Source organism: Ovis canadensis, chromosome 23 (genome assembly GCF_042477335.2).
Source record: "Ovis canadensis isolate MfBH-ARS-UI-01 breed Bighorn chromosome 23, ARS-UI_OviCan_v2, whole genome shotgun sequence".
Classification (NCBI taxonomy): Eukaryota; Metazoa; Chordata; class Mammalia; order Artiodactyla; family Bovidae; genus Ovis; species Ovis canadensis.
In genome coordinates, this window is record NC_091267.1 from 19806161 (window position 1) to 19878249 (window position 72089).

The following is a 72089-nucleotide window of genomic DNA, read 5'->3' on the forward strand; positions in this document are numbered from 1 at the left end:
TTTACCAGTTTCTTATAGAGAGCAATTACTATAATTATGATCCAGACAGTGGGTTTTTTCTACCTCCTACTAAAGGGATTCATGTAGTCGTATTCTGCATTCTGTAAACCCTAAGTTAAAATAATTAACTTCTGGTAGATGACAGTGAACTGCAAAATCAATACTCTGTGAGATTCAGGTATCATAACAATATGTGACACTATTTACATGGCACTCATTTAATTTCACTATGTAAATGACATTTCCTTTCCAGAATCACTTAGTGAATAGATGTCTAGCTACTGTAGCATTTGACATTTGACCAACATTGAATATTAAGAGATTTTCCTCAAGTGCTAGTAATTTAGCATAAATAAATCATCCAGAGGACTGGGAGCACCAAAGAGCTCAAGACTGGGAGATCAGGTATTAGCAAGGGTGTTGATTTTTAATAGTAAGTATTCACAGAGGACTGTGGTAAAGTCAAATTAAGTTCCACTTTCCCAGGCTATTTTAGACCCCCACTGGCTTAAAAAAAGGTCTATGTTTTCAGTGACACTTCTCAGTACTTCCCTTGTCAGAACCAGGAGTGGGCTGTTAATAAAAACAACCTACTTATAATGGTGATTTGTAAACTGTGATGATCAGTCTACTACTGAATGTGCCTTGAGGCACCCACTCTGGAAGCTGATGGCTAAAGCCTGAGCTGGGCTCAGAGGTCAAGAGAGAGAATGTAACAGTGCTGTCTTGAGATCCTGGATCTTCTAAGTCACACCAATAACCCAGGAATCAGAGGAGGACTTGAAGATACTTCAGCAAAATTAAGGAGGTACTTTCCACTGGTATACCCTTCATCTGACCACACACAGAAATCAAAATGGTGATGCTTAATCAGAATGGCAGATCCAATTGCGGAGAAGGAAATTTAACATCTGAGAAATGATTAACAGCTTTAGTGGCTAGATATTAAGAAAATATAATTTTATATAAGCCCATGTTGTTATTATTATATTATTTGAATTAAGCATTAAATTGAAGGCAAATTGTTCTCACTTTGGAAAGCATTGGAATAACAGTCTACACTATGATGGTATAAAAAGCAATATTATAGTAGACTTACCAGGTTATACAAATTCTAACAGAAGAGCATTTTTTTTTTTACTTATACTTGAAGTGATACTTGATAAACAGGAAATTAATGATAAATTAACACACAGGCACCATAGAAAGAATTATTTTGGAGAAAAATAACTTCAAAATAAAAATTCATGTTACAGATTTATATATATTTAAGTAAAACCATATTTTCTAAGAAATTGTAGTATATTCAAAACTTTTATGACCTTTTAAAAATATGAAAAAATGTTGAATATTTCCATGTATTTTATATATACATGTACATTTTTTCTTAAAAGTTATAGAGTGCTAGATTATGGGATGTCAATTAATTTGTCAATGTCAATTATTCAATATTCTATGGTTACATTTAAATTGTTTTCCATTTAAACTATTAAATAAATATTATACATAGATGATGTATGAATCTAGACAACAATTCCCAAAAGTCAAAGTGAAATCGCTCAGTCGTATCTGACTCTTTGTGACCCCGTGGACTGTAGCCCACCAGGCTCCTCTGTCCATGGGATTCTCCAGGCAAGAATACTGGAGTGGGTTGCCATTTCCTTCTCCAGAGGGTCTTCTAGACCCAGGATTGAACCCAGGTCTCCCACATTGCAGGCAGAGGCTTTAACCTCTGAGCCACCAGGGCAGACCCCAAAGAAATGCTAAATCATGAGGTGACATAGTGTTGAGAAGCTGACGGTCCATGACATCTTACAGCATTAACCAGTGTTAGCATCATTAAAGGTGATACAGTCAGATATTTTGTACTTCATGCAACAGAGGAACAATAGAAATTTCACAGAACCACCTAGAAGGTATTCTAAAAGTTTAGTCTCAAATCTAATCAAGCCTCGGATCTTTTTGAATTCACAGGAAATAAAAGAGCTTCCCAGGTGGCGCTAGTCATTAAGAACCCGCCTGCCAATGCAGGAGACACAAGAGACATGGTTTTGATTCCTGGGTTGGGAAGATCCCTCAGAGGAGGGCACAGCAACCCACTCCAATATTCTTGCCTGGAGAATCCCACTGACAGAGGAACCTGGTGGGCTACAGTTCAAAGTGTCACAAATAGTTGGACAGAACTTAAGCAACTTAGCATGCACAAATAAGAAAGAAATAACTAGACACAGAAGCTCTCGGCCAATGCTAGGATGAAGGATAGTCTACAGGAATAAATAACCAGGTTTTACTAACAAAACATTGACATTTAAAAAAAAAAAAGGAATGTTGTTATAGGAAGAAAGAGACAAGAGGTAACAAACACAATAGTGAGGACTTTAGAGTTTGTTGCTTGATGAAGATGTGGGCACTTTGAAAAATAGGATACATTCCATATGATACATTCCATATCCAAAAATAGGATATATTCCATATGATTCCATATGATTCCATAGGTTATTAAATATTTATAAAGACAATATGCATACTTTTAGAATGTTAGGCTGTTATAATAATATGGTGTTTATTTTTTAAAAGACCTTATAGCACACTGAAATGTCTATCGTCTCAGTGATGTCTATTGCCTCTGGGATTTGTTGCAAAATATCACAGAACAATAAAGATGCATATGTATAGACAAAACTTAGCAAAATACTGATACTTGATACAGCTGTGTAATGGTTTAGTGAGAGTTTATTATACCTACCTTATTTAGCACATTTGAGATTTTTCATAAAGAGGCTAAAATGTTATGACAACTATTTTCCTACTCATGGTTTTGAGTATTTATGGGTTATTTTGGGGGGGTAAATTCCTTATAAATGGACTCTTGGATGAAAATGAAAGTACTTCTTATGGTCGTCACATTTTATATCACAATTAATCAGTCACACATATAAATGCCTTTAATCTTTATCAGTGGATTATCATAAGTCTTCATGGAAACTATCTTTTTTTCCCTAAACAATGTAGTTACCATTTTGACTTGTAAAGCTACTGAATGTATTAAGAATATCAAACTTCTGTCTGCCCTATACATTACAAACATGAACTTGCTTTAGCATGAGCATTTAAACTTGTCTGTACATTCTTCCACACTGAGATGAGCTTTTCATGTTTGGTGATATCTATTTTTCTGCTCCGTTTTACTATCTGCTATTAGAATCACAACCTGAAAGTCAGAAAGAGGAAAGATTTCCCTGATATTCAGAATCTTGTCTGGTATTATGGACTGGGACTTGCTTTTCTGCATTAAAAATGAGTCATTTCACAAAACTCTAGTATCAGGACACCACTGAGGGACCAAAATGGATCAAATAAAGCCAAGACCAACTCACAGTATATGAACACTGACGAAACTTTGTCCAAATCACATAAATGATCAAATAGCACCTATCCCAACTCATACCCATGATTGCTACTTCTTTGTCAATTACATTTTTATTCAAGTTTTAGTTTTTCTCCTTGCAGATAAGGTTTATGAAGACACATGTTCATAGGATTACGCTTATTCCAAATGAGAGCAAAGCCCACTTCTTTAAACTCTCTCCAAAGCAGCCAGCAAGACTGGATCTTCTCCTAGGTCCTTCCCATGCTCTTCTGATTAAGACAACCCAGGTGCCCCAATATATGTGTTCTCCCAGGTTGCAAAACATAATAAATGAAATTATTCAACTATAGGTGCTGGTGGTTTACAGCTGCAGGACTTTCACAAGAGTCATAATCTGCTGCAGTTTCTTCATAATTTCCTCTAATATGTGCTTCATTTTTATAATAATTAGCATGTTACTATAAATAGAATCCACTTTACTTTTAGTTTTTAAAGGATGATTTTTTCCCACAATGATTTAACCAATTTAAATGTATTAAATCATATTCACTACCATTAATTTGTTTTCCAGGCTTATTATGTCATCTCAAAAATTGAATTCCTCCCACTAAAGTATCAGGAAAAGAAAAAGAGATATACATAATTTTGCGTGCAATTTCAAAACTTTGAAATTTAGCTTACTTTTATGCTAAACAATTAGATATAAATGAAGAAAAATATATGTCTATATAAATAGATATACTGAAGCATTTTTTTAAAATCAAGAGTATGCCCACTTAAGAATAGAGATGCACTAATACCTAAAATATTTAAAAGTCAAGATTTTGTTTGCTTCCTCCTGACAATTTCATGTTCTCTCATGCCTTGGATGTCTTTACCTGTGTTTTCATTTTCTACCCAGAATAAGCTTCTTCTGCTTATCAAGTTAACTCTTGGACACCATTCAGCCTCAATTTAAGCAACACTGTCAGCGAAAGCTGGCCTGGGCATTCCTTCTCTGTGAATTCACAGCATAAATCACACCCTGAAGGACTTTCCTTACCCGTCTGTCTCCAACTAATCAATAAGCTTACCAGAATGCCTCATTCATGTTGAGTTACCCAACATCAGGCCAGAGGAGGGATATGCAATGAGTGACCATTGATACTATGCAGTGTTTCCATGACTCTGAGCAAGTCTGGGTTAGGGATTTGGGAACGACACCAGGTAAAGAAGACACTATTCCTGCGATCTCTATGCACTGTCGACACTTTGTCAGTTTATTACATCCACTGCAGGAAAAGATCCACTCCCATTCGAAGGTCTAATAAGATAAAATAGAGGACATAGAAAAAAAAAAGATCTAATAAAGGGATGGCTTGGAAAGAAGTGAAAGTGTTACTTGCTCAGTCGTGTCTGACTCTTTGCAACCCCATGGACTATAACCCGGCAGGCTCCTCTGTCCATGGGATTCTCCAGGCAAGAATACTGGGGTGGGTAGCCATTCCCTTCTCCAGAGGATCTTCCCAACCAGGGACTGAACCCGGGTCTCCCACATTGCAGGCAAATTCTTTATCATCTGAGCTACCAGAGAATCCCAAGGGATGGCTTTATTATCATCAAATGATAGCTGAGAGAGTCAAGTTTCATGATTCTGTACAGGTCATCCAGAGACCCCTCTGCACATGTGGGTGTCAGGCTTGTTCCTATGGTGTGGAAAATTCAGGCATTTTCCAGAATTGGGAAGAGTTCAATCAGGAAGGAGATGAACAGAGGGTAGACGGGGAGGGAGGAGAAGAGCTTGCCCTTCTCCACGCAGGTATCACATGAGCAGGGCTTCACTCTGAGGCTGGAACCTTACGTTTTTTCTGCTTGTATCTCACTGACCTGCATAAATATTTGCTGAATTTGTCAAGGAAGTGACCTTTCAGCTCTGACCAGGGTGTCTGCCCTCTAACCTTCCTCTTAGGAAGATTTTTTTCTCAGCAAAGGATTTTCTTTCATCTCCTGAATTGCCTCAGGACACCTGCCAGCTGGTCTTTGTCTGTTCCTTTAGCCAAGCACTTATCTGGCCTTTAGTGAGACGGATTATTGTTCCACTGGTTTAACTATTTTATAGTGCTATTGGATTGCAATCCTATTATTTCTTTTTAATTATATCTTGTTATATAAAGAAGTATTTCACTGGTGGTCCAAAATACAAAATAGCATTGTTTCTTTTGTGTGTGTCATTAACTGTGAAAATACCAATTTATCTTCCCCAAATTGATTTCACACTTCACCTCAGGTGCTTTCCTTGATATAAATATCTATACACTAAAAAAGATTCATAAACACACATTTATTAAGGTTACTTTCTAGAAAAATGTCCACATACTGGTGAAGGACACTCTCATCCCTCCTATTGCTTTAAGCTAAAAAATCTAGGATTTCTCTCAGTATTTGTTCCCTCATGCATCTCGTCCTAATCTAATTTCATCATCAAAACCCAAAGGACACAGAGCTTCAGAGAAATGTCACAGAAATCTTCTGGCCCCTGCATCTGCAATCATTACATCATTTCAAGCCATTTGGACAATAGATACAACCTCCTAATTCATCAACTTGTCGCCTCTCATGTATATGCACCTGGCATTTTCCAAACAAATCACAGCATCATCTTCTACAAGGTGAGTCAGTCCAAATCTCATCTTATCCTTTAGAACCTTTCAGTGCCATCTCAGTAAACTTTAACAAAGTCTAAACTTGTCACATGGCCAATATAACACCCTAACCCAAAGATCTGCACCAAACCTAACCCTCCAACTTCACTACTCACTACTGGCATTCTTCTTACGCTACAAACTGGGCAAGATGCACTGGCTTTCTTTTTCTTATTATATTCACTTGCAAAGTTGATCCTGCCTTATGATTTTAGGCTTCATCACTTTTTTAGCTCCAAGCACTCCTGATTTAGCAATGTCTCAACTCCAGGGTCAGCTCCTGAAGAAAACCTCCCTGAAAACCCAGTTTTCCCATGTCAGTTGGTCTCTTTTTTCATATATCTTATTCCTTTCTCCATCCTTTTCACCATCTTGATGAAAGTGAAAGAGGAGACTGAAAAAGTTTGCTTAAAGCTCAACACTCAGAAAACGAAGATCATGGCATCTGGTCCCATCACTTCATGGGAAATAGATGGGGAAACAGTGGAAACAGTGTCAGACTTTATTTTTTGGGGCTCCAAAATCACTGAAGATGGTGACTGCAGCCATGAAATTAAAAGACGCTTACTCCTTGGAAGAAAAGTTATGACCAACCTAGATAGCATATTGAAAAGCAGAGATATTACTTTGCCAAAGGGCCGTCTAATCAAGGCTATGGTTTTTCCAGTGATCATGTATGGATGTGAGAGTTGGACTGTGAAGAAGGCTGAGTGCCGAAGAATTGATGCTTTTGAACTGTGGTGTTGGAGAAGACTCTTGAGAGTCCCTTGGACTGCAAGGAGATCCAACCAGTCCATTCTGAAGGAGATCAGCCCTGGGAATTCTTTGGAAGGAATGATGCTAAAGCTGAAACTCCAGTACTTTGGCCACCTCATGCGAAGAGTTGACTCATTGGAAAAGACTCTGATGCTGGGAGGGATTGGGGGCAGGAGGAGAAGGGGACAACAGAGGAGGAGATGGCTGGATGGCATCAGATGGACGTGAGTTTGAGTGAACTCCGGGAGTTGGTGATGGACAGGGAGGCCTGGCGTGCTGTGATTTATGGGGTCACAAAGAGTCGGACACAACTTAGTGACTGAAATGAACTGATTCCTTTTCTCATTATTCCTATTCCTCCTTTCTTCAAAATGAGATTCTTTAAAACATCTTTACATTAGAAGTTGAAAACAATGACAAAATGCTTATTTAAAGAGCAAGCCAGTTGTAGACTCTTGGATTCTGCTTCATTGCCTAATTTAACTTTCTTAACACCTTTCAAAAACCAGTAAAAAGCGAAGACCTCCTGCAATGTAATCGACAATGCTGTGAACACAAGATAAAACTGCAGTGGGAAAGAAAAGTGTGGGTATTTATGCTGACACAGAGATGCACATTTATAAATTAAACATATAAAACAAATTTAACCTTTTTATGCTTTACAGACTTGAGTAGGTGTGTTTAGTTGAGCTGATCAGGGACATAAATTCAGAAAGAGCAGGAAACTTAACAAAAACAAACTCCATCTCATAAATGTAAATATAGCAAGTGAGGCAAATACTTAAAAGAACTAAAGCTATACAAACACCTCTTAACACATGCATCCATGCATGTTTAGTCGCTTCAGTCATGTCTGACGTTTTGAGACCCCATGGATATACTTTTATTTAAATAGGATCATATTTTATGTGTTTTCTGTCATCACAAACACATTTACTTTACTCTTCTGCAACCTTTATTGTCTCTTTCCTCCACTGGACCTGATCACTCCCAAAGGTAACCCATGTCTGTGATGTCCTTCCATAACTTTCTGCCAGCTTATATGACTGCAGGTTTACTCAAAGACACACACACTATACCATGTCCTATAAAATTAGAATTATGTTCACAGCTGGGAATCATGCTTTACCCAATTAACAAAACAAGATGACAGTTCCAATTCTTTCACTTTATTTTCTTCATAATGCTCCACTGTATATTAAACAGGTACCCCCTGCTCTTCAAAAGTTTGCTTTATGCCACTTGGCTTACACGCAAGACCGACATTAGTACATGTTTTGCTAAGCCAAAGCAATTCACAGAGAGTTTTCACTTTTATGAAAAAAATAACCACAAAAAGCTGAAACTGCATTCAGCCTCTGTCTGTCTTGCAGTGAACCCTGTAGAGGCTGCAGGTACCTAAGCAGGGGGTGGGCACCCCCCAGCACCTTCCCTGGGACCCACATCAGTTTCTCAACATCAAGCCGCCAGAGATTTGCACTCTGTGATCATCCACGCTTTACCTCCCTTGTGTCTGTAAGCAGGATGCCCGAAGGGGATTGCTCTTTGCTCCTTTGTCATTTTGACTTACGAAAGGCTTCATGAGAACACTCTACGTTCAGATAGCAGGGAAACCTGTATTCCACAATTTCTGCACCTATTCACTTTTGGGGGGATCCTTAACTTGAGGTTTTAGCTTCTCATTCCACTGTTTCTTTGTATAATGGCCTTCAAGTGGTCTCCATGTGGGACAAACTGGCGGAAGTAGAATTACTGATTATTACATTTAATTTAAGTAAATACTCCAATATTGCATTTAAATAAAGCTGCAATAATCTTTAACACATCAATTAAAAATATTTTTGTATATATTCCAATCAATAATGTTACCTATCAGTATTTTGATAGCCAATTTTATATAAATTTACACTTAGAGCTACCAGTAAGGTTTTTATATTTTATATATGTATTTTTACAGTAGTACTTAAAACCTCACTGAATTTCCTGCTCACCCATTTTCTTGTTTACCCATTTGTATCTATCTCAATTTGTAAGAGCACTTTGCAGCATTATCATTATTATTATTATTAATCATTGAGCTTAGTCATGCATTTACAAATATATTTCCCAATCTCTTGACTTTTCAATTGATCATAATTTTTCTCATCATGGTCGCTTTTGGTTTCTGTCAGTTTTAGTGTTGAGAATGTACCATAAGATCTCACTGGAAAACCCAAACTTTTTGGCTAAACCAACACTATTGAGTCCCATGGGTATGGCTTATAATACTGAAAGGCTATCTATCCTGAGGTTATTTCTCTCTGGGGATCACAGATATGTGGGCAGACTGTAGGCTCCCTTGTAGAACATGGACCTGACATGGCCAGTCATCCTGGCAGAGAGGAGGATAGTAAGGAAACTGCCAGGGTCCTCTGTCCATGGGATTCTCCAGGCAAGAATACTGGAAGGGGTTGCCATTTCCTTCTCCAGGGGATCACTATGGGTGCCAGAAAATCTGTGAGAGTTTCAATTTCTAAAGTTTTGCCCTATTACTTTTGAAAGCACATTTGGACTTGTCAGAAAATCAGTTCTGGCATTTGGTTCGGAAAGTATGAGCCATGATTGTCAATTTAGTACAGTTCAGTCACTCAGTTATGTCCAAATCTTTATGACCCCATGGGCTGCAGCATGCCAGGCTTCCCTGCCCATCACCAACTCTGGGAGCTTAATCAAACTCGTATCCATCAAGTTGGTGATGCCATCCAACCATCTCATCCTCTGTCATCCACTTCTCATCCTGCTTTCAATCTTTTTTTTTTTTTTACGCTTTAAGAATCAAGGTTTTATTTATTTCCACAAATACTAAAATAGTAATATTTACAGAAACATAAGACTACAGATATCATAAGTTATACACATATAATGTTTTGCTATTTTTATTATAAGTAAAATTTTAATTTTGTTCATTAAAGTTTACTGTGATTTTACCATGAAAGAAATCTTTTTCAGACTAAGACATTCAAAATGAATCAACATATTAAATCTCAGAGTCAACATATTGGATTGGCCAAAAATTTAGTTCGGTTTTAAGTAAAAATAAAAGACACATTTACTGAACAACGTATTCACTAACCAAACAAACTTTTTTGGCCACCTCAATATATAACAGCTCCAACAGTATATCTAATTTTGCAGGACCAAAAAAAAAAAAAAAAAAAGGAGGATGGGAGTAACTGACACAATCCCCCTGATTTCACAATCCACCAATTTTTAAAGACAATTTTAATGAAATAAATGTTTCTAATTTTTTTTTTTACCATGGAGGATACTTTAGCGGATTTTTTTCTTCTATGGAACCACAGGGGGTAAAAATTAGAGAGAAAAAAAAAACTGAGTGCTGGTCCTTGCTATGCTATAAAGAGTTTTGGTAAACCAAGTAAATCACTGAGTTTTCCCTTGCCCTCAGTTTTATTACCCTTAAATTGAGGTGGGAAAAGTGTTCTCCAAATACCTTCCATTTTAGTCCCTAAAATTCTAGTCCCTAATATTTTAGTCCCTAAAATTCTAGAATTTATTCCTTCAAAGAATGAAAGCATAAAAATCAGTGTCATATAGACAAGCTTCTATTAAGCTAGTATTGCTTCTAAATTAACCTAACATTAATAAACAGCTTGAACTACATACAGCTTTCAAAGTGTCAATTAAAAATGTTGAAGATTCAGAACTTTGAAAGAATATTTATGTATATACATATGCATTTATATATGTTAATAATCAAAATAAAACATCTTTTGTAAGGCCCAGGAAGACAAAAAATTTATAAGCATGCCATCAGTTTTACTATATCTCAAAGGAAAATTAAATAATCAGAAAATCATGTCAAAAAAGCCTTTTTCATAACAGAGATTAACAATATGTTTTAAGAATATGTACTCTGCTTCAGGATATTCCCAAATGAAACTAATCAGGCCAAAACTAAAATAATCAAATTGCAAGATTGAAAAAAAATCTTAGAGACTATTATATTCAGGTAGATCATGCCGTAGTCGAATTGCTTTCAGCTTCTCAACTTCAATTTTTGCTCTTAGCAGCTCTTCCTCTAGCTGCTGCCTTCTTTTCAATCCATCCCTCTTCTCCTGAACATATAATCCAAAACTTTTTTGATTTTCTAAAATTATCTGATGCTCCTCTTTCAGCATTTGTAGAATCTGAGGATCATACCCTAATTGTGACCTAAAATTTTCTCCACTCTCATGCTGATAAAAATCATCTCTCCTTGGGATAGAAGATGGAGACGATGTCATTCTCATATCAACAGAGGAAAGTGATGGTGACAAAGATCTTTCCATTACAGGCACTAATTCCTGTTCTTCTCTTTGCTCTAAAGTATCACTCTGTTGAGAATTTAAAACCAGTGGAGGAGGGGGCTTAATGTCTTCTTCTTGCTTCACCTCCACTGTAATAGCAACTGGATGGCGGTCCAACATTACCTGTAGTGAACTGGTACCAGCCTGTGCTTCCTCATCCAAGTTTGCACTGTATGATGGAGGTCTAATGCTCTTTTCTAATGAGTCAATTCTTCACACCAAGTGGCCAAAGTACTGGAGCATCAATCCTTCCAATGAATATTCAGGACTAATTTCCTTTACTATTAACTACTTTAATCTCCTTGCAGTCCAAGGAAATCTCAAGAGTTTTCTCCAGTGTCACAGTTCAAAAGCATCAGTTCTTCGGTGCTCAGCTTTCTTTATGTTCCAACTCTCACATCCATACATGACTACTGAAGAAACCATAGCTTTGACTAGATGGACCTTTGTTGGCAAAATAATGTCTCTGCTTTTTAACATGCTGTCTAGGGTGCTCATAGCTTTTCTTCCAAGGAGCAAGCATCTTTTAGTTTCATGGCTGCAGTCATCATCTGCAGTGATTTTGGAGCCCAAGAAAATTAAGTTGCCACTGTTTCCACTGTTTCCCCATCTATTTGCCATGAAGTGATGGGACTGGATGCCATGATCTTAGTTTTCTGAATGCTGAGATTAAGCCAACTTTTTCACTCTCCTCTTTCACTTTCATCAAGAGGCTCTTTAGTTCTTCTTTACTTTCTGCCATAAGGGTGGTGTCATCTGCATATCTGAGGTTCTTGATATTTCTCCTAGCTATCTTGATTCCAGCTTGTGCTTTATCCACCTTGGCATTTTTCATGAAGTACTCTGCATATAAGTTAAATATGTAGGGTGACAATATACAGCCTTGATGTACTCCTTTCCCAATTTGGAACCAGTCCATTGTTCCATGTCTGGTCCTTATAGTTGCTTCTTGACCTGCATATAGATTTCTCAGGAGGCTTGTCAGGTTATCTGGTATTCCCATCTCTTTATGAATTTTTCACAGTTTGCTGTGATTCTCACAAAGACTTGAGTGCAGTCAATGAAGTAGATGTTTTTCTGGAACTCTTTTACTCTTTCCATGAGCCAATGGATTGTGGCAATTTGATCTCTGGTTCTAAATCCAGCTTGAATATCTGGAAGTTCACATACTATTGAAGCCCAGCTTTGAGAATTTTGAGCATTACTTTGTTATCATTCGAGATGAGTGCATTTGTGCAGTAGTTTGAACATCCTTTGGCATTGCCTTTCTTTGGGATTGGAATGAAAGCTGACCTCCAGTTTTCTAGCCACTGCTAAGTTTTCCAAATTTGCTGGCACATTGAGTACAGCACTTTCACAGCATCATCTTTTAGGACATCTCAGCTGGAATTTGAAATAGCCCAGCTTGAATTCCATTACCACTACTAGCTTTATTCATAGTGATGCTTTCTAAGGTCCACTTGACTTCACATTCCAGGATGTCTGGCTGTAGGTGAGTGATCACACCATCATGGTTATCTGGGTCATTAAGATCTTTTTTGTATAGTTCTGTGTATTCTTGCCACTCTTCTTCTTATCTTCAGTTTCACAAGAATGGGGACAAATAAGTAAAGAAAATAAAAATTCCCTACTCTTATGCAACTTAGCTTATATGAGTGAGGCCATAAATGGAATAAACAATAAGCAAAACAAGAATATTATATAATATTTTAAATATGATGTTTACTGTAAAAATAAAGAATAAGGGTATTAAGGATGTTAAAGTAGGAGACATAATGAAGAGAGAAACATTTTCCCAACACTGGAAGGAGGAGAGGAGGTGAAACTTATGTCAGCCTGGCCGGAAAAGCATTCCAGGCAAAGGATACGAACAGTGAAAAGCCAGGGGTATATCCAGGGGTACCTCCAGGAGGGAGATTTTTCTTTTTGAGGAAATTAAGGAAGATGAGTAAGAAGAATAGAGCCAGTGAGACTGGAGTAGAAGTAAATTAGAAAGATGCCACAATTATAATCATAAGAGCTGACAGAAAGCCAGATCACGTAGGGTCACTGGATTAATTTCAAATGTCATGTGAGAGAATAAAAAGCCATTGCAAGATTTCAAGCTGGCTAGTGGCATGACTGACTTATTTTTAAAAGGATTACTCTGGTTGCCTTGCTGAAATAGCTTGGAAGGTGGTGGGAGTGACAAGATTTCGAGAAGGAATAGAAGCTACTGCAATCATCAAGGAAAGCAGTAACGCTGGTTCTGACTAGAGTGACAACAGAGGATGTTAAGCAGAAGCGGTCAGAGTCCTGATATTTTGAAAACCCAGTAGGATGTCCAGACATATTGGAATTTGGGGGGTGTGTGTGTGGATCAACAGAGGAAATCAGGAGTTATTTACTCCTGTTGGGGATTTCTTTCCTTCTAATTGATCTTCCCTGTAACTCAGATGTTAAAAAATCTGCCTACAATGCAGGAGACCCGGGTTCGATCCTTGAGACGGGAAGATCCTCTGGAGAAGGGAATGGCAAACCACTCCAGTATTCTTGCCTGGAGAATCCCATGGAAAGAAGAGCCTGGTGGGCTACAGTTCATGCGGTTGCAAAGAGTCAGACAAGACTGAATGACTAACTACCACTGCTTTCTAGGGCCATTGTCTACTAGGCTGTTGCTACCTTACTAGTCCTACCAAGTCTTCATCGGTTATTTTCTTTCTTGTATTAATAGCTGTTTACAGGGATGTTGGTCTGAAAAAAGTGCCCAACCATTAATGAAAAGAGATGAGAGTCTCTGTCTCTGCAAGTCCTCCAGAGATAGTCTAACTTTTCAACTTAGATTTATAAGGACTTGGAATCTGCTGCTGCTGCGGCTGCTAAGTTGCTTCAGTTGTGACCAACTCTGTGCAACCCCACAGATGGCAGGCCACCAGGCTCCCTGTCCCTGGGATTCTCCAGGCAAGAACACTGGAGTGGGTTGCCATTCTTGGAATCTGAGTCTCAGCTTAATAAGAAACAGAAGTGTTAGTCCTTCAGTTGTGTCTGACACTTTGCAACTCCATGGACTGTAGTCCACGAGGCTCTTCTGTCTCTGGAATTCTCTAGGCAAGAATACTGGAGTGGGTAGCCATTCCCTTCTCCAGGGGATCTTGCCAACCCAGTGATCGAACCCAAGTCCCTACAGGAGGATTCTTTTCTGCTGAGCCACCAGGGAAGCCCATAACAAAACATGGAACTAAGGAAATGGGTAATGTGAAATTAACAATAAGAAACAGGGAAAATGCTAATTTCATATTATCCATTCACTTAGTTCTAGGTGTCTTTGCTAATATATGTTTGTATATATTATGTGTTTGTAGACACATGCACATAAATGTGTATAAACATAGACACACAAACATACACACGGGTATACATATACATTTTTAAATGGCTACCTAAATGCAAGTTCCTTAGAAATTCCACTATTTTTGTTTTAAAGAAGAACAAAAAATTAATACAAATTCTGGATGATGTACCTGGTCTCTTTCTAAGAATACTGGAAATACTGATGATATCCATAAAATAATCCATCAATGATTTCATGGAAATTCAGAATTTTAACTATTCCTGGAATTGGATCAAGAATAAACAAGTAACTTTAGCCTTAGAAGTTACAACAATTAAACTTATCCGCTTTGTCAAAATAATCTTCTCAAAGAGATTATAGTGTAAGTTTTACATCTTCAATTCTTAATAGAAAGGAATAAGACTTCTATAAAATGGACCATTCCATTGTCTCTTAGACAGGAGGCTCAGTGATCTATTTTGGCAATGAGACATATAATGAGGTAGAGAATGATTCACAAAACCCAGAGCTTTCAAGCATGTGCAGCTGCATATTAATGGCCGCATCTGTTATGTTCTGCTAGAGTTCTCTATCTGCAGAAAGTTGCATAACCACTATCAGGAGATTTAAAAGGCTTCCCATTAATTTGCAATGGTAGCAATTAGCAGAGATGATGCTAAGCCTTGCTAGATTTCAAGCTGTCGGGGTCTGGTCATTTAAATGTGTGTGTGTGTGTTTTAATAATGTGTCTTTTTTAAAAAATGAATTTGCACTATCATTGGCTAAACAACTTATATATATGAAAAACACTTTCATGGGTAAAGATTTCATAGACACCTAAGCATATTTATAAATGATATCTGAAGTCTCAGAATTGAACCCATGAGGTATATAATGATCTTGTAAAGAAAGGAAATTAGAGATATATAAGAAATATAAAAATATACTAAGACCAAAATCACTGAGGTCACCAAAATAGTAATCCACTGGGTTAGAAAAATCCTCTAATGAAAGTATGACATGAAGAAAAAAGCACAGAATCAGTTGTCAGGATTCGCCCTACTAAAAATAAAAAAGTATTTTGCAACAAGCAAATCCTGTTTCCTACAATCATCAGGTTTTTATCAGATAGATTTTGAAGCTGAATTAGAAAATATTTTCACATGCTAAAGCTGAAACTCCAATACTTTGGCCATTGGCTGCGAAGAAGTGACTCACTGGAAAAGACCCTGATGATGGGAAAGATTGAAGGCAGGAGTAGAAGGGGAAGACAAAGGATGAGATGATTGGATGACATCACCGATATGATGGACATGAGTTTGAGCAAGCTCCAGGAGTTGGTGATGGACATGGAGGCCTGGTGTGCTGCAGTCCATGGGGTCACAAAGAGTTGGACACAACTGAGCAACTGAACTGACACTGACCGTGATACTGGGATCTCAAAACAGTTACTGAAAGCCAACTATCCAAACTAGGTGAAAGGCTTCACATAATCAAACTGTATTTCACTAGAGTAGAGGAGTGAGTTGTTTTTCTGATTGCTTTATAATTTCAAAGTTGCTAATAATTAGAGCTATTTAACTCAGTACAATATTCATCTAGATGACATCACTATGTCAGTGCACTATTCTGGCTAAAATCCCACTGTTTTAATTGCAGAAACATTCTTTGAATAAAATGCTAAGTTAAAAAAAAAAAAAGAATGACATCAGCAGGATGGCAGAATAGGAGGTCCTGGGCCATTCTTACCCCTTAACCACACAAATTCAGCAAAACTTCACACATTCCCTCCGTGGGAATCTGTGCAACCAGGGCTCCAACTTCACCAGAGAAGGAGCATGTGTCTCATCCATCCTGGATACCTGCTGAGTCTGCACCATCTCGCCACTCAGGGAAGAACAGACAACAGCTGGTAGAGACCATGTGCCCTCCCCCAAGCATAACACAGAGGACCTGAATGAAGAATTCCAGCTCCCAGCTTCTCTCTGTGGAAGACAAGATTGATCGTTTTATCCAATGCTACAGATACCTGACTAGCCAGTCTTGGAGCTCTGGTGAGTCCAACGCAGTCTAACCACCTGGTGGAGAGCAGAGAAGGCAGCTTAGAAAGCAGACAACCTGTCTCTCCCCCAGCTCAGTGCACAGTAAGTGGATAAAGACCGCAGCTTCCTAAAGACTTCTCTGGGACAGAAAGATCTGGGGGAGGCCTTCAGAATCTTTGGCCAGAGAGACAGATGAAGGTCTTTTCCTGAACAAAGCCCATCTATAAAGATGGAGAAGTGTCTGCTAATTGCAGACAAGCTATGAGGCAGGGGACATAAAGGCTAACAAAGAATCTACAAACAGATACATCTTCAAAACTAATTCTAATGAAATGCATGTATTTGATGTACCTCACAGAGAATTAAAGTAACTGTTAAGTAGATGCTTACTAAAGTGAAAGAGATAACAATGCATGAATAATGTGATGATTTCAGAGAGAAAGTACAAAAAAGTATCAAAAAATAATCACAGACCTAAAGTGCATAATAGTGAACTGATACATTCACTATAGGGGTTCAATATCAGACTAGATCAAGCCTGGAAGGAGGTTCTTCCTGACGATGGTACAGACTCTAAAGAATAATGCATCTAAGTCAGGATCAATCCAGCTCTTTGTAACTCTCCCACTGCAGCACTGATCAAGAAGTAAATAGAAAACACCTGAATCTGGAAAGTAAAGGCTTCCTTCATTTGTGTCACACACTTATTCATAGTTACAGTGAAGATATACTCTCTAAATTACCCACGTAATAGGATCTGGCAAATGAGAAGAGTTTAAAACTGGTTACAGCTGATGGTGGTTACAGAACCTGCCAAAGTGGAGGATATAGGTATGACTGGTAGAGGAGAAAATTAATCCGTTCCATAGTCACATGTTTCAATTCTGAAAGTACTGAAAGTCTCCCTGAAAAGTTCTAAAAGGCTACACTGAAAAGTTCTGAAAGTCTGCCTGACCCGTGGCGGATTCATGTTGATGTATGGCAAAACCAATACAGTATTGTAAAGTAAAATAAAGTTAAAAAAAAAATCTTTTACATGCATTGGGAAACCAAAAAAAGAAAAAAAAGAAAGTCTGCCTGAGGTCAACCATATGTCTAGTATTATTGTATCCAATACTCCTATCTGTATCTTTATAATAAACTCACATTATCCAAGAAAAGTCCATAAAGAGTATTCCATGAGACCATAAAATCTTCTTTATCAATAAGGAGGATGAAGGGCTATTTTATTCAAGATGAAATCACAGACAGAAGAGAATTTTAATCTAGATTTCCTTGACTCCATTGAGAAGATTTTTCAAGGTCAAAGTCAGTGTAATTCTCCCACTGCAGCATCAACCAAGAAGAAAAAAGAGGAAGCTTGAATCAGGAAAGCCAAGTATGCATTTATTGTCTGTCACCTCACAATGGAATGAACTCTATGAGGATTGAGATATCATCTGCCCTGGTTGCCCCCAGATTCATAGAACCTAAAAACAGTATTTGGTGCCAATAAATAAATCACTGTTGAAGGGATGACTAGCAAGTTTCAATGAACATTAGCTCATATATCAACATTATCACTTAATCAGAGTGTGGACGGGGACTGAAGCTATGAAATGAAGTTCCTTAGAAGGAAAGCTATGACAAACCTAGACAGTGTATTAAAAAGCAGAGACATCACTTTTCTGACAAAGGTCCATATAGTCAAAGCTATGGTTTTCCCAGTAGTCATGTACAGATGTGAGATTTGGACCATAAAGAAGGCTGAGAGCCAAAGAATTGATACTTTCAAATTGTGGTGCTGGAGAAGACTCTTAAGAGTCCCTTGGATTGCAAGATCAAACCAGTCAATCCTAAAGCAAGTCAACTGAATCTTGTTGGAAGACTGATGCTAAAGCTCTAATACTTTGGCCACTTGATGTGAATGCTGGGAGGGTGAATATACAGGAGTAGGAGGCAGCAGAGGATGAGATGGTTAGATAGCATCACTGACTCAATGGACATGAATCTGAACAAACTCCAGGAGAGAGTGGAGGAAAGGTGAGTCCATGGGATTGCAAAGAGTTGGACGTGACTTTGCGACTGAAAAACAACAAGAGAGTAAGTAAAATACTAGTATTTTCCCTGGATATCCCCCTTTTGTATCCAGAGATCAGAGATCATCTCTCTTGTCATCTCAGATCAATACAACACTGCCCGGCCAACTCACAACTGTGAAGCAACTATCTCTTGGCTGTGAAATCCCTTCATAAAATATATGAACTTTCTTCCATAAGAGAGGACAAATCACCATCAGGGTTCCTCTGAGATAAGCAAGTCTGAAGCAATCTTGCACCTCAAAAGCATTCAAGCAGTTTGCAGAAAGAACTGACAGACACAAGCAGAGGGAAAAGACTGAAAACCCACCATTCTGGAGTCTCTTACTGGGAAGAATTCCTGGGAACAGTCTCCTTGGCTTCACAATCCATATGCACTTCTCTGTGGTACAAGGGTTAATGCTTGAGTCAAGCCTAATATTAAAATTCTATTCAGTAAGTCCCTTTGAGAGATTGTAAGAAATGGTTATTCAATTTAAAATAAAGTTTACATCAGGCATCCCTGGAGAAGGGAAAGGCTACCTGCTCCACTATTCTTGCCTGGAGAATTCCAGTCCATGGAGTCCCAAAGTGGACATGACTGAGTGACCTTCACTTACATCCAGCATAAATGGAGAGGAAGACTGTTTGAAATGAGGGCTCTGTTAGTGGGAACATTCACCTGTGTATATTAACATATTGCTATTTTGTTGTTGTTGTTTACTTGCTAAGTTGTGTCTGACTCTTTTGTAACCCCATGGACTGCAGTCTACTAGACTCCTCTGTTCATGGGATTTTTCAAGCAAATACTAGAGTGGATTGCTATTCCCTCCTCCAGGAGATCTTCCCAACCCAGGAATCAAACCCGCATCTCCTGTATTGGCAGGTGGATTCTTTACCATGGTGCCACCAGGGAAGCTCTCTTGCTGTTTTACATTGACCAATTCATGGCACATCTAAAAAGTCTCATTTAGAATGCTGCACTATTATACAAAGCTCAAGCTTGCCTTTACTATTACTGGATATTAAGCTAATTGTTATAATATAAATTTTGTTGACATCTTAGCAGAAAATTGATTATGGCATAAAAGTATTTGTTCAGTTGGTCTCACATATGGAAAATCTTAATTGTAGAGCTCTTGGACACAGAAATATATCTTCACAGCAGAAGTAATAAAGGATTGATTTTATCGACTAAGATTGCATATAGCATCTGTTACTCAGTATTCAAAGGGTGCTTCCAGCATGCACAGATGGAAACACAAAGCCTTTTCAAAAGTTTCATCATTGTAATGAAGTGTATTTAATAGAGTATGGCACTTTTCAAAAATTATTAAAATATTCATACTAGCGAAATGCTTGGTTAACCTTTTTTAAATGTTCCTTTTGATTACTCTGTATTTTGTAAAGAATATGAAAAATTATTAACTTTAGTATATTACAGTTTACTCTTAAAATTAGCAAAAAACCTCCCCACATTTCCAGGATACCACATTCCCCTAACTGTTTTCATTCCCTTCTCTCCATGCAAATAGCCATGTTTTGAAGGAGACCTGTACCTACACACAGGGAATTGATGTGAGTTTTATGAAGCTTTATGAAGCACATGGACTAATGCAATGGAGTCTTGCCATTTCTTCATGAGATTATCACCGTAAACAAAACAATACTATTCTGGATTAATATTTTTATTCTTTACCAACAATCATTCCTTCCATCTTTTCTAATAATGCATTTTAAAATAAGTATTAATTAGCCAGAGAGCATACTAACACCTGTTATGTTAATAGTCCACTTTTATTTTAGGTTCACAGTTTAAATTTCCAATTTTTTCCCATTGAATTGCCACCCACCATGATAAAGACTCTTTCATGAATGGATGTTTTTCAAGGCAATTTTTCCTTAGGAATAAACATCTGCAGTGAAAAAGAAAAATTAAATCTATATTACTCATGGATCAAAGTAGGTATTGCAATACCAACAATATTTATGAGAACTGCAGCTTAGACACTGGTGATGTCACCAATCTCAGTAGCCCTTAGACAGCTCTGATCATTACACAAGAATTTCAACTGTAAGAGCAAGTAAAAAATCTACACTTTTCCTAAGGATATGAATTTTTCTAACTTGAGAATATCACCTGTACTTCACTTATACTTTAGAAAATATTAAATTGCATGCTTTGGGATGAGCCATACTCTTGATATTGAGAATATTTGTTTTGTATATATGGATAGTTGATAGAAAGCAGTTTAAAGAATAATAAAGTCCCAAGAATTAATTTCAAATATGCTGTTGCTGCTGCTAAGTCGCTTCAGTCGTGTCTGACTCTGTGCAACCCCACAGTCAGTAGCCCACTAGGCTCCTCTGTCCCTGGGATTCTCAAGGCAAGAACACTGGAGTGGGTTGCCATTTCCTTCTCTAATGCATGAAAAGTGAAAAGGGAAAGGGAAGTCGCTCAGTCGTGCCCGACTCTTAGCGACCCCATGGACTGCAGCCTACCAGGCTCCTCTGTCCATGGGATTTTCCAGGCAAGAGTACTGGAGTGGGGTGCCACTGCCTTCTCCACAAATATGCTGTAGATTTTTTAAAATGCAAAGAAAATTAACTTGTACTCATTCAAGTTAAAATGAGGTTGATTTTTCCTTTGTTAGACCTAGGTCTCTGTGTATTTTTTTTATTGAGTCAAGTACATATTTTGCACATTCCCTTAATCTAAGACTGAATACAGAAATCTTCAATATTTAATTATAATCTAGTATATTTTCCAATGTAACTGTCATTCTTTGATTCCTGTTATTGTTTGTCTTATTTTGTGTTTGTCAGTGGGCAAAATAAAAAGAAAATGTTGATATGAGATGACAAAGTCTTTTTAATATTTAAAATATTTTCTCTTTTTTCCAAATTACGTAAAACAAAAGCAAATGATTTTATCATTTAATTCCATAAATACTTAGAACCTTGCTGTGATTTGCCTGCCTTTCAGGATCCCCTTTCATGCATTGGAGAAGGAAATGGCAACCCACTCCAGTGTTCTTGCCTGGAGAATCCCAGGGACGAGGGAGCCTGGTGGGCTGCCATCTATGGGGTCACACAGAGTCGGACATGACTGAAGCGACTTAGCAGCAGCAGAAGGATCCAGCAAGGAACAAACATGAGCCCTTCCCTGAAGAAGCTTGCAATACAGAGAGGGAGAAAGGCCCAGGACTCTAATTCCTGCATCACATAAATGCACACAAGCATTAGAGTTCTTTCTGTTGCTCTGAAACATTACCGAGGAAAGCTCCAAATAAACTTGCCATTTCCTACATTATACTAAGTCGTTGAATCTATTGCATGCCTGCTGCTGCTGCTGCTGCTGCTGCTAAGTCGCTTCAATTGTGTCCAACGCTGTGCAACCCCATAGACGGCAGCCCACCAGGCTCCCCCATCCCTGGGATTCTCTAGGCAAGAATACTGGAGTGGGTTGCCATTTCCTTCTCCAATGCATGAAAGTGAAAAGTCAAAGTGAAGTCGCTCAGTCATGTCCGACTCTTAGCGACCCCATGGACTGCAGCCTACCAGGCTCCTCCATGCATGGGATTTTCCAGGCAAGAGTACTGGAGTGGTGTGCCATTGCCTTCCATGCCTAGGTAATATAAAAATACAAAAAAAAAAAAAAAAAAAGGATGCTGACTTAACAGTGATCTCATGAAGTTTATAATCTTACAAAAAAATATTTCCCCTTCATTACAAAGAAGATTCTGCTTGATGATGTATTGATTTCTCAGGTTAATATCAAAATAGTTCCCATGTAAAAAATTTAAAAATCATCAAGGTTATATATCTTTCAAAAGTATATGCAATAATATTAGGCAACAATTGTGCTTATTCTTTTTCTTTTAATTTAAATTTATTTATTTTAATTGGAGGCTAATAAACTATTTAACATAGAAATAATGCTCCTTTGTGGCAGAACTCTTCTCCCCTTTCTCTTTTGTTGCTGCTTCTGTTCAGTCACTAAGTTGTGTCTGACTCATGGCAACACCAAGGACTGCAGCACATCAGACTTCCCTGTCCTTCATCATCTCCTGGAATTTGCTCAAACTCTAGTCCATTGAGTCGGTGATGCCATCCAATCATCTCATTCTCTGCCACCCACTTCTCCTTCTGCCTTCAATCAGAGGGCATCAGAGTCTTTTCCAACGAGTCAGCTCTTCATATCAGGTAGCCAAAGGACTAACACTGTGTCCTTTGAAAGTGAAAGTCACTCAGTCACGTCCAACTCTTTGTGACCCATGGTCTCTCCAAGCCAGAATACTGGAGTGGGTAGCCTTTCCCTTCTCCAGGGGATCTTTCCAACCCAGGGATCCAACCCAGGTCTCCCACACTGCAGGCAGATTCTTTACCAGCTGAGCCACAAGGGAAGCCTAAGAATACTGGAGTGGGTAGCCTAACCCTTCTCCAGCAGATCTTCCCAACCCAGGAATTGAACCGGGGTCTCCTGCATTGCAGGCAGATTCTTCACCAACTGAGCCATCAGGGATCCTTTGACCCCTGTATAAATCTTGATTTTTAAGAGCTCAGTCAGTTCTATTGGCTGGTGACCAGGTCTAACTGCCACTAGAGCACTTTCTTCAGAATTGCCCCTGTTTTTCTTTAACCTTTCCCTGTTTCTTTCTCTAATAAGCAACACATGCTTGTCTATAGAGTTCCAGTCTCATAGAAGGTGAGGTGACGCTATGATTAATCCAAGTAAACATGGGCTATACATCATGGCAAGAACACAAACTCTTGAACCACAAGAAACTAAATCATTTGGAGCTAATTCTCTCTCATTTATTAACAATCAAAAATTATTTAATTTTCCTGAACCTAAATATACATAAACTATAGATATGACACCCCTAATAGCCGAGTGGTACATGAAATTCAATTAACATTATAGAAAAAAGTAGTGCAATGCCTTACACACGGTCAATTAGTGAGCTAATGTCTTTCCATATCAGATTGTTTTTTAACTGATGATTTCACTTCCTGAAGCTTAAGAAAATGATGGATACCCTTGGTGCCCTGCTAACTAGAAAATAATTTTCATGTGCACTGAACAGTGTATTATTACAACAATTCCTTATATATTATGTATTCTGTTCTTTATTTCTAAGCTTTTAAAGTCAAAGGTAGATTTTTAGATGATGTTACATGAGTAAAACTCCATGACTGACTTGTCACCTAGTAAAAAGCCAGTAATATAATCTGTCATTATAAATAAGGTAGGAGAAGATGAAGGTTCAAATGGGTTTACCATTTCTATTTCATTATGTTCCATTTTAATTGAAAAAAAATGCAACTAATCCTACATGTATTTTTCCACAAAGCCTGCAAGATTGAAAAGTAAATGTGGCATCAATGTGATTTATGCTGCAATGGACTATTTTTCCTAAAAATCTCAATTAAGCTTCCTCTGGGGCTAGCAGTTTTGAAGGAAAACACTGTGCTTTTCCCTTGTGGCCTCCAGTAGAAATATTCTAAAGTTAACTAACACTTTTTCTTTGTAGCATCATATAGGAATACAGAAGGGCTAAAACCTTGAGATGTGTCAAATTACTTTTGGAAATAATGACTTGTTGCCATGGTAACCTAGAACCTAACGAATCTATCACAAGATCTCAGTCCAGGTAGGAAATGAACTGCACTGGAGATTTTAAAACAGTGACTCAGTTGCCTGAATCAGAAATGAGTTTCTTTTTTTCTTCAAGAATTAGATAACAGAGCATCATCTAGCAAATGAACCCTTGAGTCAGGTTTAGTTATTTTTCTCCCCCAAAAATGGAGAATTACTATGTATAGAACTGATTTTAAAAAAGGATGTTGGCAACACCTTCAAGGTCATCTTTAAACATTGGTCCTTTTTTTATTGTACTTACACTGTCACCTGACAGACATCAGAAGTTTCTTATGTCCAGGAAGGGCACTCATGTTAGAGTGATGGTACCACCTTTAATATATCTTAGACTGAGCTTGACTGTTAATTAAAGGAACAACACAGGGACAAGTAGGTAGAGGAATACACTCTTACTCGTAGAGACCAGCAATGACGTCTATCCTACCAGCGGGGAGAAAGGATTGACAAAAGTGTGCCTGGTGTACGACTCAGTAGATTCTCAAGACAAATCATGGTTTCAGCACTGAATGCTCCAGAAAGATGTGCAGGATGGAAAATGCTATGTCACAACTGAAGCACACGGATTGAAGAGCTTTCACGGCTGCTGCCTACCCAGGGCCTGATGCCCCTGCCGCCTACCCAAGGCCTGACACCCCGGGGATATTTCTTCTTCTCCTTAAAGCAACTTTGACTGACCCCAGGTGGGAGGCATCATGTCTCATCAGAAACCCATATAACAATCCCAAATTGCTTCTGATATTGGAGTCTATACAGTTTGTTCAAGTTTCCATAATGACGAATAGTGAAACTAAGGGTAAAACTAAATGTGAAATAGTTCAAGAATATTTCAAGAATAAATAATACAATAATACAATGATCCCTCTGCTCTTGGGATCTCTTTGCCTACTAAACGTGCTGCATAACTTCCCAGGGGATATTCTCTGATTCCACGGCTCCCAGGAGATAGTTGTCAGTATACATCAACCACCACCCGAGTCCACATCATTAGTCTGGCGAGCTGAAGCAAAGCTTCGTAGGTTAGAAGGGAGCCATGGAGGGAAGTGTGGAGAGCCTCCAACTTTCACTTGCCTTGGGTAGCTGGAACCTTAGCAACCCAAGATACTTTAGAAAAATGAAAGCCAGGAAAAATTGAACCTCCTTTGCCCACGTAGACCATTCTATGTTGGAATATACAAGCATTTAAAAAAAAAAAAAAGTTAAAGCTAAAACAAAGCCCCAAACCAAAACCAAACTAAATTCAGTGATTGAACTTATATGAACTCTAGGAAGAAATCCCTCTGTATTCTTTGGAACAATAAAGTATCAACTCAACAGTTACAATTGTATCTCTTTCTATTCAAGTTAAAAGAAAAAAAAAATTGACTCAAATGCTGAAGAAACAAAGACAAACATAAAAAACCTATTTGACCTGAAAGAAGGTACTGTAGAGAAAAAAACCTAAATATAGATATTTTGGGAGCCGTGCAACCTCCTAACCTCCTTGTGACAGAGCCACAGTTCTCTGATAGCTCCAGAGAAGTACTTATTCTAGCCAAAGAGTTCTGCAAAGAGTCGCTGGAGGAACATTTATTAGAAGAAAGGTGTAGAAATAATTTGGATAAAGTTAGGGACTTATTAGAAGTAAACTCCTGCTTTCAAAAGTGTTAGGGTGTTTTAAGAAAGTAACATAAGTAAAAGCTCAGAGATGTCAGGCAGGTGGTATAAGACTTACGTTTAGGAAGAAATACATTTTTAACATTGTTAGGAGATGGAAGTGTTTAAAATGTACCCAAATGAGAGGGGGAAAAAAAGTCCTTCACAAGAGCAATAAGAACATGGGCCAAATAATAAGTAGTTAGGGGTGTGAATGACTGAATGATTAGACATAGAGTAATGAATACAGTAAATAGTCTAGGGATATTTTGAGCATCTGGACTGACCATAAATTTAAAAATTTTAAGAAATAAGGAAGGTAATATGTGTTCTATTTTGAAGCACAGTGGACCTAAGGTATCTTTAAGACATCCAAAAGGGGACAAAGATCAGCCAGTCTGAATTTAAGAGAGGACAAAAAGATAAAAGATTTGAGAGACACAAGGATCCATGGTTATAAAACCCACGTGGAAAATGACATGAACTTAGCTTGGGCCTATAAAATAAGATCTAAATTTCAATTTCAGCTTGAAGATATAGAACGCTGCAGTTAGGTCCCTTCCACCCACACAAGGAAAACAGAAGGAAAAACATATGATGCTCTTGATTGCATGATAGAACGGAGAATGCAGAGAAGCACTTACGCCATACGATAGACAAGCACCTCACACAATCATAACCTAAGCTGAAATAAATGGTAACATGGCAGAAGAAATACAAGGGAGTGACTGGAGTACGTTTCTGTAAAGTTATATTGCTGCATGTAAAGTAGTTTGCAGTTGTATGAAGGGTTCTCAGATTAATTATTTTTTGCTTCTTGTGCTTTTTGCTTTCCTATTATGCACATGTTAACTTTTAAGAAATAAATGTCATTTTAAAAATCTTAAAAATATATACATTGCAACCCTAAAACAATCATTTTAAAAGTTTCCTCCAAAACACAAATCTGATAAATCAATAGAAGAGACTAAATGGAGTCATAAAAACTCACTTAAAATGAGAGGACAGAAAAAGAGGAAAAATGATACAGTGAATAGATCATAGCTAGCAAGATGGTAGGTTTTAAGCCAACTTTATCACTAATTATTTTATATGTAATGCTCAAAATTATCTAAGCCAGGCTTCAGCAATACATGAACCGTGAACTTCCAGATGTTCAAGCTGGTTTTAGAAAAGGCAGAGGAACCAGAGATCAAATTACCAACATCTGCTGGATCATGGAAAAAGCAAGAGAGTTCCAGAAAAAACATCTATTTCTGCTTTCTTGACTATGCCAAAGCCTTTGACTGTGTGGATCACAATAAACTGTGGGAAATTCTGAAAGAGATGGGAATACCAGACCACCTGACCTGCCTCTTGAGAAATCTGTATGCAGGTCAGGAAGCAACAGTTAGAACTGGACATGGAAAAACAGACTGGTTCCAAATAGCAAAAGGAGTACGTCAAGGCTGTATATTGTCACCCTGCTTATTTAACTTCTATGCAGTTAACTTTCTAACATCATGAGAAACGCTGGGCTGGAAGAAGCACAAGCTGGAATCAAGACTGCAGGGAGAATTATCAAGAATCTCAGATATGCAGATGACACCACCCTTATGGCAGAAAGTGAAGAGGAACTAAAAAGCCTCTTGATCAAAGTGAAAGAGGAGAGTTAAAAACTTGGCTTAAAGCTCAACATTCAGAAAACTAATATCATGGCATCCGGTCCCATTACTTTATGGGAAATAGATGGGGAAACAGTGGAAATGGTGTCAGACTTTATTTTGGGGGGCTCCAAAATCACTGCAGATGGTGACTGCAGCCATGAAATTAAAAGACACTTACTCCTTGGAAGAAAAGTTATGACCAACCTAGATAGCATATTCAAAAGCAGAGACATTACTTCTCCGACTAAGGTCCGTCTAGTCAAGGCTATGGTTTTTCCTGTGGTAATGTATGGATGTGAGAGTTGGACTGTGAAGAAAGCTGAGCGCCGAAGAATTGATGCTTTTGAACTGTGGTATTGGAGAAGACTCTTGAGAGTCTCTTGGACTGCAAGGAGATCCAACCAGTTCATTCTGAAGGAGCTCAGTCCTGGGTATTCTTTGGAAGGAATGATGCTAAAGCTGAAACTCCAGTACTTTGGCCACCTCATGCGAAGAACTGACTCACTGGAAAAGACTCTGATGCTGGGAGGGATTGGGAGCAGGAGGACAAGGGGACGACAGAGGATGAGATGGCTGGATGGCATCACTGACTCAATGGACGTTAGTTTGAGTGAAGTCTAGGAGATGGTTATGGACATGGAGGCCTGGCATGCTGCGATTCATGGGGTCGCAAAGAGTCAGACATGACTGAGCGATTGAACTGAACTGATTTTATATGTGAATATTTTAAACAAACCAGTTAAAAAATAGCCAGTCAGTTCAGTTTGTCGCTAAGTCATGTCCGACTCTTTGCAACCCCAGACTTGCCTGTCCATCACCAACTCTTGGAGCTTGGTCAAACTCATGTCCATCAAGTCGGTGATGCCATCCAACCATCTCATCATCTGTCATCCCCTTCTTCTCCCACTTTCAATCTTTCCAAGCATCAGGGTCTTTTCCAATGAGTCATTTCTTCACGTCAGGAGTCCAAAGTATTGGAGTTTCAACTTCAGCATCAGTATTTCCAATGAATATTCAGGACTGATTTCTTTTAGGATGGACTGGTTAGATCTTCTTGCAATCCAAGGGACTCTCAGGAGACTTCTCCAACACCACAGTTCAAAAGCATCGATTATTTGGTGCTCAGCTTTCTTTATAGTCCAACTCTCACATCCATACATGACCACTGGAAAAATCATAGCTTTGGCTACACAGACCTTTGTTGGCAAAGGAATGTCTCTGCTTTTGAATATGCTGTCTAGGTTGGTCATAGCTTTTCTTCCAAGGAGCAGGTGTCTATTAATTTCATGGCTGCAGTCACCATCTGGAAAAGGCAATGGCACCCCACTCCAGTACTCTTGCCTGGAGAATCCCAGGGACAGGGGAGCTGGTGGGCTACTGTCTATGGGGTCGCACAGAGTCGGACACAACTGAAGCGACTTAGCAGCATCAGCAACAGCAGCAACAGTCACCATCTACAGTGATTCTGGAGCCCAAGATAATAAAGTCTGTCACTGTTTTCATTGTTTTCCCATCTATTCACCATGAAGTGATGGAACCGGATGCCATGATCCAGTTAAAAAAAAAAAAATAGCCAAATTGGAAATAAGAGTAATACCCTGATATATACTGTGTACAAGAAACCTACATTAAGCATCTAAGGATTTTGGAGGTTAGAAGTTAATGCATGTAGAATAATAAATGATTCAAAACTAAACTAAAGAAAACTGGAATAGCTCTACTAATTTCCCAGAGAAGGAAATGGTGACCCACTCCAGTACTCTTGCCTGGAGAATCCCATGGAGGGAGAGGCCTGGTAGGCTGCAGTCCATGGGGTCGCAAAGAGTCAGACATGACTGAGCGACTTTACTCACTTACTCACTCTACTAATTTCAGACCAGGTAGATTTCAGATCAATGGAAATTGTTAGGAATAATGAGGGGCATGACATGATAAAAATGAGTCAGTTCTCCAAGAAACATAATCCTGCATAAGTACACACTCAAAAACAGAGGTTCAAAATTTATAAGGCAATGAATTGATGTATTAGAGAGGAGAAATGAGACACATCTATTAATTTATTTGAAGATTTTAGCACTTTTCTCTGATAACTGATACAACATGTAAGGAGTAAATTAGTGAGGGTTATAAATGACCTGAACAGCATTCTCAACTACCTTAACTGACATATTTGAAAAGGGAAAGAAACGGTAGTCGCTCAGTCATGTCTGACTCTCTTGCAACCCCGTGGACTGTAGCCCACCAGGCTCCTCTGACCATGGGATTCTTTCTCTAGGCAAGAATACCATAGTGGGCTACCATACCCTGCTCCAGGGGATCTTACCCACGCCAGGATTCAAACCCAGGTCTCCTGCATTAGAGGCAGATTCTTTACCCTCGTAGAGGGAAGCTAATAGAACACCCCATTTAATAACACAGGAAACATTCTTCTCAAGTTCACAGAAAATATTATCCAAATAGATAATTTTCTGGTCCATGACACATATCCTAAATGAATTTTTAAATAGAAATCATATAACATATGATCTTACACAGGGTACTTGAATTAAGATGTGTATCAACAAAGGAAAGGGCTTCCCAGGAGGCACTAGTGATAAAGAACCTGTCTGTCAATCCAGGAGACAAAAGAGACATGGGTTTGGTCCCTAGGTTGGGAAGATCCCCTGGAGGAGGGCATGGTGATCCACTCCAGTGTTCTTGCCTGAAGAATCCCCATGGACAGAGGAGCCTGGCAGGCTGCAGTCCATGGGCTCACACAACTGAAGCGACTTAGCCCAGGCACACAGTACATCACCAATAGAAATAAATCTAACAGTCTCCCAAAATTCAGAAAGTAAACAACACACTTCTAAATAATGCATGAGTCAAAAAAGAAGTCTCAGAGAAACTACAGAAAAATTCTTTGAAGTAAATGAAAATAAAAATATAACGTCTCAAACCTTGTGGAATGCAGCTAAGTCAGTTCTTACAGGGAATTTTTATACTAAATGCATGAATTAGAAAAGAAGAACTACAATTAATCACCCTTAGCTTTTATCTTAGGAAATAAGAGAAAGAACCCATTCAATCTCGTACATGTGATTGAAACACACATGATGGCGTTTCATTCAAGCACATCAGTATGCGCCCCTGTTGGTGATATGTTTGAGAGGACAAGATGGGGTAGTAAGCAATGCTTGATTCATCCTATGAATTTTTTTAACTGAGGGGATTAACGGTTGTGTTTTCAAGAAAACATTTTGAAAGAAAAAATAATGTGACATTACTGAAGCAACTGCAATGTGAAACTCTGGCCCTCTCACTCCAGAACAGGCCTTTTGATATCCTACCTTCAAATGAAATTCAGCCTCAGAAAGTTCTCTCTATAGATTCTCACTGTGGCAGAAAACACTGTTAAAAGCAAGTTTGACTCTTATGTGTGTATTAAGTGCTGCCTAACTTAAAGGATTTATCTCTTTAGGGAATAAAAAGCAAAAAAATAAAAGACATTTTGGTTTTCAGGTCCACACAGATCCCTTGAGGACAGGACACTGTTTTTCTCTCTCCAGCATCAGCAATGAGCCTGAAAAGTATCTGTCAGGCAATAAGTACCTGGGGAATACATACATCAATTTCTATTTATCCTGATTTCTCACTTAGAGCATTAAGAGCAGGTCTATGACATTAGTGACATTCTGAAAACACTCTCCCTAGGGTAGTAGCAGTCTTGTCAGCTGCACAGGAAGGTGCCTAACTTTATGAGAAAATCATGGGAAGTACAAAATATATCTAATCAAATTGTATCAAATGTGCCTTCTTAGGTATTAGTTTCAACACTACCATCTACTGATGTCACTTGCAAGATTTCTGATCATTCCCTCAATATACACAGCTGATATGATTCATTTCTTGTATTAATCAATGATACTCCTCACATTGGGTAAATAGTATTGTACAATATTATACAAATTGTACCACTAAGCAACCCAATATAGTAATATCCTCATTAATGGCAAAGAAATATGAAATAAAGCAAAATTATTCTTCAGAGCAAAGTCAAATAGGTTTGATAAATACAACTTAATTTTAGTCTTTCGATTGATATTTTGCTGATATGTGGCACACTGCATCTGGGTGCAGGAGAAAGGCTTTGTAACTGGGGATAACGTTTTTTTGAATTGTATAAAACTCATTAGAATTGGAACTATAAACATATTGCTTCCCTGGTGGCTCAGCAGTAAAGAATCTGCCTGCCAATGCAGGACACATGCATTCAATTCCCGGGTCAGGAAGATCCCCTGGAGGTGGAAATGGCAACCTCCTCCAGTCTTCTTGCCTGGGAAATCCCATGGAATGAGTAACCTGGCAGGCTACAGTCCACAGGGTCCCAAAGAGTTGGATACAACTTAGCATCTAAACCACAACAATATAAATATATTCATTTTAGTCACTCAGTCGTGTCCAACTCTTTGCGACCCCATGAATCGCAGCACGCCAGGCCTCCCTGTCCATCACCATCTCCCGGAGTTCACTCAGACTCACGTCCATCGAGTCAGTGATGCCATCCAGCCATCTCATCCTCTGTCATCCCCTTCTCCTCCTGCCCCCAATCCCTCCCAGCAGATGTCTTTTCCAATGAGTCAACTCTTCGCATGAGGTGGCCAAAGTACTCGAGTTTCAGCTTTAGCATCATTCCTTCCAAAGAAATCCCAGGACTGATCTCCTTCAGAATGGACTGATTGGGTCTCCTTGCAGTCCAAGGGACTCTCAAGAGTCTTCTCCAACACCACAGTTCAAAAGCATCCATTCTTCTGCGCTCAGCTTTCTTCACAGTCCAACTCTCACATCCATACATGACCACTGGAAAAACCAGAGCCTCAACTAGATGGACCATTGTTGGCAAAGTAATGTCTCTGCTTTTCAATATGCTCTCTACGTTGGTCATAACTTTTCTTCCAAGGAGTAAGCGTCTTTTAATTTCATGGCTGCAATCACCATCTGCAGTGATTTTGGAGCCCCCCAAAAATAAAGTCTGACACTGTTTCCACTGTTTCCCCATCTATTTCCCATGAAGTGATGGGGTGCAGTATAAGGTATATACACTGTATATACTAATGCTGTGATCTTTACATTTGTCCTTCCGATAAATGCTGTCCTTAGAGCTTTTCATGAACTAGTCATATTTGAGGAAGCTGATTGAAATGGTGACTTTTGCAGTCAGCACACATCGTCTTAATATTCCTATTAACACATGAGCCATCTGGCATACTGCAATTTCCCTGAAAACTAAGGCTCTTTCTTCCTGTTTTCTGTTTATTTTAGCTGGAGCACTTTTTTTTTCTTTGACAGTGAAACAGTTACATTTAAAAATAAAAACATTAAGTCAGGTTTTTATGAAAACAGAAAAACAATACGAAATGAGGTGAAAAATATTTCCACTAATTTAAAGCTTTCTCTGAAAACAGAAAGCCATGAATTTTAAATTCTGTTTATAAATCTCATTTTCAAAATAATGTTATTTGACTGAAAGAAAATTCTTGGCCATAGCCTCTAAATTTTTTAATATTCATGTTTTGCTATTTATTTTCCTTAATCTTATTTCTTCTCTCTGCTTAATATTAAACATAACTTCCTTATCCATGTCTTTGCTGTTATTATTTAGTGGCTAAGTCGTGTCCAACTCTTTGTGACCCCACAGACAGTAGCCTACCAGGCCCCTCTGTCCATGGGATTTCCCAGGCAAGAATACTGGACTGGGTTGCCATTTTCTTCTCCAGGGGATCTTCCCAACCCAGAAGTTAAACTCACATCTCCCACATAGCAGGCAGATTCTTTACTGACTGAGCCACCAGGAAAGCCATCTCCACATCTTATACTTTTCTATTTTTTTGCTAATAGACCTTCACATTAAGTTCTATAATTTGGGTTCATTATTAAAAACTGGAAGCATTTAGTATTTTTATAATTAATTAAGTCTGCTCTTTGCCTAGAAATGCAACACATAGTATTCATGGGTTTACTGAATAGATGATTTCAAGATCCCTGATTAGACACCTCCAACCTACCTTCATGCAAATTTTAAAAGTACATCTATTTCTCAAGAAAACTTTATTTTTCCTCTCAGAAAGTTATCACAGTATGAGGGCTTTGCTGACACAAGATATTTTGTTGTCATGTGTTAGAATGTATGATAAATCAACAAATCACTAGGGTGTGAACAGTCTCCCCAGGGGTTGTGAATTTTAGCTGGGTTCTTCAATTCTACCTTCCATTTTGATACTTTACAGTTCTATTTTCTGAATGACTTTTACTAAATCACTGAGTTTTTCAATTATACCAGTTTCTATTTTTTCCCACTTCTATAAATTTAGTTCTAACACTTATTTTGTACTTCTGAATCTTGACACTATTTGTTTATTTCAACACCTTTAACATCTTGCTCTATTTTTTCTCCTATTATTTTTATTTCACAGATATTTGTCTCTTAAGAATCATCTACTAGGCAATATGTGGAATATTTTATGAATATTAGTTCATTATTCAATAATAAATCTTGCCTGGTGACTTAGCTGATGACCTAACTAAAAGACTGTGATGAAAGGAACTGAAGATGACACAAACAGAAAGTTGGAAAGATACACTACGCTCAGACACTGGCACTGCGTTATTAAAATGAGCACACTACCCAAGGCAATATACAGATTTACTACAATCTCTACGAAATACCAACGGCATTTTTCACTGAACTAGAACAAAATAATTTTCACATTTTTATGGAAACACAAAAGACCCTAAATAGTCAAAACAGTCCTGAGAAAGAATATAGCTGAAGGTATCAATAACCTCAGATGACACCACCCTTATGGCAGAAAGTGAAGAGGAACTAAAAAGCCTCTTGATGAAAGTGAAAGAGGACAGTGAAAAAGTTGGCTTAGAGCTCAACATTCAGAAAACTAAAATCATGGCATCTGGTCTCATCACTTCATGGGAAATAGATGGGGAAACAGTGGAAATAGTGTCAGACTTTCTTTCTTGGGGCTCCAAAATCACTGCAGATGGTGACTGCAGCCATTAATTAAAAGATGCTTATTCCTTGGAAGGAAAGTTATGACCAACCTAGACAGCATATTGAAAAGCAAAGACATTACTTTGCCAACAAAGGTCTGTCTTGTCAAGGCTATGGTTTTTCCAGTGGTCATGTATGGATGTGAGAGCTGGACTATCAAGAAAGCTGAGCACTGAAGAATTGATGCTTTTGAACTATAGTGTCAGAGGAGACTCTTGAGAGTCCCTTGGACTGCAAGGAGATCCAACCAGTCCATCCTAAAGGAGATCAGTCTCAGGTATTCATTGGAAGGACTGGCGCTGAAGCTGAAACTCCAGTACTTCAGACACCTGATGCGAAGAGCTGACTCATTGGAAAAGACCCTGATGCTGAGGAAGATTGAGGGCAGGAAGAGAAGGGGACGACAGAGGATCAGATGGCTGGATGGCATCACCGACTCAATGGACATGAGTTTGGGTAGACTCCAGGAGTTGGTGATAGACAGGGAGGCCTGGCATGCTGCAGTTCATGGAGTCGCAAAGAGTCAGACACAACTGAGTGACTGAACTGAAACTGAAAACTGAAATCATACCTTCTAAGTTCACACTATGCTACAAAGCTACAGTAATCAAATTGTATGATATTCACACAAAAACAGATCGGGATCAATGGGGGAAAAAAAGGAGAACCCAGAAATAAATCCATGCACTGATAGTCAATCAATGCCTGACAAAGGAGGCAGGAATATACAATGGAGAAAAGACAGTCTCTAATCACCAGGGAAATGCAAATCAAAACCGCAATGAGATATCACCCCTCACCTGTCAGAATGGCCATGATCAAAAAGAAAACAAACAACAAATGTTAGTGAGGATGTAGAAGAAAGGTAATCCTCTTACAGTGTTGCTGAGAATGTGAATTGATTCAAACACCATGGAAAAAAAGCATATGCATTCCTCAAATAACAACAACAACAAGGAGAAATCTGTATGATCCAGTAATTCCACTCGTGGGTATACCGCCAAGGAAAATTAGAACACTAATTATGAAGGATACACAAGCCCCAATGTTCACAGCAGCATTATACACAATAGTCAAGATATGGAGGCAATGTAAGTGTCCATCAACAGATGAATGGATAAAGAAGATGTGATGCACACACACAAAAAATGGAATACATAAAAAAGAAATGAAATTACAGTCTTTGCAACAGCATGGATGGACTTGGATGGTGTTACTCTTAATGAAATGTCAAACAGTGAAAGATACTGATATATGTAGAACTGAGTCACTTTGCCATACAACAGAAATTAGCACATCATAAATCAACTATACTTCAATAAAAATTTTTTAAAGACAATTACAGTATGTTACCACTTACACATGGAATCTAAAAGAAACTAATGAATATAACAAAAACAAAGACTCACGGATATAGAGAATTAGTGATAGCCATTGAAAGAGAGAAGGGGAGGACAGGAAAGGGGGAGGAGATTAAAGATGCCCACTGACTATGCATAAACCAAACAGAGTCCAGAGATACACTGTGCAGCCCAGGGAACATAGCCAATGTTATATAATAACTATATAATGGATCATCATTTATAAAAATTTTGAATCTCTATGTTGTGCACTTTCTAGTCAAGGCGAAAGTCTAGTCAAGTGTTTCCTGCAGTCATGTATGGATGTGAGAGTTGGATGGTGAAGAAGGCTGAGCGCCGAAGAATGGATGCTTTTGAACTGTGGTGTTGGAGAAGACTCTTGAGAGTCCCATGAACTGCAAGGAGATCCAACCAGTCCACTCTGAAGGAGATCAACCCTGGGATTTCTTTGGAAGAAATGATGCTAAAGCTGAAAATCCAGTATTTTGGCCACCTCATGACAAGAGCTGACTCACTGGAAAAGACTCTGATGCTGGGAGGGCATTTTAAATGTTTAGTCTCTGTCCTCTTATTAAAGAAGTGTTTCAATTTTTTAAATGATATCCTTTAATTACCACCTACTAACTAAATAAGGATGATCTGTGTTCCTATTCTCTTACCTTTCCCACATGAATTATAGCTATTTTGTCACAAGCACCATATTTGCACATCAAAGTCTCCCAGCATTGATCCCACTTGTTTTAGTTTAGATGTTTATTAAGCATGTATCCTTTTTGCAGGGATGTTCCCAGTCATTACTTGGTTGCAGGAAGCTCCTCCTGGGTCAAGTTTCTTCTGAAAGTGCTTATGGATGAAAGTTTCCCTAAATTCTTACATTCTGAACTTTTATTCCCTTACTCTGGCAGTACAATAAAGTAAATTTGGTTTCATTTTTTGTTTTACAGCCTTAAATTCCCCTTTTTGCTTCTCTTCCCCTTCACCACCCAATTGTCAAAGGATGCCTCTCTTTTTCCTTTGTGCCTCTTTTTCTCCCCCAGAAGGTCTGCATTTCAATGACTGCTGCTTCAAATGGCAGGTCTTTCAACTCCCTTCCCTGTAGACCCTGCGCTCATCTAGAGCTCACTTATTTTAGAATTTTCAGACTCAGGGTACACTTGCTCTTTGACAGTGATTTTAGACAAGTCTGAGACCCACTGCCAGCTCCTTCTCCCTTCTCCCAGTTTCGCTCAGGGTAGAAGGGGGAAAGACTAGAAGAGATGGCTGGCTGGAATGTGATGAGTTCATTTTGATGTATATATAAAATAGAGTTACCTTGAAGTTTAGGCATTTTCTGATTCTAACTATGCTGGGGTTTGTAGTTTTATTTTTCCATATTGTTCTTCTATTTTATTTCTGGACTTCTATTGATTTCAACATAGTAATCATAGTAATTTTCAAATTCCTGCCTGTAATTCTCATACACCTCAATAAAGATGGGGGAAAGGGAAGAATTTTGGTTCTCCACATTGTTCTCAGATCCTCCCTATAGTATGTCTTTAACTCCTAAACACCTTATTACTGCAGGAAATTTTACTTCATTTTGTAGAAGTCAGCTGAATTTTTTTAGCCTTCTACAGGAAGCTTCTGAATCTAGCAAGTATGTGGAGCACACAAGTAGCCTTGTGTCTGAGAACTCTCACATCTCTGATTTTAGTCAAAAGCTCTAATGATTCCTGTCTTAAAATAGAAGCTTTCTGCTTTGTTCAAACCCAGATTCAGAGGTCCTAGCCTATGTCAGATCAGCAAATGATCCTAATTCAGGTAACATCTCTCTGAACTGTTTATATACATGGTTGTTTTTTTTTTTTCCTTCCTCCAGATTTTCTCAAAATTTTCTGTTGCAAACTAGTTCACTCTGCTAGAAATAAACTATTTTTTATTTTTAAGTCACCCATTTAAAGTCACCAGCTTCAACTAACAAAATAAAAACTACAGAACACCTAGCAATAAATCTATTAAAAAGTTATGCAAGACCTATAAATAGAAAGTTATAGAGCTTTACTGAAAACCTTAAGAAAGAAATAGAACAGTTATTGATACTTTACCAGGGGAACTCAAGACCACAAAGACATCAATTCTCACTGTTTATGAATATGCTAAATGAAATTTTAATCAAAACCATAACAAGGATTTTATTGAAGTTATCAATATTAAACTTAGATTGAAGGAGCAAAAAAAAAAAAAGCAGAGCAATAGCTGTAGAAGAAAAAGAGAGAAGAGAAATTAAGAGCCTTTAGTGTTATAACAAATAAAACCTAGAGCTACTGGTCGGTATGTAGTAAAGAGACAACTTACAAAATGGGATAAAGTACTTACAAACTGAAAATTTACATCTGAGAAGGGGTTAATATGCAAAACATATAAGTGGCTTAAATATCTCAATAGCAAGAAAAAACCTTAGTTCAAAAATGGGCAAAGGACCTGAACAGACATTTAGGAAAAGACATACAAATAGTCTGGCTTCCCAGGTGGGGCAGTGGTAAAGAATCTGCCTACTGATGAAGGAGATGTGGGTTCAATGCCTGGATCAGGGAGATCCCTTGGAGGAGGAAATGGCAACCCATTCTAGTATTCTTGCTTGGAAAATTCCATGGACACAGGAGCTGCCATGCTTCAGTTCACGGGGTCACAAAGAGTTGGACACAACTGAGCACACACACACACACACACACACACACAAATGGTCTACTGGTATAGAACAAAGTGCTTACCATCACTAATCATCAGAGAAACGAAGTTCAGAGCCACAATGAGATACCAGCGTACACCTTTCAGAATAGTTGCTACCGAAACTGCAAGAGAGCATGTGTTGATGAGGGCATGGAGAAAAGAGGAGCCTTGTACACTGTTGACAGAAATATAAACTGGTAGAACCATTATGCCAAAAAAAAAAAATCGGAAGTTTATTAAAAATTTTAAAAAATAGAACTACCATATAATCTGGTGCTTTCCTGGGTAGGTATCCAAGCAGAATGAAATCAGAATCTGGAGGAGTTATCTTTCCACATTCATTCCATCATTGTTCATAACAGCCAATGTGTGCAAAGAACCTACGTGTCTGTTGATAAAGAAATAAAGATAATGTGATTTGTCCTTGTGTGTACATATAGGCTTATGATTCAGCCATAAGAAAGATGGAAATCCTGCTATTTGCAACAATGTGCATGAACCTGGAGAACATCATGCTAAATTAAATAAGCCAGACATGGAAGGACTAAATATATATATAATATTTACAATCTAAACGTATATATAGAATCTGAAAATGCAGAAGCAGAAGAGAATAGTGGTAGTCAGGAGCCTGGGTGAGGGAAACAGGGAGATGCTGATGAAAGGGTACAGAGTTTTAGTTATTCAGGATGAATCTGTACCAGAGACCTTATGTAGGGCATGGAGACTCAAGTTAAAAATTATGACTTGAAATTTACCAGGAGAGTAGATCATAAATATTCTTATCTCACACACAGATAAGTAACTATGAGAGGTGATAGATATGGTAATTAGCTGGATTGTGGTAATCACCTTACAATGTATACCAGAACATCAGATTGTATACCGTAAATATGTACCACATATTGTATGAAATTGCTTTCCTGTCTGTCCCATTCAGAATAAACCAAAAGGCAGGAAAGTGAGTGAAAAAGTGAAGTCGCTCAGTCGTGTCCGACTCTTTGCAACCAGGCTCCTCTGTCCATGGGATTTTCCAGGCAAGAGTACTGGAGTGGGTTGCCATTTCCTTCTCCAGGAGATCTTCCTGACCCAGGGATCAAACCCAGGTCTCCCGCATTGTAGACAGATGCTTTATCATCTGAGCCATCAGGGAAGTGGCAGGTAATAAAAACCAATTAGGAGGCCATTGCAGTAACCTAGATACGAAGTGATGGAGGTTTACAGGGGAATGATTGGGGAAGTGAAAAGTGGTCAGATTCTGGATTTATTTTGAATCCAACAGAACTGACTGCTGATGAGATACGGCACATATAGAGTCAAGGAGGAAACCTAGGTCTATTTGGCCTGAAAACTTCAAAAGAAAAAACAAAGAAGCTTATATTACCTGCTGAGATGAAGAAGCTCTGAAAGAGTGAATTTAGTTGACAGAGTATCAGGATTTCACTTTTGGATATATTCAATATGCACTACCTCTAGCCATCCCAGGAAAAATGCCAAGTATAGATTGAGTCTGGAGTACAGGGGGAGGTTTGCTCTAAAGGGATCAGTTTGGAAATCTTTAACACACGGATACCAGTTAAAGGCGAAAAGCTGAAGGGGATTCCCAATGGAATAAGTGTAGACAGGCATGGCAGTTGAGAAAATACCAGTAAAATGTATTTAATGCGGAAGGCTTGGGCATTAGGGAGAAAAGTCGGAGAGCTTAGTTTTCTGAAAACCAAACGCAGAGAGCATTTCAAAGGAAACTGGATTGATCAATTATGCCAAATGCTACTAATAGTTCAAGTGAAATGAGCACTGAGAATCAGAGGGAGGGGGAAATCACTAGACTATGTTCATACATAAATTCAAAGGCATGGGATCTAGTGCCCAAGTGCAGGAATCAGCCCTACAAAGAAGCAAGGATGTTTCACCTGTAGAAACAGGGAGAAACACTGAGTCTGTGGGCAGAGGCACGGACTAGGCGGTGGATGGGGCGCGGGCAGGCAGTTCCATGCCTGATCACTCCAGGTTTCTCAGAGAGGTGAGATCATCAGCTGGATATGAGGATGAGAATGTCTGAACAGAGAACAGAATGCACGAAACGTGAGGGAGGGTAGACTGGAGACATCGGATTGAAAGAGCGCACAGAGTCAAACTGTTCAGCAGGGCTGTGAGTCTGATTTTGCCAAGAACATACACAGAGAATAAGATCACTTCCTCCCAGAGAGCAGTCTGTCTGATGACTGAAGCGTCACGCTGCCAGAATGGTGCTGTGTGTATGAGTGAGTTTACAGATACTGAAATACGATGTCCTGTTATAAATTGCATTTCTTACTCCATATGCCAGGAGATCATCTGTCTTCTCACAGCAATCCACCACATAATTTTAAAAAGCTAGCCTCTCTTTAAAACCTCCCTTCTCGCCCACTTCTTCACTATATGCAAATGCAGCATTGATTTGCTGGGCATTCTCTTTTTAGAATGTCACTATGATATTAAATTCTTCAATGACCATTTCTGTAATATCTCCTTATATATCTGTGCTATTCCAAAACCTTGGTAAAACTGCTACATTAAGTACTTGTATATGTAAATGTATGTAGAGGTTGCTGAGAGGTATATATGCAAAGTGATAATAAGAAAACCTGATTTTACAATCCGCATGGATCGCTGTCTCCCAAACCATGAGGGTTCACTTATGTTTTCCTTTGACAGGGCTGAAGGATGGCGTTAGGTTTCTCTTTCTCCTTACACCAGTACCTTTAAATTAAAGAGTCTGAACCATCTCATTAACTCAGCACCCTTTCATCATGTTAACTATCTTTGCAGACACCATGTGGCTTTCTGTGGTCTCTTAGGAGCCACTCTAATCACCTGATTTATGACCATCCTTTCAACTAGGAATTCAAGACAAGTTTTGCTAGCTTTCTGCATAATTTGGCCTTGGTAACTAAAAGAAAGTTGATGATCAATAAAAAGCAAAAGCACTTCTAAATAAGCCATGAAAATATGGACTTATGTTTCTACTTTGGTATTTTATCATTAAAATGACAAACCTTGTGAAACTTGTATAAAGTACTGATCAACCACTTTCATGATTCTTTTCTCGAAAATCATGCAGAGCATTGATTCAAACTGGATGTCAACACATACAAATAAGACAGTTAGCTAGTCAACAGTGATTACAGATTGTTAGCCTGCTATGGATTTTAGCAGCAGTTTAGGGTTAATACATCAAAGATAAAGAATCAACTGTTACTGACATATAATTGTGAAACAAGTACAGTTCCAACCATTCTTGAGTCAAAAATGGAAATTACTTGAGATAGGATATGTGTAGCTGCAGGTAAGTAACTAAAAGATGGAAAAATTATAACTTGAAAGTTTCTATTTAACCATTCACTAACCTTGCATATGTGGCTCTTTTTTTATATGGGAACTGGAAATGTAATAAAATGAAAACCATCACAGATGAAAACACAAGTAGCAGTAATGCTTGTGCTTTTGGAGTCATACTGAAATAAATAAAACTCACTGAAATTGAAAGAGTCAATTTGTCTAGCCATAGAAAGGCTTGATCTAGTCTTCCAGTTGAAGAACTGAGCTGAAAGTTGTCTGTTCATGGGATGGATATTCCAGTTAAGGAAACATACATATTATTTTTAAATACATAGAAAAAAGGATAAGCACACACCAGTCTTTTCAGTCACATCTCCACATACACAAATGGTTCTGTTAATATCAGTATATTCACAGAAAGCAAAAACCTAAAACTAACATCCTCCATATCTTGTGTGTAAGACACAACTAGTCCCAGATGAGTGAAAGTCTGATAGCACTTATAACCCAGACATATAAGCAATATGCAAGCCCCCTCTGGAAGCAGGGGAAGCCTGTTCCTTACAGAGAATCATGAGATAACCATACAGAGAATCTAATGATCAGCTTAATCATTAAAGCAGGAATCACCAATGAACAGTAAAAACAGCAGAGGGAATTTCTAGTAAAAGGATAATGTTCAATCATCTCACAATTTACTTACTGTTTGTAAAGAAAAAAAAAATTAACTTGTCAATGGACAAAACTGACATACACCACCTTTTCCAACAGGAACATCAACATTAATGGAACAAAGTGACTTCATACATCATGAAACGAGGCACTGAAAAGAACACAATATCCCTTCTACGTCCTCTTGCCAAAAGTGCAATTAAATTGAAACATTTTCTACAGATAGATGCTCATTACCTGTACTGTTTCAAATGGCTGAGGAAATGTTTCTGATTAAAGACAAAAGGGATGTGCAAACTTCATGCAAGGAATGATCCAGAGCTCTGTCTTGAAGGCACCATCAGGACAATGGGGGAAATCAACAAGGTCTGTAGCTCATCTAAAAGTATTGAACCCATTGTGTTTTCCTGTTTGAGGAGTATACAATGGTTACAAAGAGAACATTCTTGCTTTTAGGAAAGCTAAAGTCTGTAACAATTCTGCAACAAATTCTATAATGCTTCCCCTAGAATAAAAAAAATAACATTAATATAAAGGTATGACAGAGAGAGAGGTCAAAAGATAAATGCCATCATTTGGAGACTCAAGTCAAGGAGGATGTATGGATCTATGCCTTTTTCTACAAATGAAATATTATGTCCAAATCAAAATGTAAATGAAAGCAATGCCAGCTACTATATAGATTCTCTTGGAGACTTCAAAAAACATAATAATATTGAAGGATTTGCAACTATTTTTCAAATTTTATTTGAAAAATAAATTTTTTATCTGAATCTGCCTGCAATGCAGGAGACCCCAGTTTGATTCCTGAGTCAAGAATATTTGCTGGAGAAGGGATAGGCTACCCACTCCAGTATTCTTGGGCTTCCCTTGTGGCTCAGCTAGTAAAGAATCTGCCTGCAATGTGGGAGACCTGGGTTCGACCCATGGGTTGGGAAGATCCTCTGGAGAAGGGAAAGGCTACCCACTCCAGTATTCTTGCCTGGAGACTTCCATAGAGGTATAGTCCATGGGGTTGCAAAGAGTCAGACATGACCGAGCAACTTTCACTTCACTTCACTTCACATTTTATTTAGCTATTATTTCTGAAACATCTGATGGAAAAGCTACATGTGTTGACCCAATGGTTGACAGAGATCTCTGCAGCATGGTGTGCTGTGAATTTATCAGTGTTTGCACAGGTGAGAAATCAAGTCAATGTTTATTTCCATTGCAAACTGTATTGATAGGTACCCTTTAGGAAAATTGTAGAAAAGAGTATGGCAGTCAGGATTCAGACATCCCATCTCATTCCTGGCTGGTTACTCACCTCAAACCATATACCCATGCTTAGAAGTGCTATATGTTCAGAGTAAGTGTGAAGACATAGGGGAACAAGCACATTCCAATGGTATTAGAATGGTACACTATTGGTACACTTACAATACACTGCCATGTGTAAAATAGCCGATGTGAATCTGCTGTGTAGCACGTGGAACTCAGCTTGGTTTTCCGTGTGACTTATGACGATCTAGAAAGGTGGGATGAATGAGGTGGAGGCAGGCTCAAGAGGGAGGGGATGTATGTGTGTGTGTGTGTGTGTGTATGTATGTATATAGCTGAGTCAGCAGCTTGTGTACAGCAGAAACTAACACAACATCGTAAAGCAATTACACTCCAAGTTTGAAATAAATAATAAAATAGAAACCAGTATGGGTATGTATATTACTGAAACATAACTGGAGGGAAATAGCACAATACATTTTAAAAAAATTCTAAGGAATATATCCTAAGAAAATGTAACTGCACCAAACAAAAAATGTATAAAATGATAGACATTATACTTTTTATACAGCAAAACTATTAAGAGCAACTTAACCGCCCCCAAGGTAGAGCTGATCTAGGACATGAGTGCTGTACCAGGCTGTAGAGCTGAGGGTCTCAGGACTCAGGTCATTTGTCCTGAACACAAGTCCAAGCTTTTCTCCTTCTGACTGGATAGCATTGGTCCAATCACTCTCTCCTCTCAAGCCTCAGTTCTCCCATCATAGGATTACTATGAATGTTAAGAGTCGACGTGCACACTTCATGGATTTTTTTGGAAATGGGGAATATGAGGCATTGAGAACTGTCCCTGGCACATATTAGAGAAATTTAGCCATTGTTTTATTACTGATTTATACTCATACAAGGGAACACTAAGGAACTATTCCATGGTGACTAACTACACACACTTATCTACATTAATTTGTATATTATTTCAACGTATTGTTAAAGTGAAAACAGTTTTCAAACAGCATTACAGTATGATTCTATGTGTGTGTATTTTCATGGAAATATCTTCTGGGCTATGGTCTAAATATTAACATATAGTATTCATATTTTTCTTTAAATATTTATTTTCTTTTTGAGTAAACATAACTAATTTCATAATTAAGGAAAAAGGTATATCTTTTACACTAAAAAGAATTGCCACCCCCAATACTTAGTCCCTTCCCTTCATCTTAACCTCATTTTCAATTTTTATTGCCGAGAGAAACAAGATATATACATCCTGACACTACCTGCTATGAGTAAGGTCATGGCATCTAAGAATATCCTTCAATCATATACCTTGCAGGCCTCTCCCATTCTGGCCAACTACTTGATTAGTTTTATACAAGGCTTGAATTTTATTTATTTTTTTTTTTGGAGTCTCTTTTTTTTATTAGTTTTTTATTTTTTTAATTTTAAAATCTTTAATTCTTACATGCACTCCCAAACATGAACCCCCCTCCCACCTCCCTCCCCATAACATCTCTCTGGGTCATCCCCATGCACCAGCCTCAAGCATGCTGCATCCTGCGTCAGACATAGACTGGCGATTCAATTCTTACATGATAGTATACATGCTGGAATGTCATTCTCCCAAATCATCCCACCCTCTCCCTCTCCCTCTGAGTCCAAAAGTCCGTTATACACATCTGTGTCTCTTTCCCTGTCTTGCACACAGGGTCGTCATTGCCATCTTCCTAAATTCCATATATATGTGTTAGTATACTGTATTGGTGTTTTTCTTTCTGGCTTACTTCACTCTGTATAATCGGCTCCAGTTTCATCCATCTCATCAGAACTGATTCAAATGAATTCTTTTTAACGGCTGAGTAATACTCCATTGTGTATATGTACACAGCTTTCTTATCCATTCATCTGCTGATGGACATCGAGGTTGTTTCCATGTCCTGGCTATTATAAACAGTGCTGCAATGAACACTGGGGTACATGTGTCTCTTTCAATTCTGGTTTCCTGGGTGTGTATGCCCAGAAGTGGGATTGCTGGGTCATAAGGTAGTTGTATTTGCAATTTTTTAAGGAATCTCCACACTGTTCTCCATAGTGGCTGTACTAGTTTGCATTCCCACAAATTCAAACAGCATTACAGTATGATTCTATGTGTGTGTATTTTCATGGAAATATCTTCTGGGCTATGGTCTAAATATTAACATATAGTATTCATATTTTTCTTTAAATATTTATTTTCTTTTTGAGTAAACATAACTAATTTCATAATTAAGGAAAAAGGTATATCTTTTACACTAAAAAGAATTGCCACCCCCAATACTTAGTCCCTTCCCTTCATCTTAACCTCATTTTCAATTTTTATTGCCGAGAGAAACAAGATATATACATCCTGACACTACCTGCTATGAGTAAGGTCATGGCATCTAAGAATATCCTTCAATCATATACCTTGCAGGCCTCTCCCATTCTGGCCAACTACTTGATTAGTTTTATACAAGGCTTGAATTTTAAATTAATCTTTTAAAAAAAACTCCATTTGATTGTTTGAACTTTGCATGACAAGATTTTAGTATATTGATAATGCTTGCACTTAAAGATTTCTTTATTAAATATGTGCCGTGTTTATACATATGAGTATGGAAAAACATTCCTCAAAGAAATTAGACTTAACAATTTAAATCAGAAAAGTACTATGGTTTTCAATAAGGATAAATCATTAAATAAAGAAAAGATTGATGACATGTTTCCCTATCTTAAGTTAGTAATAAAACACACAATCACTTTTTTTTTAAGTACTGTGGTTTTTAATGCCAGTTGTTTTACATTAAGACAAACACTGAGCCAAAAACTATATACTATACATAAGGTGCCATTAATGATAAGATGTACCATTGAAGCAGTTTTTTCTCACAATTTTAATATGCATCCTAAAATCAGAGATGATAAATATGAAAGAAAGAAACCACCCAAGTTTCAGCAAATTTCCATAGAGACTATATCTCTTTAATATCATATTATGGAAGCTACTGCCTCCAATCCTACATGATACATTAAGATGAGGTTTTCCTCTTGTTTTAATTATTGGCTATCAACACAGTTTACATAAAATTGAACCAGTATATCTAATCAAAGGGGTTAATGCTCTAAGCCAAGAGTATTCCATTGAGCCCCATCCATAATTAAAACATGAAGGGCTAATAAAAAAGGATGAAGCAGCATTTAAAAAAATTTTTCTCCTCTCAGTTCAGGGCTAAGAAAACAATCTCTACATAAATATATTTTTTCTTCCCCACCCCACATAAACCAGCACTTGCTTAATGGAGAGGCAATACCCTTATTAAGAAAACTGATGTAAATCCATAGCATATAGACAGGAGCCAATGATGCCAGGCAGCTTTCTCAAATGCATTTACTGACAGCATCGCATCCCTCTGGTCAGGAGCTGTTGGGAACACATCTCGAAAAGCACAGAGTGATACAAAGGACGCATGCAGACGCCTACTGCTCAGCTGAAATTTAATCACCTCCTGCTTGTGACCATTCGGCAGTTTTGGGGAAAGTTCTCTCCCGCACCAGCTCTCTGAAGCTGAGCTATTAAAGTGCTAATTAAGGAAAGTGCAGAGAAGACATGAACGCTAGGAGTCTGGGGTAATTGGCTACGAAAAAGACAAGGCTGAAACACGTCACTTTGTCTGCTTCTCCTGATTAGACTCTAATTCGAATACCAATATTTCCCTGCACGCCGAGGTACTCCAGGAGAGGCGCCCGCCTCTCTCTGTTGAATGGATGGCTCTTGTGTGAAAAGGGAAAAGCAGCAATTTGGTTTTATATTTAATCCTCTCACACCCTCAGGATCATCAGGGAAGACCACAAAACCTTTCCGGTGCATCTCGACCCAATTTATTAAATATGAGGGAAGAAAAAACAAAAAGATGTTTAGTGAAACAAAAAAGTAATTCTGTGCAATGGGAAATTGCCAGCGATCCCATCAAGGAGCAACCATAATTACATCTGAAGTGCTCACAACGCTGCCTGCAAAACCAGTTCAAAACATAATGTGCCTATTTCTCATCTACTTCTAGCTGTTTTCGTAAATGAGACACACTAGAATGGACACAGAGTCAACAGGGAGAAGAAATCGAAGGAGGGATGTGTTTACAAAAGTTCTGAACCATCAACCACATTCTGGACAATTCTCTGAGCTCGATACCTGTGTCCTTTTATTGAATCCAATCAATAGCCCAGTGAATTTGATACCATTTCCTTCTTGACTGACAAAGAATTTGCCAGAACTTATGAACCTACCTAGGATGTCCTGAGAAATAATATTGAATTCTAATTTTAATTTTGAGAAAACCAAAGAGTAGAGAGGAAGTTTTGGGTTGGCTGAAAAGTTGTTTGGATTTTTGCATAACATCTTACCCAAACAACTTTTTGGCCAGCCCAATATTCTTGTTAAGGTCACACACTAGTCAATCCTGGACCCAGAATTTGTCTCCAGACTCATATGCTACATACTAACCATAACTATTAGCAGTCACACAGGCAATATTTTAAATTATCTGATAATTAAATTTGCACATTAATATCCCATGCTACAGTCCATGGAGCTGCAAAGAGTTGGACATGACTTAGCAACTGAACAACAACCTATAAAGCTTAAGTAAATATGGTATTATTAAACAATGCAAATTCTATTATTCAGAGTGCTTACTATGTTCCCTACTAGAAATATATTTCAGTCACAACAAAAGTAGTCCAAACCCCATGCTCCAAGGATGTTAAAACAGTGATGTCTTCACTTAGGACATTTTTACTCAGCAAATTTAGTCCTATTACCTTTTAAAGACTAGTATGTTCATGTGTCAGACTTCGGAGAAAAATTGAATGTAAGTAAATATTCAAAACTAGAAACCACTTCTGAATTCAGCTAATTTTCCAGAATTCACTGTCTGTGAGATAATTTTTCAGTTTGAAATTACAATGAAAGATGGGGTCTGGAAAGTCCAGCTTTCAAGGGATCACACACACTGTGGAAGAAAGAGGACACTACTCTGCAAACATCTATGAAGAATCACTGGAATTTTAGAGGAAAATGATGGAGGAAAGGCTGAGAAGTCACCCAGTTCAGAATCACTGCAGAGAAAGGGCCATGAGAACAGTCTTTTAATGCTGGGACAGCTGAAAAGGAAATCTGGGGGAAGAGAAAAGACAGGTCTTTCATCTTATTAGCTGCGCTTTTCTCTCCTCCTGCACTCACCTCTGTCTCACTCCTCTGTGATATAATCAATAAAGTCTCCATTTGTCTCTGTGGCAGAGAGCCATTTTTGAGAACTTGAAAGAGAGCCTTGAGAAAACACCAGTGAATGCAACCCAACGAGAGAAGTAGAGCACCATGATAATGTAAGTCTTCTGTATTTCACAGAAATCAGAGCAGGTATATGGCTAGAAGGTTTCATTTGAGAACATACAATCAGTAGATGACAGTCAGAGCTCCAAGTGGTAAGGGGTCAGAACATAATGACATAATTACAAGCACCAAAGAATTGATGCTTTCAAACTGTGGTGCTGGAGAAGACTCTTTTGAGAGTCCCTTGGGTAGCAAGGAGCTCAAACCAGTCCATCCTAAAGGAAATCAACCCTGAATATTCATTGGAAGGACTGATGCTGAAGCTGAAGCTCTAATTCCATGGCCACCTGATGCAAAGAGCCAACTCATTGGAAAAGACCCTGATGCTGGTAAAGATTGAAGGCAGGAGGAGAAGGGGACAACAGAGGATGAGATGGTTGGATGGCATCACCAACTCGATGGACATGAGTTTGAGCAAACTCCGGGAGATGGTGAAGGACAGGGAAGCCTGGCATGCTGCAGTCCATGGGATCACAAAGAGCTCGACATGACTTAATGACTAAACAATAAGATAGCTGAGAAAATCTTTCCAAACACAAACTAAAAAGAGGCAAGCAGTCAGGACAGCCTTATAGGGGATCTACCACGACCATCTCAAGTTCAGCATCATTCAGGTCCTTTCTGCCGGCTTGCACATGTGTCTTTAAAGTAATGGCTGCATCTGTGCAGCTTTTACTCACATTTCAAAGTGAAGGCTTCCCCTCCTGGGCAAGGTTAATCTGTCTACCTCTGTCCTGGACTTTATACGGTGCTTTAAATCTTCGTGCAAACATTGCTCAGATAGATCTTTATGAAAACCACTCACTGAGGGGCAGACACCGTCTCCTCGAGTCCCATTGAAGCCCACATATCTCTTTCATACCCATTACCCACTGGACTAAGCTTGCTGCAACATGGCTGCAGAAAAGTTAATTCACAGGGAAGTTAGGGGTCTATCATGCCAAGCAAAGAAAATAAGGTTTCCCTGCTGTTCTCTCCCTAGAAAAGTGCTGCCAAGGACACAGATTCACTGCTAAAGGGGCAGTCAGTAACAGGGCACAAAGGCACGAAGATCTAGTCAACATCCCCCCTCAGTATATTGATTGTAAAATCCTTAAAGACAAGAGCACCTATTCTTGTGTTTTTAGCACTTAGTACAATGCCAAGTTGGTGATATGCTTTTGATGCGTTTTCTGATGTTGATAAATGAATTAATCGGTGAAAGAACAAGCGAACATTTAGCCAGCAGTTTTAGTACAAAGTGAGGGATCTGACAGAACTTTGCATTTGTTAAACAGATGATGTATCACAGTTCTCAAGTAGAACAGAAAGATCTATTCAAAAAGAGCAAATTGTGGCTGCAGCAAGGGGCCAGGCTGTTGCCAACAAGATGCTGGCTGAGGGTAGAGAAGCAAACGGTGACTGCGTGGTGGGGTGAGTTTGTGCTCTGCAGACATTCCCCCAAGAAACAGTGCCAGGGAACCAATCCCACAGTGAGGAATGGCACACACAGGACGTGAGACATTAAACTGAAACATGGGAGGATGTTGGGTGAACCATACCATCCAGATGGCACAAGACATAAACGTGCAGAACAATGTGTCAGTGAAAGAGCACAAAACAAGTTGCCTCTGACATGAAGTGGGTGGCAGCAGATGGATTCAGATGCTATCAACTTCCTGCCTTATCCTTTTCAAAGCATCAATGGCCATACTGCCCAGGTCCCAAGACTGACATCATTCCACTTAGGTTCTTACTATTTGCATCCCACATGGTATCAGACACATCATTAAACACTGTGTCAGGTTGGTAATCTTTTATTTAGACCACTGTGCTTTTCAAATGCTTTTTGAAAAATGCTTTTTTCTTTTCTTATATATGACTGAGAAAGAGAAACAGGTAAGGAAATGGAGTCCCACTGTGTCAAATGACCCCCAGGCTCACTAAACACTACATGGGCTAGATCCACCAAGTAGAATTTAAATGCCCTTCTACAGCACTTTTCCACAGTATTGGAGCTACTTCTGCAAGGCAGGATATAGGTAGATGGAGCGGAGAAATAGACTCAAATATTAGCACCCTTCTCTAGAAGCCAGAATACGGTACAGCTCAACCAAATGCTCTTATAGCTGAGATGGTGCTGCTGCTGCTGTTAAGTCACGCAAGTCATGTCTGATTCTGTGCAACCCCACAGATGGCAGCCCACCAAGCTCCCATCCCTGGGATTCTCCAGGCAAGAACAATGGGTTGCCATTTCGTTCTCCAATGCATGAAAGTGAAAAGTGAAAATGAAGTCGCTCAGTCGTGTCTGACTCTTAGCGACCCCACAGACTGCAGCCTACCAAGCTCCTCCATCCACAGGATTTTCCAGGCAAGAGTACTGGAGTGGGGTGCCATTGCCTACTCCAAAATGGCACTAGTGGTAAAGAATCCACCTGCCAATGCAGGAGACACAGAGTTGTATGTTTGATCCCTGACTCAGGAAGATCTGCTGGATCTAAGGAAATGGCAACCCGCTCCAGTCTCCTTGCTGGGAAGCCCCACAGACAGAGAAGCCCAGCAGGCTATAGTCCATGGAGTCTCATGGAGTGAGACGCAACTGAGTGTACACAACAACACGGCATTAACGCATAACACAAATACTTTACCAGTAAGAATAAAGGCACACTAACTGAAAAGAAACATTAAGAAGCATATTTGAAACTGATTTAAGAGCTTGCCTAATTTTAGAATAAACTATACAAAATAACGTTACGAAAACAGGTTAATTATAAAGAGAACAAGGTTAATAAACAATGACTACCATCAACCACTTCAGCATCAAGGTGAACCGTCTCTTGAGTAACAATGGCCTTGAAATCAATCCTTCTCTATTCTGAAACATAAATCTCTTAGTTTACTCACGCTGCATAGCAAGTTACCCGCTGTGTGTTAGGGGTCCAGGCATAACTTAGCTAGATCCCCTCAAGGTCTCTCGAAGTTACAACCACAGTGTTGACTGGGCTGCCTTCAGTGGGGGCCCAGCTCAGGCAGGCTCCACTTCCACACTTACTCGGGTTGTTGGCAGACTTCATCACTTTGCAGCTATGAGGCTAACAGCCATCAGTTTTTGCTGTCAGCTGGAGGTGGCACTTAGCAATGATAGCTCTCTGTAGTTCCTACAGGCCACTCACAGTTCCTCGACATACAGACATGTATTAAGTTGGCCAGAAATTTCATTCTGGTTTTTCTGGATGATGTTATGGAAAGAACTCTTTGGCCAACACCATAGTTCCTCAGGCCAATGAAGAAATTTCTGCTGCTTGGAGACTTTCGGCTGAGGGAAATTCAGTCCATCTTTTAAGATTGATAGCTATTTCAGATAAACTTACCTAGGATAATTTCCTTTCTTAATCGCCCTCAACATCTACCCATTCGAGATCTTAATTACATCTGTGAAGCGCCTTCACCTTTGCCACGGGAGAGGCATGTGGTCACTTTGGCCAGAAGCAAGTCACTGGCCCCATTCACAATCGAGACAAGGGGTTATACAAAGCATGGACATTAGGGCTTGAGAGCCACTGATTCACCCTAGAGTTGGGCCAACACAGTAGGTATCAGACACGAGTGACCAAAAGGAAAGAGTCCAACGGAGGTGTGAGCCTGACTCAACTCCATTGTGCTGACTAAGACACTCGGAATTCTGCCCTGAGGAGAAACAGCAGGCCTTTCACTGGCGGCGCTCAAGATGCTCAGTTCCTGCTTCACTGCTGCTGCTGTTGCTACATCTGAGCAGCACCTCTACCTGCACTCTCCTAGCCCTCGGTCCCATCGAGGTTGCTCCAGCTTGCTGCCGAAATCCTCCCAGTTATAAATATGCAAATATGAAAACCGTTATTTTTAAGGAAAAGTAAGAATACTACTCTTGAGATGAAATGAGTCAAATTTCTACGTATAAGGCCACAAGGTCATCTTTATGAGCTTAAGGGAATCAGTTTGAATAGAAGTAACACTTAGTCATTTGTGGCAGAAAAGCTCATAGAAGAATTCCTCTGAAGAAATATTTACTCTCTGAGTGTCAACGTGCCTCTGTTTGTCTCGACACTATAACCTGAAACACTAGAAATAATTGGGCAAAAGATGCCATCATGAATTTTGTGTAAACCTCTAATTTTTAAAGCTGAAAAACTATCTATGGGGAGTGAAGAAAAGAAAAAAAAAAACACAGAAGCAAGGAAAGTGAAAATAAAATGCCTTAAAATGGTGCTACTGCACATAAAGTACTCATTCCCAAATCATTCCTAAATAATAAAATACAAGTACTGTGCATTCTAAATGCCAAATCCATATTATTTTCAAAATCCTAACAAATATATACTAAGAACAAAATCTATGTGACCACAAATATAGGCTATATGCCCTATGAAAATGAAGCATCATTTCTTAGTTATTTTTCAAATTTAAGTACAACCATTACGTTTCTTCTATTTATTGCTAAGGGCTTCCTAGGTGGCTTTCTCAGATGGTAAAGTATCGCCCAACAATCCAAGAGACACAGGAGACACTGGTTCGATCCCTGGGTTGGAAAGATCCCCAGGAGGAGGAAACGGCCACCTGCTCCAGTATCCTTGCCTGGAGAAATCAGAGACAGAGGAGTTTAGTGGGCTACAGTCCATGGGTCCCAAAGAGTTGACCACAACTGAGTGACCAAGCGCAAGCACAGTTTATTAGTAAACTTTCAACAGGGGACTTCTTATTTTCACCTTTTTCTCAGCACTGAAAAGTTAATTTAACATGGATTAATTATTATTTCAGTTGAGGGGTAGGTACATGGGAGGAAAATGATGACGACGCCGTGCTATTTGCAGGGAATTTGCTCTTAGTCACAAGGCATTTCCTCTCTCACCTTGTTGGCCTCCTCTAGATTATGGTAAGAAAGGACCATCTACTTATTGTTTTATATATTATGTTAGCTGTTCATCTTCGGCTGCGCTGGGTCTTCACTCTAGGTGCAGGGCTCGAGCTTCTCATGTCGCAGAGCATGGGCTCCAGGGCACACAGGCTTCAGAAGTTGTGGCGTGTGGGCTCAGTAGTTGGGACTCTCAGGCTCTAGAGCACAAGCTCAATAGCTCTGGCACATGTGCTTAGTGCTCCTAGGCATGTGAGATCTTCCTGGGTCAGGGATTGAACCCATTCTCCCACACTGGCCGGAAGATTCTTTACCACTGAGCCACCAGGGAAGCCCAAGACCATCTACTTATAAGTCTTGTTTTCTACCTAGAACTTCAGCACCACAAGAGATGGTGCCTTACTCTAATCTGCTCCATTCTGACACCTCTTGTGGTATCACCTGTTGTTATGAGAAAATCTGGAACAGTGGAGAATAGTCAGGAATCTTCAGGAACATAGGTAGAGATGCTCTAAAGAACCATGTAGAAGCATCTTTTGAAAAGACAGAATATTGTGTTATACTTTTAGTACTTGAGAAGGCAATGGCAACCCACTGCAGTACTCTTACCTGGAAAATCCCATGGATGGAGGAGCCTGGTAGGCTGCAGTCCATGGGGTCGCGAAGAGTCAGACACGACTGAGAGACTTCACTTTCACTTTTCACTTTCATGTATTGGAGAAGGAAATGGCAACCCACTCCAGTGTTCTTGCCTGGAGAATCCCAGAGAGGGTGGCACCTAGTGGGCTGCTTTCTATGGGGTGGCACAGAGTTGGACACAACTGGAGTGACAGCAGCAGCAGCAGCATGGAGGGAAAAAGTGAAGAAGAATTAAAGAGCCTCTTGATGAAAGTGAAAGAGGAGAGTGACAAAGTTCATGTAAAACTCAACACTTAGAAAAAACTAAGACCATGGCATCCAATCCCATCAGTTTATGGCAAATAGATGGGGAAACAATGGAAACAGTGAGAGACTTTAAATTTGGGGATCCAAAATCACTGCAGATGGTGACTGCAGCCACGAAGTTAAAAGATGCTTGGAAGAAAAGCTATGACCAACTTAGACAGGATATTAAAAAACAGAGATGTTGCTTTGCCAACAAAGGTCCATCTAGTCAAAGTTATGGTTTTTCCAGTAGTCATGTATGGATGTGAGAGTTGGACTATAAAGAAAGCTGAGCACCAAAGAACTGATGCTTTTGAACTATGGTGTTGGAGAAGACTCTTGAGGGTCCCTTGGACTGCAAGGAGATCCAACCAGTCCATCCTAAAGGAAATTAGTCCTGGATATTCATTGGAAGGACTGATGCTGAAGCTAAAACTCCAATTCTTTGCCCATCTGATACGAATTGATTCATTGGAAAAGACCCTGATGCTGGGAAGGATTGAAGGCGGGAGGAGAAAGCGACGACAGAGGATGGGATGGTTGGATGGCATCACTGACTCCATGGACATGAGTTTGCATAAGCTGTAGGATTTGGTGATGGACAGGGAAGTCTGGTGTGCTGCAGTCCATGGGATCACAAAGAGTCAGACATGACTGAGCAACTGAACTCAACTGATGGAGGAAAAACTGAAAACCATATCTGGCGAAGGGAGTTCATTAGATAATAAAGAGCTGTTAGTGAGGCATCAAAACCATGGCTTGTCTTTTATTCCTAGAGACAACACTAGGACTTCCCTTACTTATCAGTTACTGAATAACCTTACTGCTTTCCACTCATCCGCTGTCCCTATTAAAGTGACCTGATTTAAACTCCCATGAGAAATTCCTGACCAACAAAATTTTAGAGTATTTTTTTACACCACCTCAGAAAAATACTGAGGAATAAGGGAAGACTGGTCTCATTTTTTTATACGTATATTCTGTTCTCACTCAAGTATTCTTTAAACAGCAAGTATGTAAATCATACTCTATTAAATGGCATTTGATCCAATAAAATTTTTTCACTACTCATAGAAGCTGAATTGTATTCTACATTCATGATATTTACTGCAGCAGTAACTTGTTCTCTATCAATGGTAAGTCTTGGTGCATTGAGTTTAAGACCCCATTGAACTTTTAGAAGCTTCTCAAATTCCTGACATTCATTCATTATACTACCCACTAGAGAAAAAGGAGGCACAGAAAAATGTGATGTCAATTACACTAATGACTTTAAAAATAATATACTAAATGTGAACATTATATGACGGGCTAATAGACTGAGTCAGAAATTGTAAGCATCTAAGATTCAAGTTTAATAAAAGTCAAAATTTGAAAGATAAGTTTCTTAAGATGCTCATGGCTCATCACTGAAAAGTTTTCAATATTTAAACTCTAATAAAACTCTGAATGAAAATAAAAATAAAAACTACGGATGAGTCCATCCATCCAAAACATCTTTTACTTTCCCCAGAACTTCTAGGAGAGCTTTTTATTCAAGTGAATGTCAGAGTCATTGTTGGTAGCACAAGTTCATCTATCAAGGCCATTGCTTTGTCAATTTGCTCAGCCAAATGGCTATTGAATAACTATTGTTTCTATTCAAACTGTGCTCACAGAATTATTGAATTTTATTTTTTTCAAAGCTATTTCAAACTGGTTCAAATTCAATATGGTCGCATTTTCCCCCCAACTCCCAAACTATGACAGTTAAGAGGATGGGATATATTTATTAAACCACAGAAAAGAAGAAAATATTTTTTAAAAGCATGACTTGCCAACATTTCTTTCTACATGTCCATATATTTATGTACTGAGTAGTAATAAATATATACAAATAATTGCATGTAGTCATCACTAGAATTTGCATTTAAAGTGGTCTCATATAGTAAAATTACAAGGCTAGCCATCAAATAATAACAATTTATATTGAAAATAACAAAAAGATTTATATTTGTAATCTTTTGTGTGTGCTTAAATGACTTTCAGGTCTTAATTAAAAACTTCTTTTGTAGAGATCTATGATAGTTCTATAATTTAGCTCACTATGGTAATTTGAGGAGAGAAAAAATATTACTAAATTAATTTTAAAGCTATTTCCATTGGTGCCTTTATTTATAATCTCTTTACCTCAGAATTCAGCTTTTTTTTCTAAGTAAAGTAGAATTGGACAGAGATATAAACCACCAGTTTTGTTTTTCTTGCTAAGACTTACCTCCTACAATTGAACAGAACTATATCTGTCTAGAGACAAAAATGTAATCCTGACTTACTAAATGTCTGAGAGGTGAAAGTGTTAGTCACTCAGCGGAGTCCGACTCTTTGTGACATCATGTACTTCAGTCCACAGGCTCCTCTGTCCATGGAATTTTCCAGGCAATAATACTGGAGTGGGCTGCCATTCCCTTCTCCAGGGGATCTTCCCTGACCCAAGGGTAGAATCCAGGTCTCCTGTATTGTAGGCAAATTCTTTATGTTGGAGCCACCAAATGTCTAAATCCTTATTTTTATAGCATTTACTTTGGAATTTAGTTTATCAACATCATAGCAGGTCCCCCAGAAAAATCTGTAAATCATAAATTGTAGTACTTGATAAATGTCTAACACCCTTATTTTTGGCATAAATCATTTTCAAATTATTAAAGCATCATTTAATGATTTCACAAATGTGAGTCAGTTTAGACCAATTCCAGTGAAGCAGCATCACTTGAGTTTTGATAATTAAAATAGAAATTATCTATAAATCATTCCCTGGTAGCTCAGAGGTTAAAGCGTCTGCCTGCAATGCAGGAGACCTGGGTTCGATCCCTGGGTGGGGAAGATCCCCTGGAGAAGGAAATGGCAACCCACTCCAGTATTCTTGCCTGGAGAATCCCATGGACAGAGGAACCTGGTGGGCTACAGTCCACAGGGTCGCAAAGAGTCGGACACGACTGAGCGACTTCACTTTCACTTTCACCTTCACCTAACTCTCTAGAGATACATGGCATATAATGGGATTAATGGTACATAAGTAGAATTTATATATATTTGATAATATATATAAACATATAGATATTTGACTATTTCAAAATATAGAATATAAAAGTCTCAGTGGATTTACATTTTTGAGATCAGGGGTTTTATAAGTTTCTATGCCTTGGGTAATGAAGACATGTATTTCATTACAGGAAACAATTTGAATATCCACTTTGAAGATTACACAAATCAGTTTTACTAGAAAGATGGTTTTTCAACCAACATGAAATATAAACAGCTATAATTCAATTTAATGTAACTAAAAGTCAAAAGGGATTAAAGATAAAGTTGCATTCTAAAAATACACAAACATACGTTTAAGCCATACATACATATACACATTCTAGTTATAAGAGAAGGTTAAATTAAGTTACAAATGAAGAAATGTAGAGTAAGACATAAGACTGTACCAGAACCATGGTTAAAAAAAAAGTATATTAAAAAAATGCAGTATTTGGTCAACTGCATGTTTTGACATTGAAATATCTGAGTATATAAATTCAAAGGTTGCCCACAGGCTATGTATAGGGCCCTAGTCCATTTTACATTAGGGAGAGTAGCTTTTTAATGTTCTATCTTGTATTTTTTAGAATTCTTTGTCTGCAAGCCATGTTAACTAAGGGTTTCCCAGGTGAAAGTGAAAGTCACTCAGTCACGTCCGCCTCTGTGCGACCCCATGGACTATCCAGTCCAAGGAATTCTCCAGGCCAGAATACTGGAGTGGAGAGCTGTGCCTTTCTCCAGGAGATCTTCCCAAACCAGGGATCAAACCCAGGTCTCCCACACTGCAGGAAGATTCTTTACCAGCTGAGCCACCAAGGAAGCCCAAGGGTTTCCCAAGTAAAGAACCTGCCTGCCTATGCAGGAGATGCAGGTTCAACCCCTGGGTGAGGATGATCCCCTGGAGAAGGAAACGGCAACCCACTCCAGTATTCTTGCCTGGGAAATCCCAAGAACAGAGAAGCCCAATGGGCTATAGTCCACAAGGTCACAAATGAGTCAGACACAACTTAGCAACTAAACAATAACAAAAGCATATTAACTAAATCTGGCTAACTGGAATAATGGACAACGATCTGGGATTTATAGGAAGAGGCTAAAAGAACCTAGGCGAAAGTTTTCAAAAACCTAATATCAAAGAAAACAGGAACCAAAGTCTACAAAACACCAGAAACTAGAATTGAATTCCTTCATGTCACTATCACATGGCTTTGTCCCTGTGTCATCAAGCCAAGATTCATAACGCAGGAAATAAACAGAATTGACTGGATGAGACAATGATGGTAAGGCGTGTGACAAAATCCCCTTCTCTTTTTTCTGACCTCATGACTCAGTTGCTTCTCTTTCTTTGTCCTCCTGCACAGGCCAGATGACTGATTCTCTGGAAATGAGAGATGCGGGCCGGTTCTCAGCCCAGCCTGGATGCCTGAGTGCTTGCCCCCTCCAACCTCCCTTTACAACACAAGCGTATCTGCAACTCAGCCTTTTCCAGCAGGTAAAAGACAAGACCATTGTTGCTCCAATATGCCTTCTCTTTTTTGATCTGGAGTATTTCTTATACTATTGGCTCTGTTTCTAATTCTTGGATACATATTACCTAGAGTCCACAGGTGATAATTCAATGACTGGAAACTTAGGGCGCGGATTGTTTGTTTCTGCCATCTATTGTTTCATTGACACTTGCTCCTGAGTCTTCCTTCTCATGACCACAAAAGCATCTTAGTGTGTGTTCCTCTACAGAGTCACTTTTGTTTTGCCAGGTGTCCAGGGTTATTTTAAGCCTCACTTCAGTTCAGTTCAGTCGCTCAGTCATATCCGACCCTTTGTAACCCCATGAATCACAGCACACAAGGCCTCCCTGTCCATCACCAACTCTTGGAGTTCACACAAACTCATGTGCATTGAGTCAGTGATGTCATCCAGCCATCTCATCCTTGGTCGTCCCCTTCTCCTCCTGCCCCCAATCCCTTCTAGCATCAGAGTCTTTTCCAATGAGTCAACTCTTCACATGAGGTGCCAAAGTACTGGAGTTTCAGCTTTAGCATCATGCCCTCCAAAGAAATCCCAGGGCTGATCTCCTTCAAAATGGAATGGTTGGATCTCCTTGCAGTCCAAGGGGTCTCTCAAGAGTCTTCTCCAACACCACAGTTCAAAAGCATCAATTCTTTGGCACTCAGCTTTCTTCACAGTCCAACTCTCATATCCATACATGACCACTGGAAAAACCATAGCCTTGACTAGACGGACCTTTGTTGGTAAAGTAATGTCTCTGCTTTTAAATACACTGCTAGGTTGGTCAAAACTTTTCTTCCAAGTCTAGCACTGCACATATTAATATTTTAGCTTGATGGTTCTCTCAACACAGAGAAAATGCATATTTGAACATTAAACAGAAAGCAAGTCTGTTGTTACCCAATCTTAGGTGTGATTTTTATCCTCTGTGGCAGTCAGGTGAAGACAAATAGGATGTCCTATGATTTCTTTGACAATGACCAGAATTATTTTTAAATTCCAATTTTTTTTCACTTACGTTGTAAATCTTTAATAGGGCTGACTGTTTGAAAGAATTTCAATAAAACCTTCATGCTTTACATAAGTCCAGTCTTGAGTGCCCTCCACACAGTAATTAAAGGAAGCCTCTTTGATATAGAGACTGGCAGTGCCTCCAAGAAAGCTGAAGCCACAAGAGACCACTCACCACCTCCGACCTCATGTTGATTTTTTACCCTGAGAGATTTCTCTTACCTCTTGCCAGTTCATCTGTATCTTTAAAAGAATGTTTATTCTGCCTTTTGCTACATTCCTACTGTTGGTGGGAATGTAAATTGATATAGCCACTATGGAAGAGAGTATGGAGATTCCTCAAAAATCCAGGAGCAGAAACTATGATATGATCCAGCAATCCCACTACTTGGCATATACCCTGAGGAAACCAAAACTGTACCCCAGTGTTCACTGTAGCATTGTCTACAATAGTTAGGATGTAGAAGCAACGGAGATGTGCATCCTCAGATGAAAGGATAAGATAACTACACATATACAATGGAATGCTACTCGGCCATAAAAAGGAACACATTTGACTCAGTTCTAATGAGGTGGATGAGCCTAGAGCCTGCTATTCAGGCGGAAGTAAGTCAGAAAGAAAAACAAATGTCACATACTAATGCATACATATGGTATCTAGAAAGATGGTACTGATGAACCTATTTACAGGGCAACCATGGAGGTGCAGACATAGAGAACAGACTTATGGACAGGGGTGGGGGACGGGAAGGAGAGGGTGGGATGAATGGAGAGAGTAACATGGAAGTATAGACCCCACTGTGTGTAAAATAGATAATCGATGGGAATTTGCTGTATGATGCAGGGAGAAGCTGGGAGTCTGTAAGAACTAGACGGGTGGGAAGGACGTGAAAGAGGTAGGCGACACATGTATACCTGTGGCCTATTCATGCTGATGCACAGCAGAGATCAACACAATCTTGTGAAGCAATTTTCTTTCCATTAAAAATAAATGTTTGGAAAAACAATGTTTATTTTATATTATTCATCACTTTTCACAATTGTTCTAGATTAAGTTTTTCCATGACAGCATTAAAAGTTCTTTGTATTATGAAACGTAGTTGAATATATCAAGATGAAAAGAAATGTTCTTTACTATCCTATTCAACTTCCGATAGCATCTTATGCCAGTTTTGTTTTTGTAAACTGTTTTAAACAAATTCATGCCCTGGTTTTTTAAAACTTTTATAGTTTTGAGTTGCAGTAATTGAAATACTTACATGCCAGTGAAAATTGAAGGAAAACTCAATTTCTTACAGGTACTGAAAACATATGCAAAACATTCCTGACATTTGTGGCAATTAAGTGAACACATGAAGAAAATAATCTTGATTTAATATGGATGTAAGGTAATATGATGTTATGCAAATAACACTTTGAGAGAGTTTCTGAAGAATATGTGAAAAACAAAGCATTGCTCAAATCTAAAGAATACTATTTAATAAAGATACCACTGCTAGAGGCTATGATAGCCAAAAGACAGAAGAGGAATGGCAAAAACTAGAAACACAATGCGCCAAATATTTTTGTAAATAAATCCAAAAAGTTGGTTGCAATGATTTTATCAACAAGCTATGAATGAATCTGGAGCAAAGTACCTAAAGCATTTTGATAATCAGATTCCTGCACAGCCACAGTCCCACAATCGTAAGTGCAAGGACAGCATGTTATATACTTTCAGTGGCAGTAAAGAGGCAACGCCACAAACCGGACTTAATAAGGAGGTAAAGAGAAGCAGTTCCAATGGAATGAATGAGATGATCAGTGCACATAAACATCAGATTATTGATCATGGAAATGGTATTTTAAGTATTGAACACCTGATTTTGTATTCATTGATAACTGTTAATTACTTGCAATAATTTAGCGTTATTGATTTTTTAAGAAATGTAAGCCAATGTATTCTCAAATGATAAGAATATGGTCCATCTTCATTTATTTTTATAATAGTTATGCCTAACATTTTTCTCATATGTGAACACTTTACATCATCTCAAACTTTCCAAAAAAACAGAATGAAAACTGAATTCTGCTTCACAAGTTACTTTGGCTGTAGCATTTTACCTCAAATAAAGAGTCCTAGACTAGCACAGCTCCCTCCTAATCCTTCTAAAAAAGTAAACCCCTAGAAACACAAATTGCTTTCAAGTAATTTAACTGTGTCCAAGAACAAACCTGTTTCCAATAGCCAACAATATACAATACACAATATTTGCATGTTTAGCAATATTTGACTAGATTCCAAAGAAAAAAGAACATATGATTTATGACTAGTAGAGAAATCAATCAAGGCAAATCAAGAATGACACAGATGTTTGAATTAGTAAGTAAGGACAATAAAGCAGGAACTGTATTTTAAATGGTTGACAAATTAAATAGAGACATAAAAAAGTATAGAAATACCCAAAGCGCACTTTGAGAGATGAACACTATAATGCGTGAGACGAAAAACAGTGGGATGAGGTTGATGGCAAGTTGTGCGTGTAGAAGAGAAGACCGTGAGCCTGAAGATCTAGCATTATGCCCTATCCAGTGTCATCCACGAACATCATCCTTGCAAGTCACTTTTACATGCATAACAACCTAACAGATCTCTAGCTTTTAGATTTTTGGAAGAACTCTCCTTGGGGATAGCGGCCCACCCCATTCAGGACCCATGAAATGGATGGAGGTCAATGATGATACAGGTCCCTGGGCCGCTGAGATCGGCTCTGGGAGGCTGAGTGGGACACCTGCTCAGAAGGCCACTCTTCCTGTCCACTGCGAACAGTTATCCCAGCTCCTGTGGTCAGTGGCTTCTCCTTACTCAACCACAGACTTTAAATCTCGGTGCCCAGTGCTGGCCAGACTGCCAGCCCTGTTCTTTCTCCAGGCACCCACACTCTGATGACACTAACCTCCTTTGGGGAGTATCCTTTAATAAATTCCATAGTTCTATAAACCCAGGTCGCCTGTCACCTACCCTGGTCCAGGGGATGTATATGTTAGGCCTCCAAGAAAAGGACTGAAGATGATCTCTCTTAAGATGATTTTTGCACTTAAGCAGAAAATCAAAGCAGTATCAAAATTTCTGCTCTGCCAAATGTGTGTCTTTTATTCAGGATAATAGTCATAGGAAGAAAGAAAGTCATAAAATCCTTGCTTTTACAATAATCTGGTCCAGATTATTATATCATTAGATCATTAATATATCATAAACTGAGCCAGGTTATTGAAGGTTAGTTTTCTTAACTAATGTCATCCACTGCCACAAAAAAATAACCCAAATTCCAAGAAATAGCTAAATGCTTTACCAAATGGTCTCCATAACCTGTGTGAAGTATGTCAAATCATATGCTAATAATAAAATAATGGTAAATAGCATACACACTGGCTGCCCTATACCTTTCTGTCTACTTTGATATGGACTGCCCCTAATGACATCTTAGAGAACAACAAAGCAAAACAATTGTCTTTGGGAATATAGAAAGAATAAAAGACTTACTAATCATAAGAAATTGTATATGAAGTAGATCCCAAAATGTATTCCTTTAGAATTAACTTTGTTCATGAACCCTTTCAACCTCAATCAACCCTTTGGAAAATCTCCATCTATTTTCACAACCACAATTATCAAAGTTTAAAAAATCACTCTTATAAAGCGTGTCAGTATTTTAAAATGACAATAACCAATGTACAAAAAAATCTCCAAGGGTAAAACAAATTTCATTTAATGACCTGATGTAGTATTAATATTCCTTTTCACCTATTAGACCATTCTAGTAGTTTCTCTATCTACCCTGATGCTGGAGGAGAAGCAGATGGCAGAGGATGAGATCACTGGATAGCATCACTGACTCAGTGCACGTGAATTTGAGCAGAGTCCTGGAGACAGTAAAGGACAGAGGAGCCTGGAGGACTGAACAACAACTGTACCCACACATCTCAGAAGTTGCTAATATTAGCATCTCATACCCCAAAGTTCAGTTGTGCTGTATAAATTTCACTGCAACATAATTACTAACATATATCCTAAGATGATTTGGGGAGGAAACATGCAAAACAGCCTGGAGATACATAAATCCTTTTTGCGTACATTCTCTCAAGGTCAAAATCTAGCACATAAAAATGGTATCACGTTAATTCTCTTCAAGGTCACGATTAGAAAATACAAGTTTGTGGAAAAACAGCAACATTTGCATTTCACACGAAGTGTGACCAATGACAGGTGCAGCCCTTACATGGCTCATAAGACTAGCAAAAAATGCTGCAGAGTTGCTACCCATTCCATAAAAAGAAATATTTACTGAAATGGAATGTACAGTGATTTCATATCATGTTGCTAAACCAGGCAAGCCTAACTAAATGAACCCTCCCGACAGGAAAGACGTTTTAACACACTTAATAGGGTGGTATAATTCTAAAGAAATGTAAAATCACGTTAGAGGCTAAGGAAATCTGCTGGTCACATACTCATTCTAGAGAAGATGATATTTATCCTGGTGAAGTCACACAGGGCACAGCCCCCAAAAGATGCCCAGTCTTTCAGAGTCTAATTCACTGTTCTTTCCACACTGGTAATATATTTTAGAAATTACATTCTGAGGATAAATTCAAAACCAAAACAAGAACAAAAACCTCCCACTCAGGGGCTTTGAGGTAAGATCCTTAGTTGAGTCTAAAGGAAAAAAAAAAAAAATCATTAGCTTGAGTTAGAGAAGGATAACCCTCCTCTTCCTGCTAACAGTCCTTCACATTTTGCTTTTGATCATTGCTAACAGACCTCATTTGTACTGTTTCCTTTAATGTTCCTCTGCCTCATCCCATCTCTCCTTCAACTAAGGAAGATTTGGGGGTTTTCAAATCAAGCCTTAAGCTAGCAAGGGCCAAGTAGATTGATAACCGAGCAGGATGCCTTATTAGTAGAAATTGCAAACACTGAAAAAGCCCCCAACATTCCAGCAAAGATTTCAGTGTTCATTTCTCCTCCAAGTTACTAAGGTACCTCTACTTTGTGGCCTAAATTGCTCTCTTGCAAGCTGAAGAATCTCCTCATTAGCATGAAGCTATAAAATATTAACAGAGGAATTATTCTTTCTTTGGAACAAGACACCTTGCACAATTTGCTCAATATATTCCTAACTTATACTTCCTGGTTCATTGAAGAAACTGTCTATCCAAATACCACTGAACAGAAGATGGAGACCAGCCATGACAATATGAAATAGCCAATAATCTATGGAAGAATAGGCTGTGTTTCATCATGATAGTTATTTTTACTGATCCCTTGGATCATAAACTTACAGAGGCACAGTTATTCCCAAAACAGTCAGAAGACTTGCTGAAATATTTACAATGGTTACACAATATTAACAGTCTTGACAGATTGCTTTTATCCTGAGTTGTCCAAATATGCATTTGCATGCATAAATTATTCCAAATATTATGAAAATAAGATATACCATGCTGCAAACAGTGAAAGTGTTAGTCGCTCAGTTGTGTCTGATTCTTTGCAACCCCATGTTCTGTAGCCCACCAGGCTCCTCTGTCCATGGAATTCTCCTGGTAAGAATACCAGCTGCTGCTGCTGCTAAGTCACTTTAGCCGTGTCTGACTCTGTGCGACCCCACAGACGACAGCCCACCAGGCTCCTCTGTCCCTGGGATTCTCCAGGCAAGAATACTGGAGTGGGTTGCCATTTCCTTCTCCAGGAGATCTTCCATATCCAGTGATCAAACCAGGTCTCCTGCATTGCAGGTGGATTCTTTGCCATCTGAGCCACCAGGGAAGCCCCTTTTTATCTATTCCCAATGCCAAATCCATAAGGAAATATTTTCAGTAACACTGAATTTGTGTTTTCACCCCCATTTTGTCTTGTTTTGTTTTTTGCTGTTCTTGCCTTAGACATAGAAGAGACTCAATGCGGGTCTCAATAAAAACAAGATGTACAAAACAGAATTTGCAAGAACAGACTGAACTTCATTCCAGTATTAACTTGAAGGTTGAAGCTCATTTAATTCTAAAATATTAAGAACATGTTCTGCTCTAGAGTATAAATTTTTCATAAATATAACTTTTGTTGTTTAGCTGCTGAGTCATGTCTGATTCTGTGTGACCCCATGGATTATGGGGTTAGCCCACCAGGCTAACTTCTGTCCATGGGATTTCCCAAGCAAGCATACTGGAGTGGGTTGCCATTTCCTTCTCCAGGGGATTCTTTAGCTTAGCATTTTTAATAAGGAACAGAAATCTGTCCTGTAATGTACACAAAAGGCCTGGAAATCAAGCCTTCTCTGGGAGATTATATACCAAGTTGATTGCTAACTTTGTTGTGGCAATAGATTATATTTGAGGCACTAACATACTATGTTAGAAATTTTAATGAACATTATCATAACATTCTTACTTTTTAGTTTCTGTTTTCTATCAGACAATGCTGGTCAGGTCTGTAAATATAGCTGCAGATGATTCTCCTTGAGAGCTAACATCTTCCTTTCTATGAAAACCATGCACAAAAATTCATGAGGCTAGTGCACATTCTTAAGACTTAAACGTACATCCTGGAAATGCAGTATTTTTTGGAGAGCCTAAACCCTCCCAGTTTCAAGAAGATCACCCTAGATGCCACACATCAGTCGTGAGATTCACCACTTGAAATAGCCAGTGGAAGTCAGCTAATGAAACACCCACCCTTGAAGACTCCAGAAAACATGACCCACAGCTCTTCTTCTTTTAAACCCAACACAGGAGGATTCCAAAGAAATATGTCAAAGAAAATTCATTGTCATTAAAACTGAGTAAATTAAGTAAGCCATTGTAACTTCCACAGTCCTTCACAAAACTCCTAGAGGAGAACATAGGCAAAACACTCTCAGACATAAATCACAGCAGGATCCTCTATGATCCACCTCCCAGAATTCTGGAAATAAAAGCAAAAATAAACAAATGGGATCTAATTAAAATTAAAAGCTTCTGCACAACAAAGGAAAATATAAGCAAGGTGAAAAGACAGCCTTCTGAATGGGAGAAAATAATAGCAAATGAAGCAACTGACAAACAACTAATCTCAAAAATATACAAGCAACTTATGCAGCTCAATTCCAGAAAAATAAACAACCCAATCAAAAAATGGGCCAAAGAACTAAATAGACATTTCTCCAAAGAAGACATACAGATGGCTAACAAACACATGAAAAGATGCTCAACATCACTCATTATTAGAGAAATGCAAATCAAAACCACAATGAGGTACCACTTCACACCAGTCAGGATGGCTGCGATCCAAAAATCTGCAAGCAATAAATGCTGGAGAGGGTGTGGAGAAAAGGGAACCTTCCTACACTGTTGGTGGGAATGCAAACTAGTACAGCCACTATGGAGAACAGTGTGGAGATTCCTTAAAAAATTGCAAATAGAACTACCTTATGACCCAGAAATCCCACTGCTGGGCATACACACCGAGGAAACCAGAATGGAAAGAGACACATGTACCCCAATGTTCATCGCAGCACTGTTTATAATAGCCAGGACATGGAAACAACCTAGATGTCCATCATCAGATGAATGGATGAGAAACCTGTGGTACATATACACAATGGAGTATTACTCAGCCGTTAAAAAGAATTCATTTGAATCAGTTCTGATGAGATGGATGAAACTGGAGCTGATTATACAGAGTGAAGTAAGCCAGAAAGAAAAACACCAATACAGTATACTAACACATATATATGGAATTTAGAAAGATGGCAATGATGACCCTGTATGCAAGACAGAAAAAAAGACACAGATGTGTATAACGGACTTTTGGACTCAGAGGGAGAGGGAGAGGGTGGGATGATTTGGGAGAATGGCATTCTAACATGTATACTATCATGTAAGAATTGAATCGCCAGTCTATGTCTGACGCAGGATACAGCATGCTTGGGGCTGGTGCATGGGGATGACCCAGAGAGATGTTATGGGGAGGGAGGTGGGAGGGAGGTTCATGTTTGGGAACACATGTAAGAATTAAAGATTTTAAAATTTAAAAAAATAAATAAATAAAAATAAAAATAAAAAGCGTACAAGGCACAAAATAAGTCACAGACATTATCCAACTTACCAAGTTGTTCAGCAAGGAAAACTGATGCTGAAAGCTGACACCTGTCCATAGATTGTCATCAGCAGAATCCAGTGTAGAGGTCCCAATTCCCAAGCAGGAAACTTCCCATCTGCAGGAAGAAAAAAAGAAAAAGGTCAAACATTGACAATTATCTCACATATGCATATATATTGCTAATAAATATGTGCATATCTAATATATACATATGTACATATAAGTTATATATATATATCAAGAATTATTCTACAGTTCAGTTCAGTCACTCAGTCGTGTCCAACTCTTTGCGACCCCATGGACTGCACGCCAGGCTTCCCTGTCCATCATCAACTCCCAGAGTTTGCTCAAACTCATGTCCATTCAGTGATGCCATCCAACCATCTCATCCTCTGTCTTCCCCTTCTCCTCCCGCCATCAATCTTTCCCAGCATCAGGGTCTTTTCTAAGGAGACAGTACTTTGCATCAGGTGGGCAAAGTACTAGAGTTTCAGCTTTAGCATCAGTCCTTCCAATGAATACTCAGGACTGATTTCCTTTAGGATTGACTGGTTTGATCTCCTTGCAGTCAAAGGGGCTCTCAAGAGTCTTCTTCAACACTACATACAGTGAAAATAATGAAATGTAATAACTGAAAAATTTTATTAAATATCTTTGGGTTTTCTCATAACATCCATGTCTTAACTGATGTTCTTAAACTGTGGTGCTGGAGAAGACTCTTGAGAGTTCCTTGGACTCTCGAGACGATTAAACCAGTCATTCCTAAAGGAAATCTACCCTGAATATTTATTGGTAGGACTGATGCTGAAGATGAAGCCCCAATACTTAGGCCACCCTACACGAAGAGCTGATTCATTGGAAAAGACCCTGATGCTGGGAAAGACTGAGGGCAAGAGGAGAAGGGAGCAACAGAGGATGAGATGGTTGACTGGCATCACCAACTCAATGGACATGAGTCTGAGCAAACTGCAGGTGATAGTGAAGGACAGGGAAGCCTGGTGTGCTACAGTCCATGGGGTTGGAAGACCCTGACACAACTTAGTGACTGAACAACAACAACAACTATGACTAAAACAGCCAGAAGAGACGGTGAATCTCTAATTCTTAAACTTGACACAAATCACGCAAACATCCACAGCCTGGAAAATCTCCACATATGTAAATGTAAATAAAGATGCTAGAAGAATAGCAGGTATGATTCAAAGGAGACACCAGCTGCTGCAGAGGGGGTGGATCTAAGTCTCTGCTCATCAGTCCCACGGGATCATCCCCAGTGTAGACCTGCTTTATTTCACGTGTAGACACAGCCATAGGGACAACCCGAATCCTTGCGTTAGAGAAAAAGAAACATTTTAACAGGTTTTTAAAAGCATTTGAGGTCAATTGAAACTGCATTATTTTCTCCATTTTGTTAATAAAATGTACTGTCCTTTTAAAGGAATTATTTATTCTCAGACAGCTTTAAAATTTGAGGGGAAAACTCCAAGATAAGTAAGGATGGTGTACATGTTGTATATCAAGAAAGATTATCTCCCTCTGTGACTACAGAGATGAATGCTACTGTATTTCTTTTTTGGCACTTTTTTGGATATTCATTAATCCTTAATAAAATATTAATCACAAGAAAAATAGAGGTTTGGGTCAGAAGAAGTTTTTTGTGTGTGTGTGCACCATACTGAGCAGACCGGACTCATAACGCAAACAGTTTGACACAACATTTATGAAACTCTACTGAGTTCAATTCTTATTTTACTGAACTAAACAAAGGCAGTTCAAAAGAAATTTTGACTCTGGTTCGCCTAAGTAATCCCTGTGAAATTTGCTTTTATTAACGATAGCAACATCTTTCAAAGGGCACTCTATTGTCAATTTTATTTACCCTTCATTTAAGGTTAGAGATATATCTGATAACAATACTTCTTCTTAATTATTAAGCCTGTTCAAATACTTGACATGAAGTAATGCTTTAGGATATTATAGTTAGACTTTGTGAAGTATGGAAAATTGAAAGAGTGCATTTAGTATTGTTATTGGTATTTTCAATTTCACATGATGAGTAACAATGCAAGTCTTAGAACAAGCTGCCTTGATTCCAACTCTCTCTAGCTTATCAGTAATATGAGTTAAGGCAAATTAACATTTTTACACATCAGTTTCCTTACCTGTCAGCTAAGGATGATAGTAAATTAGTGCAGAATTATCTCTCTGACACCAAATAGATGTTAACTACATGGAATTGAACCATGTATATAACAAATACTGCATAAGAGAGGGTTGTTATTATTCATATTAATATTCTGAATACCCAAGGACCACATTTATGCCAGGAATTCTTTTAGGTGGATAAAGCATCAAACAAAGTTCACACATCCCTGTCATGGTGAAGCTTATATTTTAACAAGGCAGATAACCAATAAGCACTAGAAATAGAAAAACACATGGCACTTAGACAAAAAGCACTAAGGAGAGAAATAAAGCATCACAGAGAATATGAAAACAACAGAATGGGAAAGACTAGTGATCTCTTCAAGAAAATTAGAAATACCAAGGGAACATTTCATGCAAAGACAGGCAAAATAAAGGACAGAAATGATATGGACCTAACAGAAGCAGAAGATATTCAGAAGAGGTGGCAAGAATACACAGAAGAACTGTACAAAAAAATCTTCAAGACCCAGATAACCACGATGGTGTGATCACTCACCTAGAGCCAGACATCCTGGAATGCAAAGTCAAGTGGGTCTCAGGAAGCATCACTATGAACAAAACTAGTGGAGGTGATGGAATTCCAGCTGAGCTATTTCAAATCCTGAAAGATGATGCTGTGAAAGTGCTGCACTCAATATGCCAACAAATTTGGAAAACTCAGCAGTGGCCACAGGACTGGAAAAGGTCAGTTTTTATTTCAATCTCAAAGAAAAGCAATGTCAAAGAATGCTCAAACTACCACATAATTGCACTCATCTCACATGCTAGCAAAGTAATGCTAAAAATGCTCCAACTCAGGCTTCAACAGTACACGAACCGTGATCTTTCAGATGTTCGAGCTAGATTTAGGAAAGGCAGAGGAACCAGAGATCAAATTTCCAACATCCACTGGATCATCGAAAAGCAAGAGAGTTCCAGAAAAACATCTACTTCTTCTTTATTGACTATGCCAAAGTCTTTGACTGTGTGGATCACAACAAACTGAAAAATTCTTCAAGAGATGGGAATACCAGACCACCTGACCTGCCTCCTGAGAAATCTGTATACAGGTCAAGAAGCAACAGTTAGAACTGGACATGCTGGAACTGGTTAGAACCAGTTAGAACTGGTTGCA

The 72089-nt window shown here is 38.7% G+C and overlaps 1 pseudogene; it reads right to left on the bottom strand.

Annotated features, from left to right (window-relative positions):
* Positions 1 to 10721: 10721 nt before the first annotated feature.
* Positions 10722 to 38827, bottom strand: LOC138428446 (fibrinogen silencer-binding protein pseudogene; annotated as a pseudogene).
* Between the last annotated feature and the right edge of the window lie 33262 nt (positions 38828 to 72089).